The sequence below is a fragment of the Marmota flaviventris genome, chromosome 15 (genome assembly GCF_047511675.1).
Source record: "Marmota flaviventris isolate mMarFla1 chromosome 15, mMarFla1.hap1, whole genome shotgun sequence".
Classification (NCBI taxonomy): domain Eukaryota; kingdom Metazoa; phylum Chordata; class Mammalia; order Rodentia; family Sciuridae; genus Marmota; species Marmota flaviventris.
In genome coordinates this window covers 74,002,861-74,074,949 of record NC_092512.1, presented here as the reverse complement: position 1 = coordinate 74,074,949, position 72,089 = coordinate 74,002,861, and the positions used below count along the sequence as shown (strand labels likewise).

At 37.2% G+C, this 72,089-nt stretch overlaps 1 protein-coding gene across 1 annotated transcript; it reads right to left on the bottom strand.

Moving 5' to 3' along the window:
• Positions 1–28,829: 28,829 nt before the first annotated feature.
• Bpnt2 (3'(2'), 5'-bisphosphate nucleotidase 2) lies at positions 28,830–55,661 on the bottom strand. Its single transcript, XM_027932844.2, has 5 exons — positions 55,022–55,661; positions 46,412–46,574; positions 44,988–45,083; positions 36,240–36,401; positions 28,830–34,654 (listed from the first exon to the last, which is right to left on the bottom strand). Exons 1-5 carry the CDS (start codon positions 55,406–55,408, stop codon positions 34,383–34,385), a joined length of 1,080 nt encoding a protein of 359 aa, XP_027788645.1. The 5' UTR covers positions 55,409–55,661; the 3' UTR covers positions 28,830–34,382.
• Between the last annotated feature and the right edge of the window lie 16,428 nt (positions 55,662–72,089).

Below are 72,089 nucleotides of genomic sequence, written 5' to 3'. Positions count from 1 at the left end.
CAGAATTGTTAGTCTAACATGGGCAAAGGAAAATTTATACCAGACATACATTAAACAACTCTCAGATTTGAGGATACATACAAAATATTCTTAAGATTTTGTTAAAATGCAGAATCCTGTGTCCCGAGGCTAAACTTAGATTATTGTAGGAACAGGTGCATAGAGTACTGCATACATGACATACATTAAGGGCATCTGAGTGGCAGGCCACTCCCCTCATGCTAGGTGTGTGAGCAGCAGGCCACTTACCCCACAGGCACAGCCCTGGGCGTGAGGCCATGTGTTGCAGTCCCTGCGCTAGCTCCACGGCCCACTCCTCAATTGGTCACTGCAAGGACAGTTAGCAGAGATTGCATTGGTGGCTGCCAATAATCTGCTTAGCTACTGCCTGAGTATATATACATGGTAACTGCACAATAAAATCAGACCTGCTTCCTGCTTGGTCTCCAGGGGTCTTGATTAGCAACTCTGCAGCCACACTCTCCTCTACCCTGTTCTGTGGATCTCCTCATTGGATGAGAGAGAGCACACACAGACTATTATGCCCAAGTGATTCTGAAACAAGAGATGCAGGGATGACTCAAAGAAAAACTGCCCCAGTAACTGCAGGCAGAAACCGAGAGAGAGGCAAGGTCTCCATCCACAGTAGTCAGAAGGGGCAACCTTGCCAATACCTTGACTTTGAACATCTGACCCCCACAACTGTGAGACTACACTTCTCCGTTGTTTAAGCCACCCAGGGTGTGGTGCTTGTCACAACAGACATAGAAAACTCCAAGAAGTAAAACTTTACTTATTTAATGCAGAGGACACTGGGCCAAGACACACCAACCAGGACATTGAAGACTGATTGAGAACAATGACTTACCTTCCTCCCAATGGGCTTTACCTCTTAAAGATTTCACTGCCTTCCCTTGGTGCCACAGGCTTGGGAACAAGCCTTTAACACATAAGTCTTCTGAGGACATATAAGACCATAGCGGGGGACTACCTGGTGGTCACTAGGGGTCGCTCACAGGTAGACACTGGAGTGATGTTCATTCCTGGGCACGAAAAACTCTTCCTCACGGGAAAATCCTTTTTTGTTGGGTATTAACAGCTATTTTTTTCCTTTACCCACTTTTCCTTTTTTCCTGAAAAGACCCTGGCTGCCCCTTTGACAGGCACCAGCAAATGTCTCAGCCAGACTCACCACAATTCCTTCTAGGACTTTCCTGTAAAGTTAGCACAGAAGACTCTTCCATGCACGTGCAGGGTGCTGGGAGACTGGGTCTGGATTCACAGAGAGACACACTGCCTGTTTAGTGGAGGAGTAAAGTCCACAGGAGGAAGAAAATGAACACCACACACCAACCGAGAGAAAATCAAAATGGTAGAGAGGAGTGAGTGCGATTGACAGCATCACTCTGGCACTCTATTCTCTCATTCTTCACCTTTTCTTTCTCAGACACTGCAGTAAATTGTTCTCTGCTTCATGTATTTAAGTCAAGTTCTGCTAGGGGCAAGGGGTGGGGGAAATACACATGCTCTGACGGATGTGACTCTTCTGAAATTGTTGTGTTTTATGCCATTGTATCCTCAGCACACTCCAATGACTGGCCCTGCAGTTGGTCTGCGTGCATCTGAGTAGCTTGCCCAACAGCTTGCAGGGAATGAGAGGCAGAGGGGATGTGCATCCCCAGCTGGAGTCCTGCATTTAGCATTTGTATTTGTTGCTCTGCTCTGATCTCCAGTGATTTCTAACTCTGACTCCAACATGGCTCAGTAATGAACTATTCCTTGAAAGGCTAAATTAAACACAGGCCTCTGTCTTTGTAGATCCATCCTGTTGCTCACTGGGGTTCCAAGGCTGAGGATGCCCTACTGCTACCCAAAACCATGCTCCTTCTGTCAGTGGCAGTAACACTCTGTTGCCTGACAGAATTTGCAATTTTAAAAAGTTTTCCTTTCTTGAGATATGTAATCTGCTGAGGTTTCCAGGATGTGTTTGGCTTGAAGTCCAAACAACTGTTTGACACACTGAAGCATGTTTTATCACCTCTCCAGAGAATAAAAAGTGTGTTCAAGGAAGATCATTTCCCTTCTGCTCCATGCCACCCCCCCCCAACAGCTGTAGGTAAAATGACATTCACTTTTTTAAAATTTTCCATTAGAATGTTCTCTTTAAAAAATTACATCTGGTCCTCTGCCAATTGGAGATTTAATGTAACCAAAGATCTTAATCCAGCTAGAGAACTAAATTCACTGAAACCAGAAAGAGAAACTGGGGCAAGTGTGCTGTTTGCATTCCTACTGTGAAATAAGATCTGACCCAGTACAGATCTGGGAAAAGCTCCCACCAGAGCTGTGGAAATCTTGTTTCATGATAGAAAATCTGGTTTGAGAAAGAAACCGCTCTGCTTCTCTGTCTGACAAGATGGAATCCTTTGTTTCCTGATGTTCTCATGTTAATCCCCAAAGCACGATTGGCTGGCAATGAGCACTGGCTGGGAGGAAGGGATGAATATTCTAGAAAGGAAATGGAGACCATGTGAGGTACTGGCCTCCATCAGCTAATTCACTGTGAGTCATGTTTTTTCTCCATTTGCTCCAAACTCCAAATTGCTTGAACAAGACAAGAGAGAGAGAGAGAGAGAGAGAATTAGGAAAGATAAAAAATCAAATACGATCACCAAAATGCTAGGTAGAAATAGGCACTCTTCTAGTAAAACTTGAATTCATGTTAAAGTTCTTTGGAAATTCTGCAATTATATTCCTGATAAAAGTCACGCAACTGAACTTAAACAAAGGAAGAAAAATGTCACTGAAGTTATGAAAAAGCAGAGTCATGCAAAAACATTCTGTGCTTTCAAAATACTAACATTTTCCCCAGAGGCTCAGGAGGCTGAGGCAGGAGAATCATGAGTTCAAAGCCAGCCTCAGCAAAAGCGAGGTGGTAAGCAACTCAGTGAGACCCTGTCTCTAAATAAAATACAAAATAGGGCTGGGGATGTGGTTGAGTGCCTCTGAGTTCAATCCCTGGTACCGGCGCCCACCACCCCCAGCCTCAAAATACTAACATTTTTAAAATAATGGTCTACTTCCTAATGTTTTATTAGAATGAAGATTAACTATTTATATTAACACATAAAAAGCATTTAAAAATTCACATTAGGAATTTATTTAATATCCTAGATTTCTATATCAGTGATTTTTTTTAATACATGACAGCAGTGGAAAGCATTACAATTCTTATTACACGTAGAGGGCACAATTTTTCATATCTCTGTATATAAAGTATGTTCACACCAATTTATGCCTTTATATGTGTACTTTTTTTCATTACAATTCTTAATACACATATATACCACGATTTTTCATATCTCTGTATATAAAGTATGTTGACACCCAATTCAAGTCTTCATACACATACTTTGGATAATGATGTCTATCACATTCCACCATCCTTGCTAATCCCCTGTCCCCTCCCTTTCCCTCCCACCCCTCTTCCCTATCTAGAGTTCATCTATTCCTCCCATGCTCTCCCTCCCTACCCCATCATGAATCAATCTCCTTATATCAGAGAAAACATTCAGCATTTGTTTTGGGGATTGGCTGACTTGACTTAGCATTATCTTCTCCAACGCCATCCATTTACCTGCAAATGCCATGATTTTGTTCTTTTTTAATGCTGAGTAAAATTCCATTTCCAAGATCAAAAATCTCCAAAATATGGAAACATGTTGAGTTGTTTCACATCCATAGCCAAGAAATTTTAGGACATATCTCTTTTGTCTGTTGTTTAGAAATAAATATTTCATCCAGTTTGAAAAAAGATACTTTTGTGGCCTTTCCATTAGAATCTCAAAAGAGTCAAGATATTCAACTGGCTCTATATGGTTTCCTATAAGCACCTAAGCAGTGTTGAGATGGAAGTTCTCTCAATAATTTCTCCCTGACCTTGGCATCCCCCTCAGAATTCCCAGACCACAGGGAATTCTAAAAGCTAGTCTGTGTGTGTATGCACATGCGTTAGTATCTCCATCCCATAAGCTTCAAATCCTATTATTGACATTCTGAATGGGGGCATTAAGAGTAACCTTATTGCCCTATTTAAATCAAACATGTGATGCCATATTTTCCCATGCATGTATAAGAAAGGAGCAGAAATCAGTATGCCCTGACAGGTGGCACACATGATCTCCACACCTGATCCCTAAAACCATCATCAGAGCTGAGGAGCAGCTGGACCAGCCCCCAGCACCCAAGAGGCATCCTTAGTAATGGCCATAGTAAAGAAATATCAGATTAGCCTCCATGTGTGTCATTAATTTTTATTTTGGTGGCAGTAATAGTCCACCAAACTCAAAATCTTTCAGAAGACAGATTAGATAAGTACAAGCTTCATAATCCTCCTAATATGCTTTGTACTAAAAAATAATTCAGAATATGAATGTATAAAAATAGAATTTTACACACATAGATATTGTGCTCAAGGAAGAAGGATACTCACAACACAGACTACCTTAAATTCACATGAGAACTACAATGTGCGTCAACTGATATGGATAAATAAAATGTGGTGTATCCATACAATGGAATGATGTTTGACTATAAAAAGACTTATGCTACAGTGTAGACAAATCTTGAAACCATCATGTGAAGTAGAAAAAGCTAGTCACAAAAGACTATTGCCGCAGTCTGGCTGGGCACAAATCATGAGCCACTGAAGCAGGAACAAACTTTATTTCCGAACTCCACCAGCACGCTCCACACACGCTCCCAGGAGCTCCTCCCAAACGCCAAGCGGCTGGTCCAGGAACCAGCAGCTGGAAATATCCTCTGGAAATCCCTCCTCCTGCACTTCCCCAACCAATGGGAACTCTCAGGGAATCCCCAGGAATCCCCACGAGAACTCCAAAGTAGCGTGAGAACTGCAAAGTAGTGGCTGAGGCGGATAGTAATGCCTTGCCTGTCAATCAATACTATTGGCAAAATGCCAGGGGCCATTCCGTCTCAGCTATGGCTCTCAGCAGACTATGTGTGACATAATCTCATTTATGTGAAATGTTGAGAATGGGCAAATCAACAAAGAAAGAAAGCATTTTTGTCATGGCCTAGAACTGAAGTTTTTCAGTGGTTTGGGAGAAAATGGTAGTGACTGCTAATGGGAAATTTTTTTTGGGGGGGGGGGGGCGGAGGATGGAAATGTTTTTGTTATTATTCTTTGTTTGGTATCAGAGATTGAAACCAGGACCCCTTAACCATTAGTCACATCCCTAGCCCTTATTTTTTATTTTGAGATAGGGTCTTGTGTAGGGCCTGGGAATGTCCTAAAGGGGATTGTGGAGATGGTTGTGTTACAGAAAGTTTGGTCCTTGTCCTGGATGCCAATTTAATAATCAGGAGAAAAAAGGAAAAGGAAGTTTTCTTGCTTTGCTAGCAAATTAGAAGCACAGGGAACTTCCGTCCCAGGGGACAAATAGTTTTGTTTTTTTTTTTTTTAATTTGTTCTTTTTAGATATACACGATAGTAGAGTGCATTTTGACATATTATACATACATGGAATGTAACTTATTCTAATTAGGATCCCATTCTTTCGGTTGTACATGATATGGAGTTTTATGGTCATGTATTCACATATGAATGTCGGAAAATTATGTTCAATCCATTCTATTGTCTTTCCTATTCTTACCCTCCCTCTCTTCCCATCATTCTCCTTTGTCTAATCCAATAAATTTCTATTCTCCACACCATCCCCACCCCAATGTGTGTCAGCATCCACACATCAGAGAGTATTCAGTCTTTGATTTTTGGGGGATTGGCTTATTTTGCTTAGCATGATGGTCTCCAGTTCCACCTGTTTACTGGCAAATGCCATAATTTCATTTCTCTTTATGGATGAGTAATATTCTATTGTGTATATATGCCATATATTCTTTAACCATTCATCTGTTGAAGGGTACCTAGTTTAGTTCCATAGCTTGGCTATTCTAAATTGAGCTTCTATAAACATTGATTTGGCTGCATCACTGTAGTATGCTGCTTTTATGTTCTTTGGATATATCCTGAGGAACGGGATAACTGGGTCAAACGGTGGTTCCATTCCAAGTTTTCTGAGGAATCTCCATTTTGCTCTCCAGAGTGGTTGCCCCAATTTGCAGTCCCATCAGCAATGTGTAGTAAACATTTTCCCCTGTATCCTTCTTGCCAACATTTATTGCTGCTTGTATTCTTGATAATTGCCATTCTAACTGGAGTGAGATATTTAAATAGGACAATATGGTTACTCCTAATGCCCCCTTTCAGTAACATGTCAATAATAGGATTTGAAGCTTATGGGATGGAGATACTCACACATGTGCCTGCACGCACACACACAGTATAGTTTTAATTTGTATTTCTTTAATTGCTAGAAATGTTGAACATTTTTTCATATGTTTGTTGACCCTTTGTATTTCTTCTGTGAAGTGCCTGTTAAGTTCCTTTGCCCATTTATTGATTGGTTTATTTGTTTTTTTGAGGGGGGTAAGTTTTTGATGTTAACCTGGAGATTAATGCTCTGAGTTTCAGGTACCAAAGATTTTCTCCCATTCTGTAGGCTCTCTCTTCACATTCTTGATTGTTCCTTTTGCTGTGAAAAAGCTTTCAGTTTGATAACATTCCATTTATTGATTCTTGATTTTATTCCTTGTGATTTAGGAGTCTTGTTGAGGAAGTTATTTCCTAAACCGACATGATGGAGAGTTGGGCCTACATTTTCTTCTAGTAGGCACAGAGTCTCTGGTCTAATGCTTAGGTCCTTGATCCACTATGAGTTGAGTTTTGTGCAGGGTGAGAGATGGGGTTAAATTTTATTCTACTATATATGGATTTCCAGTTTTCCCAGCAACGTTTTTTGAAAAGGCTACCTTTTCTCCAATGTATGTTTATGGTGCTTCTGTCTAGTATGAGATAACTGTATATGTGTAGGCTTCTCTCTGTGTCTTCTATTCTGGTCCATTGGTCTTCATGTCTTGAGTGTGTGTGTGTGTGTGTGTGTGTGTGTATGCTAATACCATGCTGTTTTGTTACTATATCTCTGTAGGATAATTTAAGTTGTGGTATTGTGATGCTTCTTGCTTCACTTTTCCACTAAGGATTGCTTTGGATATTCTGGGCCTCTTATTTTTTGAAATAAATTTACTACCCGCTTTTTCTATTCCTATGAAGAACATCATTGGAATTTTAATAGGAATTGCATTTAATTTGTGTAGCGCTTTTGGTGGCATGGCCATTTTGACCATATTAATGCTGCCTATCCATGTCCAAGAACATGGGAGATCTTTCCATATTCTAAGGTCTTCTTTAATTTCTTTCTTTAGTGTTCTATAGTTTTTATTGTAGAGATCTTTTAACCTCTTTTGTTAGACTGATTCTCAAGTACTTTTCTTTTGTGAGGTTATTGTGAATGGGGTAGTTTTGCTAATTTCTCTTTCAACTGACTCATTGTTTTATGGGTATTGATTTTATATCCTGCTATGTTGCTGAATTCATTTATGAGTTCTAAAAGTTTTCTGGTATAATTTTTTTTTGACTAAGTGTAGAATCACATCATCAGCAAATAGGGATAGTTTGAGTTCTTCTTTTCCTATTTGTATCCCTTTAATATCTTTCTTCTGTCTCATTGCTCTGGCTAGGGTTTCAAGGACTAGGGTGAATAGAAGTGGTGAAAGAGGGCATCTCTATCTTGTTCCAGTTTTTAGAGGAAATGCTTTCAGTTTTTCTCCGTTTATGATGATATTGCCCATGGGTTTAGCATATATAGCTTTTACAATATTAAAATATGTTCCTTCTACCTAGTACTTTTTCTAGTGTTTTGAGCATGCATTGATGCTGAATTTTGCCAAATGCTTTCTCTGCATCAATTGAGATGATCATATGATGCTTTTCTTGAAGTCTATCCATGTGATGTTCATTCCTGTGTTCCCTGTGAGGAGCCATGATTCACTTGTTAATTTGGGAGATAGCTAATCCTTAGATCTTCTGAAGCCATCCATGAAATCTGAATTACTTAGTCCTATGGTGGGTGTGTACTCAAAGACAGATAATTCTGCCTAGGATGGGGAAAAGGTAATCCTGTTCCCCTTTGCCAGGTTGGTGTGGGGGAGATGTAGAAGAGGAAAAGAAAACACATCCATTTTAAAATAAGCCTCAGTGGCAGAGCAGCAAGGGTTATATTCAAAGCACGAGATAGGCTACTGTTATATTTGCACAGCTCTGTGGATATACTAAAATTCACATCATTATATATTTTAAAGGGGTGGTTTCCATGTTCATTATAGCTCAATAAAGCTGTTACATTAAGAGATGACCTAGGGATATATACTTAACCCTGACTTTCAAGTAGTGGCCCTTGAATGTAAACAAGCCTCAGCATCACTTCGAAATGTTCAAATGCAGATTGCTGAACTTTCCTGTCTTCGTTTCTGAATCAGTAGTTCTGGGGTAGAGCTGAGAAATTGCATACAGACTATCTCCAGGTGATCCAGGTGATGAGCATCAGGACCACACTTTGCTAACAACTACTCCAAAACAGCAGATTTTTGAAGTAAGAAAAGCACTGGCTACAAGGATGGTGAAATGTGATGGACATCATTATCCAAAGTACATGTATGAAGACACGAATTGGGTGTCAACCTACTTTATATACAGAGACATGAAAAATTGTGGTATATATCTGTAATAAGAATTGTAATGCAAAAAACACCCCAAAGTACATGTATAAAGACATGAATTGGTATGAACATACTTTATATACAAAGATATGAAAAATTGTGCTCTATATGTATAATAAGAATTGTAATGCATTCTGCTGTCGTGTTCTTAAAAAATAAAATAGATTAAATTAAAAAAAATAAAAATAAAAAGGGCTGCGGATGAGGCTCAGTAGTTAAGCACCCCTAGGTTCAATAACCAGTACAAAAAAAAATCTAATAGCAATGAGGTAACTATTTTTTCATTAATGTTGACCTTGAGTTTTCTGCTGCAGGTTTTCATTAAAAATATATAAGCAATAAAAAATATAAAAAGAAAAGCACTTGCTACATACAGGTCCTGCCTCCCATTTCCACAGGGTCTGTGGATGGTGTGGGCTGATATCTGAGAAAAGAACTTGAGGAGCCCAAGAGTCAGCCAAGTCAAGCCACACTGCCAGTAGAGTCAAAACCCATCTCCTCTGACTGCTGAAGCATGGCTGCATGATACCCAGGAGGAGGTATGGCCTTGGGAATTATTTATGAATCACCATGTACACAGCTGTGTCATCAGTAGCCTCTAGGATTGGAAGAGCAAACTAAACTTTGAGGGGAACGATATGATCTCTTTTGGCCTCTAACTAATTGAAGCCAACTAATTGAAGAACTAAGGAAGCCCCTGTTCTCTCACTTATCACTTTTCTTTCAGGTAAAGTATTAGGGCATATCTGCCTTGCAGCTTTATTACAGACTTTATTTCATTAATAAATTTTTCCTCCTACAGAAAAGAGGCATCTTCAGTTTTAAAAGCATATCATGAATTTTAAAAACTGGCAGGCACTCTGGACCTCTCTCCCATCTCCATCTTTCTTCCCTTTCTGCATCATGGTTCTATAACTTACCAGCTGCATGACCTTGACCTTCCTATCTCTAAGCCTCAATTTTGTTATCACTACAATGATAGTATACACCACTTCAGAGGACTGTGGAGAAGATTAAATGAGTTCATGTCCTGTGTTTAAAATACAGCCTGTTATGCAGTAAGCACTGTTTCCTGTCTCTTGGAACCTGAATTTCCTCAAGTCCCAGATCAGGGAGTTGCCATTGTGTTTCCTATTACTCAATTAGCAGTGTCTACTCCCTCACCCTGCATGGCTGTAAAAATTGTTCTATGGGTATTACTGAGAATCTGAGCAAAGAACCCATGTTCTCTGCTTTCTGAATCAGTTCAGGTTGGTATTTGTCATCTGTTGCTCCAGCCCCGTGGATTTGTGCTTGAGCCACCTGCCAATGTATTGTAGTTTCCTTGTACTTCATTGCTGCAACCAATGTCCCTCCTGTCTCTGGGTATACGTTGGAGCATAGAAGCCACTTAGTACTCATTAGCTGGTATGACCTGTTGCTAGAGGTGTAGTATCACTGAATGTCTGATGAACAATGATTGAGAAAATATTTGAAAATTTTTAGCTGCAAATAACTGAATACACCTTATCTGTATTCAACCTAAAAATATTTTTAAAAATGTGCTCCCTTATAATAGGGAGCTCTCAGAATATTAGAAAGGTCAGAGTCAGTGTACTGTTGACCAAGAGGACTGGGAATAAGACTTTTTGCTTCTATTATATGAAGGTGAAACCATAAAGAGAGAAACTGGGGTACAAAGTTTTGGACAATAAGAAATCAAAGCAAATATCCATATGGATGGATGATCCCAAGGACAGCCTTCTAGAGTCCCTTACACACCAGTAACGTAAGCATGAGCAGAAAGGCACTGAGAGACCTCTAAGCCTCCAGGTAGCCAGAGAAGCCAGAAAAACCTGGTGGATACACTGGTCAGAACAAGGGTGGTGTAAAGCATACACCTTGAAAGCCAGAGTCAACAGCAGGATGTGAGGACCCTTCAGGCATGGGTACATCAAAAACAATGACCAACATCCAAAGACCATGGGCTTGAGTTACCTCAGTAGAGGTCGGATTGTGGCAGAGAATGGTACTCAAACTAGATTCTCTTCCCCAGTTGCCAAGTGTCAATAGAAGTCTCTGAGAACTGGATCACCCTGGGGAAAAGATAAAAGCAGAAAGGGAAGGGGGAAACTCTGAATGTGATACCACATAGAGCCCCAAAAGCCCTGGTCCTATATCATAAGTCACAGTATTTATTACCTTCAGTTGAAAAGTGTGGGAATAAACAAAAATCCAGACAAATCTATTTATTTGGAGCTACTATAGCAAGGGAGTTGGACACCATCACATGTGTTTTGGCAAAGACTCAAAAACAGGCAGAAAACTTTGTAGCAGAAAGAAGGAAAGATTGCAGAGGAGCCCTAAGTGGAAGATGTTGGCCAGAGAAAGCTGTAGGCATGTAATTGAAGCAGGGCCTCCTATGTGATTGGCTATAGTTGCATATTTGGTTTTCTCTAGTTGTTCCTAAATTGGGAGAGCGAACAAAAATAAAGAAAGATATCAGTTATTATCGAGCCTGGCTATTGGAGCTGAGGGTTACAAAATTTATTGTTTATCTTTCTATATCGTCATTAGAGACAGCAGTCTGACTTCCTGCAAGTCTGACTTATAGCAGGCTGACTTTCTGGGTTGTTTATTGTAGGAAAGGGGATGGTTTTCTGAGCAAGTTACTTCAGGTTTAGGGCCAAAGTTCCGCTTTCATATATTTTCTTACTCTTGTCTGCATATGTAGTCTCTTACAAGTTTAATCTTTTTTTTTTCCTCCAGAAAAGGATTAACCAGAAAAGGATGTCCTACATTGAACTTAAATAAAAGTAAATTAACTTTCTTGTACATCAGACTTATAGTTGCAAATTCTAACCCTACATGTCCATATTATTGATATTCTCTTGCCCTAGTAAGGTTGCCTGGTATATTATGACAGAGGTTCATGAAATGGAAGCTTGGTCCCCAGAGTTGTGATGTTGAGGTAACAGCAAATATTATGGAACTATTCCCTAAGGCTGTCATTTAGATTAATTACATTGGATGAAATGCATCGTCTAAAAGACAGTGCAGTGTCATTACTAAAATGAACCTGTATTCTGAATATGCACTTGCATTCCTCGCCCACATGCTTTTACTTAACCACCATCCATTAACTTGCAGAATGTCTTACCCACTGTCATAGTATTCCACATGGCCTGGCATCTGACCAAGGAACTTGATTCCTACAAATGAAGCACAGCAATGAGCCTATGTGCACACGGAGTTCACTGCTCTTACCATATCCCCTTCCCCATGAAGTAAATGGCTGGAAGTGGCTTTTTGCAGACTTCATTCTGGTACCCGTTAAATGGCAGAACCTTGAGCTTTTGGGGGGACATTTCTAGATCCAAACTGTAACAACCCCCAAGTAAATGGTAGTAAGAGGTGGAAACTATATAAGGTGATTAGATCATAAGGATCTAATCCATGCCTTCATGGATGGAATTAATGTCTTCATAAAAGGGCATGAAGAAGTGTGACTCCCTTCTATCCCTTGTGCCATGTGTGGATACAACAAGAGGCAGAAAGCAAACCTTCCCCAGACTCCAACCTACTGGCTACTTGATCTTGTAATGGAAAAACTCCCTCTAGAATCTGTCTTTAACAGTATTACTCTTCCTTCCTCTTTCTAATCTTTTCCCTAATTTCCTCCCACCCCAATCTTTCAATGACCCATCCCTTTCACATAGTATTCTAAAATTTAAAGAGAGTCCTCTAGAAACGCCCCCTCCTTCTTCAGTTCATATTGTTAGAAATACCAAGTTGTCTGCAAGAAATCTAACACGTTGAAAAGTAAGTGGTCAAAGGACACTTCTACTTCTGACAGAAAGGTTAGCTACAGAACTTGGCTAGTAAGTGCACCTTGGGTGGGCAGTCAGCTTGCTTAGATCCCTAAGGCAGTGTGTCCTTCACTTTGATTGGAGGATTCAAGGGTACAGTCTAATGCAATTGGCTAATTTTAAAATTGGGGTGGGCAAAGGAAAGCACTGTAATTAAAATGACAATTGAATCCAATTAGGGCAGAATACTATATTCTGAAAATGGACCACCAGATTTTCTATTTCTCACAATATGAATTGATTTGCAGAAAAGCAGTGTTTATGTCATGAAAGTACATGGCGGATGAGGGCCCCAGGAGGTTGAGGTCTATTTTCATGCTGGCAGGATGGAAGGGAGAGGAGAGAAAACTGAGACAGCACCTCAAACCTGTGCATGACTTTCCTTCCAAGTGTCCCACTGTAGATATTTTCTTCTCCTATCAAAGGCCTTCAGGTCCCTGAGCCCCCTAAGATACAGATTTGAGAAGTTTAGTCAGTCTTCTTCAAAGACAGTTTTGAACAAAACTGTTTTCCTTCACCAATGTCTGTCTCCTGAATTTGGGGCTGAGCAGTGAGTAGCATGGATATTTGATCCTGATAACAATCTTGCATTTCTCAACCCCCAGAATTGTTGACTCAGAGGACCCATCCAGAGGACCAAGTGACAACTGGTGAGATCTTACCCTTGCCCAGCAGTTTTCTGTGATCTCAGAGGAAGAATCTCAAGCAAACACATAGCAGCAGGCAAGAGTTTATTAGAAAGATAAGAGATTACAGACATGCAGGATAGACCATGGGTAACTTCCGGGAGGTTGGTGTGTGCCTTATAGAATCCAAAATTTTTACAGACTGAACTTGGAAGCTCTCCCCCTCTGAAATTGGAAGATACAGGTGCCAAACCCATGAAATCTTGCTCTTTTTGACAAGATTAGAAGTTAGAACCTGTAAAATTCTGGAAGTGAAAACCTCTTTGAAACTTTGAAACTTCATGTTTTGTTCTAATACATCTCTTTACCCTTCTAAAAGCTCTCTTCCTCCCAGAGCTTTTAGAGATGGAATTTTTGAAATCTTTTAGAGAAGGTTTTTTTTTTTCCCAACTTCCCCCAAAGCTGGCTTTGAACAAAACCCACTTTCCTACCAAGCTGACCTTGAATGTATCTGGAGTAGAGAGTTATGGCTCTCTACTAGAGAGAGTATTAGAGCTGCAGGGCTGGGAGTAGTTTCTTTTGTTTTTGCCTGCTTTGATAAAGTTTTCTGTTGTTTCCAGTCCAGTGACCTATGGACTGTGTTTGATGCAGGACTGATTTTCGCCCTGTAAGTTATTGCCGCAGTCTGGCTGGGCACAAAATAACCGGGAGGTCACGAGCCACTTGTAGGTTCAAACATGAACTACTTTATTGCCCGAACCCAACAGGAACTCTCCCGGAACTCAACGGAAACTCCGCGAGAACTAAAAGTAGCGGGCACCCGAGGTAGCAGGAGCCGCCTTATTGCCGGACAGCAGAGGTTTATATACACAACTGAATACACAGCTTGTTTCAATTTAGCATCATCCAGTTACAGCAATCAGTTATTATCTTAATAATTATACACAGCTTACCTTAATTATCATCATCTTAATGGCTCACTAGCCTTGTTTCTCAACCACTCCTTCTGGCAAAATGCCAGGCGCCATCTTGACTTGGTTGTGGCTCTCAATAAGTTATCAATGTAAGGAAAGAAGCCAATGAAGGAAACAGAGAGAGGAGAAGCTCAACACTAACACAAGTGTATTCTCCACAGCCCTGCCCGCCTCAAACACACCCCTAGCCCTCTGTGGAGGTGGCCCAGTGGAGACTGAGACCTGTTGTCTGCTTACAGTGTCAAAGTTGGAGGCAGTGAGAATTAACTTATGTAGCCCAGCTGTGGAAGTTCCAGTGTCTCCTTATCACTTCTAGCTCCTTCTCTAGGTCAACCAAAGACCACACCTTACAAGACTGCTGAACATCCCTTCAGTTGCACAAAGCCCAATTTTTGGGAAAATCCCACAGAATGTTAGTGGTGCTGTTTCTCTGAACCTTGGGTGACACAGTAAGATGCCACATGTCCCTTATTTTGCAACACTTCTTCCTGTGTGGCTCCGCCAGGTCTTTGCTGATACTCAGTGTCTTTGTGAATCTACACAGAGAATTTTATAGGGGCTCCTTTACCCTAATCTCTTTCAGTTAATTGTGGATAATATCAGTTTCACATTATTATCATTGAACCTTGTTTTTCTTGTTAAGAATTTTAAAAAACACATGGATGAAACATTTTTTTACACTCTTGAAAAGTAATAAGCCAAGATAGTTGTATATGATCTAAATAATAAGTCAAAGACTGTGAAATTGACCGGCCTCCCAGGTACCAGGAATTAGGTCTGTGATTAAATTTGACTCCCTGAATGGTGAACAAAAACTGATCGTGTTTATTGTTTGTAAATATGGACGACTCAAAGCCTGGCTCAAGAAAAACATGTGAAATACTGGACACTACAGCTGCTTTGCCCTTGTGTCCTTTGCCAGGGAAAAACAAACATGACAAGCACATTGAGGGGTCACATTCACAGGCCACAGGGGACATGGCATACAAGTGAAAACTAACTCAGGACACCTAAGGCGCTCCTCCCTACGTTACACTGAGACCTGATAGCAAGGTGAATATAAGATGAGGCCACAATGAATATGTCTTCGAGAAAGGAGAAGGCCTGGGTATTTGGGTTCCAAGGACCTTGCTCATTTTCTCCACAGGAGCTTGCAGCGTTGGATTATGGTTCTGGTGGCCCTGGCGTATGAAACTCCATGAATTGGGTGGCAGATACACAAATGTATACAATATAATATGAGTTTGTGTGCTTAAAATATAAATAAACAAACAATATAAACAACTAATGGTAGTGGTTTCAGTAGTGGGGATAGTGAAAGGAAAGGTTGTACTATTGGGAAGATCATCAAAAGTTTATTAATAATATCTATTGTTTTGCCTTTCAACAACCTAAAACCATTAAAATGCTTCTTCACAGCAAAGGAAACAATCACAAACGTGAAGAGAGAACCTACAGAATGGGAGAAAATCTTTGTCACCTGCACCTCAGATAGAATTAACCTTCAGAATACATAAAAAAAACTCAAAAAACTTAACATAAAAACAAACAAACAAACAAAAAAACCCAAATAACCCAATCAATAAATGGGAAGAGGAACTGAATAGGAAGGCACTTCACAGAAGAAGAAATACAATCACTCTACAAACATGAAAAAAAATGTTCAACATCTCTAGCAATTAAAGAATGCAAATTAAAACTATACTGCAATTTCATTTCACTCCACTCAGAATGGCAATTATCAAGAATATAAGTAACAATAAATGTTGGCGAGGATGTGGGGCAAAAAACACACTCATACATTGCTGATGGGATTGCAAATTGGTGCAACCACTATGGAAAGTAGTATGCAGATTCCTCAGAAAACTTGGAGTGGAACCACCATTTGACCAAGTTATCCCACTCCTTGATTTATACCTATAGAGCTTAAAATCATCATACTATAGTGATGTAGCCACACAACACATGTTTATAGTGGCTCAATTGACAATAGCTGAACTATGGAACCAGTCTTGGTGCTCTTCAATAGGTCAATGGATAAACAAATTATATATATATATATATATATATATATATATATATATATATATATATATACACACACACACACACACAGATATATATATATACATATACATATATATATACACAAAAAAAATTACTCAGTTATAAAGAAAAATAAAATTATGGCATTTGCTGGTAAATGGATGAAACTGGAGACTATCATGCTAAGTGAAATAAGCCAATTCCAAAAATCAAAAGCTGAATGTTCTCTCTTATGTGTGGATGCTAACTCACAATAAGGGGTGGAGGTAAGAGAAAAATAGAAGTACTTTGAAATAGACAAAGGGGAATGAAGAGAAGGGAGGGGGTGGGAATAGGAAAGACAGTAGAATGAATTGGACATTACTTTCCTTTTTTTAAGAGAGAGAGAGAGAGAATTTTAATATTTATTTTTTAGTTCCTGGTGGACACAACATCTTTATTTTATTTTTATGTGGTGCTGAGAATGGAACCCGGGCCACACGCATGGCAGGCGAGCGCGCTATCGCTTGAGCCACATCCCCAGCCCTACTTTCCTTTTTTATTGGTTTTATTTTTTAAATATATGACAGCAGAATGCATCACAATTCTTATTACACATATAGAACTATTTTTCATACCTCTGTTTGTATATAAAGTATGTTTACATCAATTCATGTCTTCATACATGTACTTTGGATAATGATGTCCATCACATCCCTCCATCATTGCTAACCCCCTGCCCCCTCCCTTCCCCTCCCACCCCTTACTTTCCTATGTTCATATATGAATATAGAACTAATACAATTTCACATCACATACAACCAGAAGAATGGGAACATTACTCTATATATGTATAATATGTCAAAATACATTCTACTGCCATGTATAACTAAAAGAACAAATTTTTAAAAAATAACCTAATTTTGAATGTATGGATTTAGAAAAAGAAGTTAATCATTATTAAAAATAATGGATTTTCTATTTTAAATATCCAATGACACGGATCTAAAACTGATATCATTTAACCATTTATAGAATTCTCCTTCTGTCCAGGGATTTGAAATGTTAAGTGAATTATTCCACAAATTATATTTGCCAAAGAAATTTTGAAATGAAGAACAAGTAAAATTAATTCAGAAGAACCATCATTTGAGTCAGTCTTCACAAACAGAAATATAAATGTACCCTCTGTGTAAACAAAAATAACTGACAACGGGAACAGATATCAAACAGATCAGCAAGCAGTCTTCCTAAAGCAGAAGGGGAACGGCGCATTTTCAGGGGAGGACACGGAAACTGGTTACAAAAGGGGTCTGTTTTTTTATAGGTCTTAATGAGAGTTAATCATAGAAGAATGTTTAATGTCAGTTATTCATTAGAACGTTGGGATGTGTCGGCTGGGAAGTCAGAAAACTAGTTGTGCAGGTTAAAAATCTAACTCAGGAAAACAGTGGTAAAAGCTTGAAACTCATTGTTTCTATGAGTTTCAAAAAATTCAGAGCCTGTTAGGTGCAGGACAGGCTGAATAAGTTGTCTGTAGGGCATGCCAAACAAAGTTAGCTGCAGGATGACCTGGCCACTCAAACCCTCTGTCTGGTTCTTTATCACCTGCTTGCTTCAAGCCCAAACACCCAAGCCCCCCGCTCAAGGCTGAATGCTTCGCCCCCCTGCTCAAGGCTGAACACTTAACCCCCCCTTGTGCCAACAAGGCAGCTTGCAGACCCAGAGACCCTATTAGATTTGGGCTATAAAAACTCCCTCCTGCAGGGCCTGCCCCTCTCTCTTGCTCTCTCTGTCTCTCTCTCTCTTGCTCTTGCTCTCTCTGTCTCTCTCTCTCTTGCTCTTGCTCTCTCTCTTTTCTCTTGCTTTTGCTCTTCCTTGCTCTCTTTTTCTTCTCTCTCTCTCTTTTCTCCTCTGTTGCACTGCTGCAATAAAGTTCTCATGGTCGTTCCGAGTGTTGTGGTCACTTTCCTTTCAGAGCCCATTTGTTTGCCTTCTCCAACCAAGACCCTCATCATTAGGAAAGGACAAAAGCCCAAAGCCCATGGCCCCTTGTTTTCCTTCCCTCTGGATCACACTGTCCTCCTTTTCTCCGGGGGTCTGTCATTTGCCTTTTCTTGGAGGATGTTATTTTCCATATCCTTCACCCTGGGTCACTCATATTGTACTATCATCTTTAGTATTTTTTTTAAATAACTACCAACATGTGTGTGTGTGTGTGTGTGTGTGTGTTTCTGCATGCACTCATGCACATGATACAATGATCAAACCAAAAGCTTTGTGCACACTAAGCGTGCACTCTACTACTGAGCTACTCATGGCCGTTTACCAACTTTTGACCTAGATGCTGGTATTTCTTTGACAGATTCATGTCATCTAGCTTTCTTGTTTTCTTCCACAAATAACACTGTTTATCATCAACTTTTTTAAGAAATAAAAGTTTATTTTTACTTCTCATTAAATATGTACTTTTTGAGTTCTTTGTTACCATCTTATAACATTTAGAAATTAAAAGTCATTAATTTTTTCCATGTAATAAATATTAAAATCACAATGAGAAGAGCATTCAGACTACTCTATGCTCTTGATATCAAATATTGTTCAGCTGTTATTTACCATAAATATTTAAAGTCTTGTAATTTCCCACTTTTCCTACAGACCTGGCAGGATGGCAATCTAGCAGCTTCATAGTCTAAGAGGGTCAAGGCACAGTGGGGATGAGGAGAGCACAGCAGGTAGGTGCAGGGACAACTTTCTCACCTTGCTCCAGATCAATAGGGTAGTATTTCCAGCCCTCTCATCAAGAGCACTTTCTTTGTTCATCAAGTGCTCTACTTGTAGAACTTTTTCTGAAAGGAAGGCATTAGTTAGTTGTGTTTTGCCTAGAGGAAAAAAGTCTGGAAAAGAGAGTGGGTTACTCCATGGACTGAACATTCCTGTCTCTGGCAATTCATAGGTTGAAAGCTTAATCCCAAAGTGATGGTGTCTGGAGGGAAAGCATTTGAGAGATAATTAGGTCCTGAGGGTGGAGTCCTCATAAATGGGATTAGTGCTCTTGTAAGAGGAGCCCAGAAAGCTGGTTAGCTTTCTTTCCTTCATGAGAAGGCCCAGCTGTGTCTAAACCAGGAAGAGGACCCCACCAATGACCATGACACTTGGAGTGACCAAGATATCTTTATTGCTGTGGTGTTTGATTAACAGGGACCCTGCTGGCACCCTGAACTGAGACTTCCAATCTCCACAACTGTGGGAAATAAATGTCTTTTCTTTGAGACATCCAGTCTATGGTATTTCATTACAGCAGCCTGAGCTAATTAAGACAGGTTATCGCTTCTTTTTCAGACTTAATATTAGGGAATTTTATTTACTGCACTTCCATCTTACATACTACAAGAAAAGACAGGCAGAAACTGTAAACACAAGTTAGAAGGCTATCAAAACCATCCTGGCTTATCTACACACAACTCTTAAATGCCTCACTAAATTTTTAAAAAGCCTAGGGCAAATACTTTACTGAATGAGATACCTAGATAGCACACAATAATTATAATTGCTCTGAGCAAATGGGGACATAGGACATAAATAATTCTACCTATAAATAAATTTTTATTATTCTCTTTTAAATTTTATACACACTGATATAGATTATGATTTTGTATAACTACTGATCACTTTTCTTACACATTTAAATCAAATTAACTTGTATGACCTCTGAAGATGTGTGTGAAATGATAACATTCCAATCCTGCAGTTAGGCTGCAGTGGATTTAACCAAATATTAAAGGGCCTTTAATCCCATTCTGTAGACCACATAGGAACATCCATATCTCTTCCAAGTAGACAACAGGCTGGCACCAAATACAAAAGGATTGTTGTCCTTCTGGAGAGTAAAGAAATAAAGCTCTTCCTTTTTTGACAATAGGAAACTGAAAATGGATCCTAAAGAATGAAAAGTCAGAAGGGAACCTTCAAAGAGAAACAAAAGACTGAAGACTGAGAAAATAAAAGGAAACCCATCTCAGTATCCATGAGGAGCAGTCAATGGTATTCAGTTGGAGAAAGGCAACTGTCTTTGGTATTTCATAAAAGCTCTGGGCATCAGTTCTGGAATTTGACTACTTACATTCTGAGATAGTATGGATGTTCTCCAGTTAAATATGAGGCACAAATTCGGGAAACCATGCATAGTAATTCTCTCCTTTGTGAGTCATGGACCATGCGGGGCTCACTGATAAGGCTCATTGGAATCAGAAAACAAAAATTTAAAACTATTTACAATAGCTAACGAAAGGAAAGTGACCATGACATTCGGAGGGACCAAGAGATTTTTATTGTGGCAGTGTCTGATTAACAGGGAAGGAAGAGAAGGGGGGGGGAGAAAAAGAGAGGGAGGGAGAGATGGGGGGGCAAAGTGAGAGAGAGAGAGAGAGAGAGAGAGAGAGTTGCTTAGGGTGTCATCTTCTGCCCTCAGGCAGACTGGGCAGGGGCCAGATATGGGTTTCCTGTGTGTTCAGCCTTGAATGGGGTTGAGTGTTCAGCTTTGAGGAAACAAGTGAAAAGGAACCAGACAGGTGGGGGTCGAGTGTTCAGCCCACCCTGCAGCTAATATTTATTCAGCCTGTCCTGCAGTTAACAGTTAACCTCGATGGACAATCTTATGCCTTTTGATTAGTCTTATGGGGAAACCAAATGATCCTCATTTTGTAGATATATAAGGCAGGTAGTGTAAATAATATGTCTAAAGTCTCTGAACTGAACGTGATGCTGTCTCATCTGACTCTGGTGTATGTGTTCACCACTGTAATACACTGCCTCAAAGAAGAAAAATCTCTCTGGGCTCTTACAGCTGCCAAAAAGATTTGCTGTTATTTTAATAGTGTTCTTCAAGACATGGAATAATTAATTACAGTTAGAATCCCACCCAATAGCTCCCTTAGTAGCAGTTCATAGTCAAACCACACTACCTACAGCTTGTGAAGTTCTTGGTTTCATGAGGATGTCCTTGGAACACTATTGTTGTCTTCATAAAGTTCTGAACGGAATCAGTTCTGGTTACTGCTATGTATCAATACCTCAATGGCATCTGCCCCATGTGAACATTTGGTTGCAGATCCCAAGCTCCAGGAGGAGTGGGCAGCAAGCAGTTTAGCTGACAGAAGGGCAAGTGCATGACACATTGGTGGGCACAGGACACAGTTAGCATATGCCGCTCTTTGTCTCTCAGTCCAGAAGTTACCATATCTTTACTTTTTGCCAATTTTATTTCAGTAGAATTTTACTTCCCTTCAACATCCTTTCATGGGTCCAGTGCATCCCAGCCTTTGTTAATTTCTTTCTCCATTTAAATGAAGAATTTTTTCCACCAAGTAATAGACCAATAACCCCCTTGACATATGCAGAGGGGACTGTTTCACTGACTTCAATAACTAACAAGCTGCTGGGGTCATTAAACCTGTCTCTGTGTAAACTGGAATGAAAAATTGTACTCTTTCTGGGCAAAAATAAATTGATTTTACTTTTTTTGTGGCTGGGAATACTTTTTATTGTCTTCATAAATGACAGAGCTCAAGTTCTAACTTGACTGCTATTCTCCTATTATTACCATACAAATAGCTTTCAAATTCATTGTATAACTCAAGATTACGCAACTAATAAAAACAGATTCATCTTCAAGAAACAAAAGTGTAGGGTCTAAAATTTTTTACATTCTAATGACGGAATAGTTTAAATTATGTGCATTATAATAAACCTGACATTTTGGTTAAATGGCATATGTTTAGCCTCAAATTGCATATTACTTCTCAAAATAGTGATCATCAAGTTTTATTCATTATAACTCTTCCAATTATAAAGATCCTTAAAGGAAAAATGTAGCGGAAAAACTGCTGTATTTGAGAACCATGCTTTATTTTCTCTTTGTTTTGTGATGGTTCTTAACAAGCAAGTGACAAAGATTGTTCTCTTAACAGGATGATTAAAAATCAGATAAATATTATGTCCTCCAGAAGATGTGTACACTCTTAAAAATTAATTAAATTTTTATTAAAATAGATTTTCATTGTTAAACCTGCTCACTTCTTGAAACCAAAAGCTACTGTCCATGTAATGAATCAGAAAAATAATGTTTTTATTAGAAGAAAAGCATGAACCAACAGAAAAGATACAGAAGTGGCAGATTAGATAGAATTATCAGACAACACTTTAAAACGAACATTGTTAATTTATTCAAAGAGTTAAAGAAAAACATGTAAAATGAAGAAGCAAATGGAAACCAAACACTGTAACAATTTAGAGCTAAAAGTCTTACCAGAATGAAGAATTCCCTGGATAAATATTACAATAGATTTGATACTGAAAGACCAATACAAGACAATAGAAATAAACCTCAAAACATGACAATAAAAACTATCAAAATTGAAGCAAAAGGAGAAAAAAAAATTAAAATCGTGAGCAGAACCTCTATGGTCTTTGGGGTAATATTAAGCAATATAACTTAAAAGTATCTATAATTATCAGAAAAAGAGGAGGAAGAAGGAGGGTTAAATATTATTCAAAGAAAATGAGCAGCACACATTTTTCATATTTGTTAAAAAAATATGCATACTACAGCCACATCAATTTTTATAGCAGCTCAATTTACAATAGCTAAGCTATGGAACCAACCTAGGTGCCCTGCAGCAGATGAATGGGTAGAAAAGAAATGTGGAATATATACACAATGGAATATCACTTGGCCATAAAGAAAAATAAAATTATGGCATTTGTGGTAAATGAATGAAATTGGAGACTATCATTCCTAAGCAAAATAAGCCAATCCCCCCAAACCAAAGGCTGAATGTTCTCTCTGATGTGTGGATGCTAACACACATTGGGGTGGGAGGGCAGAGAATAGAAATTTATTGGATCAGACAAATGGGAATGAAGGGAAGGGAGGGAGGATGGGACTAAGAAAGACTATAGAATGAATCGGACATTACTTTCCAATGTTCATATGTGAACACATGACCAGTATAATTCTACACCATGTACAACCATGAGAATGGGTAGTTATATTCCATGTATGTAATATAATAGTAATATGATAGTGCATTCTACTATCATGCATAACAAATAAAAACAAATAAAAAATTAAAAAAATATATGCATAGTATCACAAATTCAAGTTCAACAAGTCCCAAACAAGAAGAGGACATACAAGATCACACCGAGGGACATTGTGTTAGGTGGCTTTTTGTCACTGTGACCAAAATACCCAACAAGAACAACGTAGAGTAGCAAAGTTTTGGTTCATGGATTCAGAGGTTCAGTCCATAGTTGCTGATTCCACTGCTCTGGGCCCAAGATGAGACAGAACATCACGGTAGAAGGGTAAAGCAGAAGAAAACTACTCCCCTCATGGGAGCTAGAAAGCTTCTGTGAGAGAGGAGGAGACAAGGGACAAGATACAATCCCCAAAGGCATGTCCCAGTGACCTTCCTCTAGTCACTTCCCACCTGCCTACAGTTACCACCCACTTAGTCTATTCAAATTATTAATACATCAAAGGAATCAACTTGATGATTAGATTATGGCCATCATGATCCAATCATTTTACCTCTGAATATTCCTGTAATAACATAGTAGTTTGGGGGGAAAATCTCATTTCCAAAACATAACATTACACCTCAGTCCCCAAAAGTTCATGCTCATCTCACAATGAAAATGCATTTATTTCCCTTTCCCAGAGTCCCTATAATCTTAATAGTTACAGCATTGCCCAAAAGACCAAGTCCAAAGTCTCCTTTGAGACTCAACCCAGAGACATCCACTCTGGGTTGTGAGCTCCTGTGAAAATGGAATACAATATATATATATCCAATATAAAATGGCAAGGTTTATATATTTCAATTCAAAAAGGGAGGAGTAGGGACAAAGAAAGATAGGATGGGACCAAAGCCAGACTGAAATCCAGATGGAAAAACATTAGGTCCTGTAACCCCACAAACAGCATCTTGGCACACATCGGTGAGATGCGAGCTCTGAAGGACTTGGGGAGCCCCATTTCTTTGGCTTTGCTCTTTAAAGATCTTATGGCTTCTCTTAACTTGGCTTTCTCCACAGGCCGTTGTTTCCCTCAGAAGACAAGTCCATGTTACTGGAGTCTCTTAATTCTGGGGGTCTCCATTTCAACTTTGGCTTCACCTTTACAGCTTCAGGTATTGTCCTCTAAGGGGAAGCCTTCAGAAATTTCAGTGCTGCTACCTTGGACTGCTCCCAGGTCATCCCTTGAGATCTCAGCGAAAGCCTTCATGAACTTCTAACTCCAACATCCTGCATTTCTGCAGAACCAGCACCATGTGAACAATGCCAAGACCTGCCACCATCTTGAGTAGTAGCCAGCCTTCTGGAACCATAGCTGCAGCAGCCTCTGAGTGTCTGGGTGACTCAGATGGTGAAACAACTTCCTGGGTCCCACTGGTCTCTTTTCAAGGGAATTTTTCTTTTACACCCTTGAGCCTGTGGTGGGTGTGATTTTGCAAATTCTTTAAATGTGCTCAAGGCACCTAGTATATCTCTAGTAGCTGTGATCTCTTCACCAACCAGAACTTCGTTGACTCCAGTTTTAAGGTGCACTTTTCTGGCCAAATTGAAAGTTTTAAAAATCCCTTTTGCTCCTGATTCTCAAAGTAAACCTGGTTAAAAACTGCCAGCTATATCCATGTCACCTCCTCAATGTTGTTCTTCCTTGAAATTTCCTCCACCAGATTCATTAGTCTGTAACCTTTAAATTTGGCCTCACACAACATTTCAGGACATGGACAAGAAAAATGTAGACAAGTGCTTTGCTAAAATGTAACAGAATGGCGTCTAGTTCAATTCCTAGTCGTATTCTCACTCCCCTCTTAAACCTCAATAGAACAGATTTTACTGTCTGGATTCCTATCAGCACTCTGCTCTTCTAAGCTCCACCCAGAATGGCCCATTAAGTTCTGCTTACAACCTTGTGAGATTTCTTCAGTCTGCATCTACAAACTTTTTCAAACTCTTCTCAAACCAGTTCAAAGGCTTCTAAACCACATGACTAGGTTAATCACAGAAAAGACCTCACTTATTGGTAGCAATTTCTGTGTTAGTCAGCTTTTTGTTGCTGTGACCAAAATACCTGACAAGAACAATTTAGAGAAGCAAAAGATTGTTTGGGGTCACAGTTTCAGAGGTTCAGTTCATGGTTTGCAGATCCCATTGCTCTGGGCCCAAGATGAAAAAGTTGCACATCCCATGGTGGCCGGAAAACAGAAAAAGAAAAAGGGAGGAGCTAGGGTGACAAGATCTAATCCCCAAGGGATGACCCAGTGACCTAACTTCCTCCATCAAATTAGCTTATGGCTTTCATAATCTAATCATTTTACCTCTGAGTATTCAAGCATGAACACAGGAGCTACCTAATATCCAAACAATAATGGATATCATAATTAACTTGATGAAATTTCATGATAAACAGAACATAGAGTAACCAGGTATGTTACATACAGGTGATTGGAGCTAAATTGCTTCATTATTGCTGACTTTCTATCAGAAAAATGTGAGTCAGAAACCAGTAGGAAGGAACAAAATATAAATGAGCTAATATAAATGACACACAAAAAAGTTTGTCATGAATATATCCAGAACAGTAATATAATACATGAGGAACAAACATAGTTCATAAACAAAACACAAATGAAAAGCATATAATAAATGCTAAACTTATTTATCATGTAAATACTGAAATGAAGTTATATTTCATCCAACAAATAGTTCTTTTAAAAAGTACTTTTTGTGAAAACAAGTATAAGTGTGCACACACTTTCATTCGTGGTAAAAGCATAAATGTACAACATTCTGTGGTATTTCTAATGGTTTAAAATATTATATATATATATATATATATATATATATATATATATATATATATATATTTGTAAGGGTTTTAAAAATATATGTATATATATGATATACATATATAGATAAATACACAAAAAATGTTGAAAAATGTAGTAAACCTTATGTCTTTAATAATGGACATACACAGCTTATCTAGAATAATCACTACTGGTATGCATAATAGCCAAAATAAAACTTAGAAATTCCCTTATTTATGATAGAATACTGTTCAATAATTATGATATTTATTTGTATACTCACTTATCACAGAATAGGCTAAATTAATAGAATAAGATATATTATGATAGGAAACATGAGCGTACATATGCAAAGAGTTAAATTAGAAGAGCATACACTAGTGTACAATAAAGAATTAACCTTGACCAGGAAGGATTGGCTCTTGACCAACTCTGGGAGGTAACCTCCAACCCTTAGAATGTCCTCATAGAGTATCCTTATTTACCTTGGGTCACACTGAATATTTGATTCACAATGTGAATTATGGTGAGGACTCTTGGTCTCATGATATCAACTTGACCTGTGGAAGGGCTAGAGACTAAGGTCAGCTATGTAAATGATCAGTCAACCTTATATGACTCCAGTAAAAAAATTGGACATCAAGGTTTGGGTGCACTTCCCTGGTTGGCAGTACTCCATGAATGTTGGCATACAGGGTTGATGGGAGAAGTGGTACCTCCATGCCTCCACTAGGAGAAAGTAATTGGAAGCTTGTGCCTGAACTCTTGGACTCCACCCTATGAATCTTTTCCCTTTGTTGATCTTACTCCAAATCCTTTTGCTGAAATAAACAAAAACCAGGAGTTATTGCTGAATTCTATGAATCCTTCTGGTGAACAATTAAACATGAGGGTGTTCTGTAGACTCCCCACACTTGTGTCTAACTCTGATATCTGAATGTGTGGCATTCTGCAATTTTGACTGATCTATAATTTGTGATGGGCATATATTACTGATTAAATAAGAATGCATGCATTGCTTACTTTACAGATATGCATTATTTGTTATAAAAATAGTTTAAGAAAATAATTACATGGGTGATCATTATTATGTCATTTGTAACAATTACAATGGAAAATAAACTAAATATACAACAGGATGATAAAAGTAAATCATGTGCATCTGTGAAGTTGAATATGGCAACTATGTTGGAATTTATGTTATAAAATCGATGGACATGAGAATAAGGAAAAAATATTTTGTCAATTGGAAAAAAACTAAGTAAAAGTATGCATATTTCTATTGCAAAAATATGCACACAAAATCTTTATTTCCATAGGAGCATACAGGAGAAACACACATAAAAAATGTGAATCATGGTTATTTTTGAGAGGTAGAAGTAGGATGGTTTTAAATTTTTTCCTGTTCATGTTATTTGTATTTTACTCATTTTCTTTTTGAGCATGCATTGTTTATAAATAGGAAGAAAACTTAATTAAAACAAAAACTGTTTCCACTCTTGCTTCCAAAATAAATTTTAAAATTTCTTATTAAATGATCCTAAAATTGTTCAGTGAAATGGAAAGAGACCCATTCAAGAGACATTTGGTAGGTGTAATTAAATTCTTAGAAGCATGGTGAAAACAGGAGGCAGCTGATGAAAGTTGATAAAAATATCTCCAAGTTTTTTAGTCTGGGATACTACTTTGGATATGGATTTCTGTAGCTAAGATTACCAGAGGTTGGGTAGTAAAATATAATTACTTAGATTTGAACATGATGAATTTGGGAAGAATGCAGGATAGTCACCTTAAGATACATATTTTAAAATATGGGTTTAAGGTATAGGAGAAATTTAAAGCTGGGAGATACAAACTTAGAGTCATTGGCACATATGTGATAGTTGAAAATTGCCCTGGGAAATCACGCTGAAGAGAGTATTCAGAATGGAATTCCTAAAAATACAAACACTGACTGGATAGATAGCGGAGTACAGCAAAACAAAATAAAACAAAGAAGTAGCTTCAAAGGGAGGGGAAGGTGACAAAACAGAAGAAAATGAACTCACTGAAATAGAAGGGGAAAGGCAGTTTCCAGGAAGAATTTATCAACCAGAGTGACTCAAGGCAGGTAGGGTTTGTCACTTGGCAATTTGGGAAGTCAGTTGTTCACCTATGTAAGATCTCTAAAATGGGATTATTTACCTCCCACTTCATGGCATTCAAGTAGAGTTAAAATAGGAATGTAAAAACATTGTACTATTGTTGGCCATCCTGATGCACATAACCTGACTCCTTACCTATTTGCACACTTCACACTCTTCTCAAATTTTATCCACTGTGCTCTTCTATGTTCCTTTTACTGTCTTGTCTTTCTTGACCTGGACTCTTGTAGGTGCCACATGCTTTTACATAATCCATGACAAAACTGCTCCAATGCAAGAGACTATATTCTTTTATTTTGTTAAGAGCAGAGCAGCAAATGATGCTGTTAACTTATGTTGGCTTTAAGGAACAGAAAATCATTTCTCCCCTACATCAGGACATATGTAAAGAACAGCAACAGAATCACCAAAAGAAAATCATGGAGGTGATCTGTAACAGTCCATGAAATCAAAAACGTATTTTCCAAAAAGATGACCAGTAACCAGGGTAGTGGTAAGGATCACACAATATCGTGAATGTACTTAATGCCACTCAATTGCACACCTGAAAGCGGTTAAAATGGAACATTATTACGTTTTCATACAAAAAAGTAAAAAAAAAAAAATAAGTAAGCAAGCAGATGCAGCACACCAATTCTTTCAGACATGACCAATTTATTCAGAGAATTCAAATTTCATTTGGTAAAGTATATCCAGGGACAGAGTTTGGGATAATTATGTCATTGGAAGCAATCAAGTTTTCTACAGTTAATTGACCATGGGATAGTATCTGGAGAAAATGCAAAACTTTAAAAAATAATTTGAGTGTGTGTGTAGTGATAATCATAGTATTTGTAAAGAAAATAAACCATTAACCAGCTTATACAACCGTGGCATGAAGCATGCTAATGCTAGCGGTAACCCTTTAGTTAATTTGGTTCAAAACACACTAAGCACCTATTAATTGTGCAAGCTACTGGGCTATCTGGGAGTTGGAAGTAAAACCACAATGCAATCCCTAAGTTTACTGTTAAGTTGCTATAGGCGAGGTACAAAAAAACTGCGGTAAAGCCATGGAGGGAGGAGAGTTTTATTTCCTGTAAAGGTTGAAGCTGAAACCCACTTAAATTTGGTGGTGTGAGGCAGTCAAGAACGCTAAGAAAACTGTTGGCCCAGCATGTCTACACAACGGGAAAAGGTATAGCTTTGCCATGGCTTTAAATGTGTGAAAGAGGAAGGAGTTTACAAAGGTATTTTCATTTTAATTTTTTTCATCATTGTTGACCCATTTTTAAGAAACAGAGTAACAGAAGTGAGGATGACAAGAAATCAGTTTGGAAAGGTGGGGATACAGGAAAAAGTCATAACTTCAGTGTAAATCCAAACCCTGGGTATGTACCTGTAGTTGCTCAAGTTAATGTCAAAAGAAAGAAGCAAGCCCAGACAGCACTGTTATTCATCCTGAAGAAGCGGAACCCCTGAAGAACAGGGATTCTTTCATGAGAATAAAAGAATGGGCTTTGGCTACGCCAGGAAAGGACAGTAAGGATATACAAAAATTAAGTCCATAAATGTTCCCTCCTTAACACTACTTGGTGACAAAGATAATTTGGGAAGATAAAATCTTTTCATGGGTTAACTTATCTCATGATGACTTATGCTTTCCTATTTTAAAAAAATTCTGAATAAAAATTCATTATGTGTATTGCTCTGCAAAAAGAATTTTAATGGAACATATTAATCAAACACTAGTTTCTCCTTTTGCAATGTACACAAATTACATTAATTATAATACTTTAGGGAACTCTCACAAACAAAATATATAACACTGTGTTAGTATATTCATGATCCTTAACATCTACAAGTTTGGTCTGTTTAACTGAAAGGAAAATATTTTTCAACAAAACTAATTCACTACTCAACTTCCAAAATAAAGAAATGCTTTGCCAATGGTAAATTCAAAAGCATATACCTGCCGGGCTTTGATGAGATAAAAATACACAATTTACATAACCAGCATCTCATAAAACCAAAATCTACTTCTTAAGTATAGAGTTTGATTCTTCTTGCTCTCTCAATAATGGCTGATCAGAATTAGAAACCTGTACCCCTTAGGAAGTATTTATTATGCTATAAAACATACAATATTAATTGATATTAATGAATGATGGAGAAGCTACCATGAATATATAACTATTTCTTAACCAAAATGACTCTAGAGAACTAGGAGAACAGATGTATTAGCACATGGAAATGGTTTATTTAAAAGTAAATCTGTAAAAATGTGATCTACCCTGGTCTTTATTAAATTAAAAATCAAAAGATGAAATATCATTTCAGACCTATATACATCAAGATGCCAGTTCTTATAAAATGTATTTAGTTGTAAATGCTAGATTATGTAAAAATAATTTTATATCAATTTTATTTAATTTCAATGAATTTCCCCCAACTCTAATATTAAAAACATTAAAAGAACTTAAATTTTAATGGCAAAAAAATTCCTATTTTTCCCATCAACTAAAAAAAAAGATTTTGTTTTCCCTTATTAACATACAATGCCCTATTATTAAGGCACAACTTTTTTAGAACAAAACTGAAATCACAGATGAGGTTTATTTTACACAACAGTTATATAAGACACACTTCTGTAAAGTATATAATTAAATACAGTTTAAATTCAACCAAGATCTAAAATTAAGTCACATTTCTATCTAGGAACAATCAATACATAATCACAATAGGCAGTTGCATCTAGAAGAATCCAAAACAGTTCCTGTTTTGACCTATCACATTGTCTCAGGAAGTCCATCTTCAAAGGTGTTACTCAAGAGAGGAAAAGCTGATTATTTTCTGTAGTGTACCCCACTTTTCTTTACTTACACTTGGACTATCAGATATAGTTGTAACCTTCACAGTCTGAGTGAAACCCTGTTTTTGAAATTAACATAAGAGACTTGAGCAGAGTTGCTGACTGTAGCATTCAGGGCAGATTTTTGCTCTGCATCTCCTTCAGCTGCCCTTCCCCTCATTTTCCATCCTACCCTATTTTCAGCTATTGTTCCTGTTCCACCTCCTCTGACACAATTTGCAAAATACCCAAAGGGAGCACCCAGCAAACAGAAATAATTTGCACAACTGTTACTTAAAACACACAAAACCAAAATGTTGCTGTTACTTCATTAGACACCATAAATAATTCACTTGCATACAACTGATTTAAAATTAGAAACAAACACTAAAATTGGGGGAACAGAAAATTATACACTAAAGACAAACATGACCATCTTGTAGGCCCTTGTAAACTCAACTGAAATGGGGAATACAAGTATGGTAACCAACAGAAAAAGCAGGTTTCCTTAAGAAGGCTTTTATCTATCCCATTTTCTCATATTTTTTGTTGACATTCCTGAGAGATGGGTTGGAAGAAATGTTTTGTAAAGACTTTTGTATTCGATTAGATTTGACAGCATGAAAGTTTGTAGCTTTGAAAGTGATTTTCATTTACACTTTTTGTGCAGTTTGAAAAGTAATGGTTACCTAGGCCAGGATTATCTCCCTCACTGGGAACTTGACCAGAGCCTCAGTTTTACCAAAGATTTTAGCAGCCAATCTGGAGAGAAAGGGGTACATAAAAGAAAATTTGGAAAATGAGCATGGGAGTATGTATCCTGGCTAAGGAAGAGAAGCAGACATGAGAACATTAATGGGCAAGGCAAACAGGTAATAAGGTAGAGATGAAGAGGGGCAGAGGAGAGGGCCAGCCAATGAATACTAACATCACCACTTCTACTGACATGATGTATAAAACTCAGCCTTAAAAGAAAACTATCCTCAATGTAAGGGCAAAGATGAAGGAAAGAGAAGACCCGGAGTTGGGCAGGTAGGAGTCACTAAAAGGAAACTACTTGTTTTGCTATGTTTTAGAAATGATATTGTATGCCTCACTCATGAAAGTAATTTATTAGTATGTCTGGGCATAATAATGCCTCATATAAATAAATATAAATACTGTTGCTTGTAATGTATATTGGCTCTTAGAAATAAAATTTAAAAAATGAATTTTCTATAAAAGTACTTAAAAATCCTTAGTAACTAGACTATATCCAACAAATTATAAAAATAATGTATTTAACTCTCAGCCAATACCTTAATTTTGCACACAACACACATCCTTCACATCCTAGCTATGTAGATTAATGGAATTAAAAATAAAACTAAAGCAATCATGCTTGCTAATGTGAACTAGTTTTCATTAAGTTATGAAGTTTCCACATAATATTTTTAAAAACCACCAATTAAATTCAATTTCCTATTTGCCAGTCATTTCCCTGACATATTTAAGAAATGCTTATACCACAGGATTCTGGTAATGGCATATGCCTTTGCCATCTCTCTGGAGAACAAAGAATTCCCTTATCTTACATGAAGTAAACAGATGAGGTTTCTGATATTCCTTTGCAAATTCTGAAGTCCTATTTAAATTCAAGTGTTCCGACCACCACAACTTTGAATTTTCATTGAACAAAAAGCCTACTTAATGGATTTGTGACTAATAGATACTGAATGGAAACATCACACACTAGATTCAGTTCACTTAAAAGGAATCAAAGGGCTCTGTACAGTGTACTATGCAAACCTAAAGTATGAACATTCTACCAGTTTAGAATGTACATTCTGTGGTTCAATTTACCTCCAAGATAGGAAAATAAATAGGAAACTTTTTTTTTTAAGATTAAATGAAGAAGAAAGAAGAAAGAAGAAAGAAGAAAGAAGAAGAAGAAGAAGAAGAAGAAGAAGAAAGCAAGCATGAAAAATCCCTCTCCTTATCATTGCTATGGAATATAAAGGCATTGAAGCCACATGAAATAATTGTGATTCTTTACATAAATTGTCTGGATATCACGCTGAGAGAAACCATACATCCCAATGAAAGATTGCTCATAAAGGCTGTAGTTTGGCAACAAAATAAATGTCACAACTTTTTTCCCCAACCATATTCTGCTGCCTGAATAGAAGAAAAATTTCATCAAAAGGTAACTTTAACTTTCATTACTGCAATTTGAAGGGAATATAGAGTATCTCAAAAGTTACTAGTATGAGAATTTGGTTAGGTTAGGTAATAATTTATTAATAGAAAAAGCAACCATGGCAAAATCAACTGTACTCATTCCTGACAATGAATCCCTTTATATAAACCTGGCAAAATTTTTAAAACTCACTAAAACAAAGTTCCTGAAAATAACAAAAACTAATTTAATCCATGTAATACCAAATAACTTTCCATTATAACAGAATCATTTATATTCTTAGTGTCTTACAGCATTATTTTATCCCTAATGAGATAATGTATCAAAATAATAATGCTAACCCTAAAACCCCAAGCCAAACCTTACAAGTTAAAGACTAAATACCAGTCGGGAGGAAAAGGATGGAATCATGCATCTTTCATAGGGAAAATGAAAATCAACAGCAAGATGGTAGAAATGTTGAACCCATGGGTGTACACATACACACTTTTCTTTATAAAAAACAAAACAAACCACACACACAGAAAATTACAATTAGAATGCAAACCATCATATATCTATATTTTCTACTAGCTGGTGAACCTGTTATTAAAATTTCAAAGAAAAAAAACATTTTAAGCTTTTTCTATTTTCATCATAGAAATATTCAGTAACAGATGAACAGAGCATTTGTTGCGTATTAATGAATGTGTAGCTTTTGTGCTTTCCATCCAAATCAGGAGTAAAAATTCCCAGTTATTATATTTTCAATAAGATAATAATTGTAAAGTTATATTAAACACTTACACAAAAATCAATCCTTCCTTCAACCCAATTCTGTGTGAAAGTATTAACAAATAGTGAAGATTCATGATGTTGTGTGAAAATGGTTGACTTATAACAATGTAGACTCAGCTATAGATTTTAATTCACAAATATATATATGCGCCTTGTGTATGACAACTGTACGAAAATAGTCTCAAAAATAAAGACAATACTTGAGACACGAAGCAACCCATTTTCCCTGATTCTGCATCCTATTACAGGGAAAATAAGTCCTTGATGCTTCATAAATACTTAAAAAGGTTCAAGATGGCCTTAACCATGCATAGTCTCCACCAGTCCTTTGAAGCTTCCAGCATTTCAGGCATAACCATGTCAGCTCTGGAAGAGCAGTTGCACTCTGTAATCAGTGATGCTTACTTATGTCCTGTCTTTTCAAGATCTGGGAGTTTTCTAACCAGAGCCTGGTGGTTCATTTTGATACTAGCAAGGAGTCCCCCTTCAATTCCATCTGACCCAGTGTAACTGATTTCTTCACCACTCAGAGTGGTCATATGCCCTCCAAGGGCTTTTAAGATGGCATTGCCAGCACATATATCCCACTTTTTGATGTATGTCACATGGATATATAGATCAGCTTTTTCTTGAGTCTTATCAGGCACATCCAAGAGTGCTAAAACTTTGTAACCTAAAAGATAAACACAGAATTTAAGTTATTGTTTAAAAGATTTTAAGAAAGTAGTGTATATTTTTGATTAAGTGCACTGTTGAAAAGAATAGAACAGGGTATACAGAACATGACTATACTGTGTTTTCAACTGCTCAAGTCTAAAATTATTTCCAAATAAAAAATATTTTCCCAAGTAAGAGTACAAACATTAAACTCCACAGAGGAACAAAATACTACAAAATAACTTACTAAGCTAGTCTCATGTATAACCAAAAACATGCCTATACTTTTAAATTTTAAATCTTTATGCTTGTTTTCTATGGAATGACACATTCAGTATTCCATTTTCTATGGAATGACATATTATACTATAGCTAAACACTTATACATTTCAGTTAAACACCAAGGTAGACCTGATTTCAGGGAACAAAAAGTAACATTTCTACCCTAAATCCTTTGTTTAATGAGGCCAAATTTAAAGAAGAAAAAATAAATAAAACAAATGCAGAAAAAACCACATCTAGAATCTAGTTTATCTCATTCTTACTAGGTATATTTTGGACATTACATTTCCTAATCAGCCTAAAAGAGAGGCTGAACGTAAATATTAAAGAAATCAGTTACATGCATTTGACAAATTAAAACCATTAGGCTTAAGAGTTAAAAAGAATCATTTCTCTCTTTATTAATTTGCTGAAAAGGTATTCCAACACAAATATTTTCTGACAACAATTTGCTATTTACCCGAATTAAAATATTTCTGATATGTTAAGTAGTACTTATAACGAAAGTCATCAAATAGTCCCTTGAGCCAAATCCAGATTGTGGTCTGGTTTTGTACACATCTCAAAATAATTTTTAAAAAATATTTTTAAAGTTGGCTTTAAAAAAAGTCAAAGAATAGTATAAGACAGACATACACATGTAGCTCCTAAGTTTTGAAATGTTACTATCTGGCCCTTTTCAGAAAACGTAGGCTGACCTCTGCTCTATACTCACATAACAGTATGGAATACACTGCAAGCTGGATGGCGCTAGACTCTATCTCTCATCCCAAACAAGCAAGTTGAAAAGTTTAGGGCTGTTAAAATTGACTCAGGGGGCAGGGATTGTGGCTCAGCGGTAAAGCGCTCGCCTAGCACGGGCGGGACCTGGGTTCGATCCTCAGCACCACATAAAAATAAAAAGGCATTGTGTTGTGTCCATCTACACCTAAAAAAATAAATATTAAACCAAAAAATTGACTCTGGGATTGATGTTTCTAACAATACTTAGGATGAAGCATCTGAAGACCTTGATATTTTCTCCTTTCCTGTTTAATCAACAGAATAATTATTTTGAAGTCAGATCATACAAAAAGCAACCACTGATGGCACATCACTGGTGGGAAGATACTCATGTAGTATTTGAGGAAGAGAAGCTATTATGGGACTATTTCTTCTAGACAAGACGAACGTCACTAAAGTCTACCCTAGAGATTACCAAGTAGGAAACTGAGCCTACCCTGAAAGTATACTGTTCCTTCTCATTTTCTTTCCCAGTATAGGACATAGAATTGCCCAATCTAGGAGCACTCTTGGGAATCACAGGAGGGGGAACATACCAGCACCACCAGCTGGGATGATTGCAGTCTGGTTTCCAAATGTCTGAAGAGCAACCTGTTTTACCATCCCTGAATGGGAGCGAGACACGATGATCTTAGGGGTCTTTTCACTGTAAGAAGAGCGGGCTTTCACATTTGAGCCACCATCTACCATTGCCCAAGCTGAAAAGCAAATACAATACCCATTAATAGTACTGAAACTTTAAAACCAAAAGATATATCCTTTGGAATTCAAAGTACCAGGTAACTAAAAAACATCCTATTCTATAAAATTACTTGTAGTCCCTCCAGCCCCCAACAGAATGCCTTCTTTTTCTAAGTACAAAAGTAATAGGTTTATGTGTCTTTTATGACAAAATAGCCATGTACTAAGACAAAGTTAAAAAAAAAAGGGGGGGGGGACATGTAATCCTGCAGTCACAGATAATGGATATTAAATATCTGGCCTAAGAACCCATGTGGTCCTGTGGGATACTGGCTGATCCTCTACTGGAACTGCACTGCAACTCAACGTCCCTCTGCATGCATCCTGCTTTCTTTCCCTCCCTTTATAAATTTGATCCTAACACATTCCCTATTAAATATTCTGCATGTTAATCTCCATCTTAAGTCTGATTTTTGGGAAGCCCACCCTGACAAAAATACAACTTCCTTGGATAATTCAAATTTTAAAATTCAGTTTTCTCCTAAAACATCTCTACTTCTGATATATTCATGGATTAATTTATGTGCATATTGATTCATTCTCCTAAGTAGCTTTATAAACAAAAATGGTTGAAGAGGTAACTGAGTCAAGTTTATGTCTATTTTATCAGGGTATATAAAAAGAAAAAGGCTTTGGTAGTGCATGCCTGTAATCTCAATGGCTCAGGAGGCTGAGGCAGGAGGACCATAAGTTCAAAGCCAGCTCAGTAACTTAGCTAGGCCACAAGTAACTTAGATAGACCCTGTCTTAAGAAATAAGGGGTGAAGATGTGGCCCAGTTGGTTGAGCACCGATGGGTTCAATCCCTAGTACAAAAAAAAAAAGATTTAGATTTCAAAAAAGAACAAAATTTTAAAAGGGAAAGGGGGCCCCAGAGATTGCTTGAGATGTTTGATTGCTTGAGATGTTTTTATTGGTTTGGAAGTTTTTTTTTCAGTATCAAACTATGCATGATAACAAACTTACTGATAATTATCCAAGTAGATTGCTGTTTTAGCATTCACTCCCTATAGGACAAAATATAGTCCATTATGGCTAGTAATGTAAATAGGTGCATTACCAGCTTATTCCTAGCTACAGAAAAAATAAAAATAAAAAACATAACTAGCAGAATCTACATTTCTGAGTTTCACAATGATGATAAGCAGTCTCCTGGACTCTTCTCACACCTCCTTCAAAGAAACATACATAGCCACAAGGACAGCAAATACACCCATAATCTACAAGTACAAAGTTGAGGAAAACTACAAGCATGCATGTATGAGAAAGCTGGGAAATAAAGACCAATGATCAACAGAATAAGCCCTGGAATGTGGGGATGCATAGGAGCTTCACAGAGGTGTTAAGAGGCTGGAGAATTTTCAGTGGTGGTAGAACTCAGGTTAATATGTGCCAGAAGTCCTTCTCAGAAAGAAAAGTTCCCATTTGAAATGGGAATTAATGAAAGCAGGCCTGAAACAATAAAGCACTAAGAAAAGGCTTGGAGAAGACACAGGACTAGGCATGTAGTCCTGAGAATGCCCTGGGAGGAAGGAGAAAATGATGACATAAGGTATCTTTTGGGATTTCGAAGATGGCAGCTAAAGCTAAGGAGGGAAGGGGTTGAAGAAAGGTCTTCCTGAAACAAGATCAAGCAAGAAAAAAATAAGTCTGAAAGCAATTTCAAGAGTGCCTATGAAGTCTTCTTCATGTTATCAGAAAAGAAAGCTCCTGTACTAAAAATCACCCAAATTCCTGTCCTGTCACCTTTCTTCCATCAGTACCAAGGTACCTGTCCCAAATACAAATGAGAAAGAAACTGCAATGTCCACTGAAAAATATAGAAAATGCAGATTAAAATATTTCAGATGGCTTGAAAATTTCCATGAAGTAGAGGAAAATTATACAACCATCTAACATGACATGCCAAGGAAGTCTGGAGTCACTTGAAGGTGGACGAGGAAAGCAAGGAATTTCCCCTCTACTCTACCAAAAGAGAATGATTCTGCTGATTTCTTGTTATTAAACTTCTGGCCTCCTGAACTTGGACAGATTAAGTTTCTGTCATTTCAGACCACCCCGTTTGTAGTAATTTCCTACGACAGCCCTAAGACACTATGTAGGTAGTGTATACAGGGCAAACCAAAGACTGTAAAAATAGTAGAGTCTTTCAGGTATCAGGCTATAGAGAAAGTTCTTAAAACATATTTAGTAATATTATACCCTTGAGCTAGCTCTTTTGAAGTAATCTATAAGAGTACAAGATTCAGCCAACCAAGGCATGACTGAGAAATTCTTAGCAGAAGCACTCTTGGCTGTCACTGGATAAATGTTAGCTATGGCTGAGGACACCAAAGATGGTTATAAGACTAAAGAGTAAAGGTCCATAAATGTCATCTCATAATTGATTGCTGACAGTTTCCCAGAGTTTAAAAGTAACTGGAAGAAAGATGGGATAGTGGGGATTGGTGGCACAAGCCTATAATCCCAGCTATTTAAGAATCAGAGGCAGGAGAGGAGGATCATAAAACCCAGACCTGGGTAACAGTAAAACCTAGACAAAAAAAGAAAAGAAAAGAAATGAATGACTATGACTAAAATAGGATGGCAGTCAAGATGCTCAAATAAGCCTGTTTAATTTTTGCTTACAGTTGAAAATTTATAGATAATATCTACAGAAAAAGATCATATAATAGTATATGAAGAAAAAGGGATATAAAAATGGTACCCTAATAATCAAAGTGAGAAACAAAACACACTCAGCTTAAAAATAATAACTGAAGCTGTTTGAATCATATTGACTATACGAAAATTCATGAGATAAAAAGGCTATTTTCAAAAAACAGAAAGTGTTTTCTTCCCTAAAATATATTTCTCCAAATGAAGATGGTTTCTACCCAAATTCTTTAGTTTAAAACTATAAATAAAGGAGAAAAGTTAAACATTTTTCCTGCCTTTTTAGAAGAAAATACATTTCAGGAAATGGAAAAAGTTCTCAATAATACGTGTAGAAAAAACAACAGAATTAGAAAATCTCTTTGGTAACACCCTTAATAGATCTTCAAATTATTAAGAGCTCTAGTTATGACCACTTTAACCATCTGAGCATCATTAATATTGAGACAAACGTACACTACATGTCATATAATATGATACAGAAGTACATGAAGCAAAAACACAATATTCTTGACAAAAATGTATAACCAATCCAATGAAGGCTTCAGGTCTAATGTGCACTTTATATGAAAAAGATAATGTAAAAATAAAGAAGTTCAATGTACCCTTAGGAACAATGAGATACATCTAAAAGGATATTCTATAGGAGAAATGATTTGGTCTCCTCAACAAGTCAATGTCTTTGCAGTAACAGGACCTGAAGGTTGCTCTAGATTAAGAGGACTAAATAACCCAACAAGTAAAGGTAGTGTTTGTCACTTGACTAGATCTTGGTTTGAAGTAAGCAGCTATAAAATCCTCTTTAGGGAACAACTAGTGAAATGTGAATACTGGAGATCATGAAAGAATAATTGTTAATTTTATTATAGCAAAGTAGAAAAATGTCCTTAATTTTTAGAGATGCAAACTGAAATATATAGGGGTAAAATGTTATAATTCTTGTAATTGTCTTCAAAGAACACAAGTCAACCCCCCCCAAAAAAAAAACAACCCCCAAACCCAGCAAACACATGTGAATCTAGATGATGAATCTAGATTCACACTGGTGAATCTAGATGATGTATATGAGTACTTACTTTAATTTTACATTTGAAATTATTCATAATAAAAGCAAAAACTGTGGAAGGGAAAAAAATTCAAAAATCCTCTGAATTCTTTTTTATAAATATTTGAAAAGTTTTACTAAGTGAACTTACAATGAGGTATCTCTAGAGGTCAGTATTGTATAAGAAAATAAAACAGCACATCTCAGCAGATACTATCAGAATAATTTTATACAAGAATTAATAAATCAATATTTTGAAAAATGTACTTCAAATTACATAAACTCAATGCATTCATCTGTAGTACTTATATGGACAAATTTCAAAAAGGTAGTAGGTAAATGTAAATTACTGATAAGGAGGCAAAATTGCAGCTACAGAATGTTAATTTTATTTGTTTGGTTATGCTAAAAGACCTGGTAGGAAATAAAAAGTTGTTCATACTTTTCTACACAAACTTCTGATAACTTATTTTTAATAACTACAATTTCCACTACACTAATACACTTACACCTTCATTTAAGTATTCAAGTATTTCTCTTCTAAGAATTCCAAACTCAAGGAATTAATAATTAAGTCTGATAAGATTTTTGATCAGCTCTACTTATAACATAACACAGAGCTGAATTTATGTAAACATACAGTATTTTACAATTGGTATAAGTTGTAAAGTATTGCCAATACTCTGGGTCTGAAAATAACATTCCAAAAGGAGGGCCTAGGCAAAGCAATGTTCCATCCAGGAATGGAAGGTCAACACACACATACTTATGGGTGTTATGATTCTTTCAGAGTGTTTGCTAACTGGCAAGCACTTTCATGTTCTAGCACACTGAGTAAGTCAGCCCCATTACATTACTAACTTACAGAGACACTTTTTGAATCAACTTTAACTATGATAAACTTCTGCCTTCTTTATTTTAAACTGGGTAAGACTGTAAGGGGATACATACTATTATAGAATAAAGATTTCTGAAAATGGACATTTTATTAACCCTAATATGAAAATCCCAGTCCTAAAAATACTAAATAATTGCAAGATCCTAATAAGGGGTATTATTTCTTACAGGAATACTCTGAACTATTCCCCTGGTATAAGTAGATCTGGAAACCAAGGCCCAAGAATGTGACTCTATTTGCTTATAAATTTCCTCTTCGTTTACTTTATTAAGGTTCAAAATTCTCTTTGGAGTAGCAGGTTCTGTTTATAATTAATGGTACAATGTGACATTCAGTCAATGTTATGAAACACAGTTAATGAACAAGCCTTCAAATACATAGTGTATTTGGGATATTTTTTCCTCTTTTGCCCTTTTTTCTTGCTTAGAAACACTATCACAGTAAATGGGAGACCCATCTTTCTGTGCATGCAAATAAAAAGCCACCTTCAAACAAAAAAAGTGAAGAGAAGAGTCAGGTCCTTGACATTAGTGAACCACCCCTATTTTTTTCAGCCTTCCTATTTGGTGATAAATAGAAACACCCTCACTTGTTGCACAACTGTTATTAGATTTACTTCTGTGTAGCTAAATGCAATCCTAATTCAACCGAGGGACAGGTGCCAAAACAATGAGGTTTCAAAGACTCAAGTTCTGTACTTAATCTTCAAATGCCTATTGCTTTTATTAATTTAAAAAGTTACTATAATTCCCATTTTATATTTCTTCCAGTTAAAAGAAGGTTGTAAGAACTTCATTAACTAAAAATACTAAATATTAATTTTTTATTTTTGTGGTACTGGGAATTCAAACCCAGTGCCTTATGCATGTTGGGAAAGTACTTTATCACTGAGCTATATCTCTAGACCTGGAAATATAATATAATTACAAGATATTAATAAGAAATGGTTAGCTATTACAAGAACACTTTGAACTACATGGTTTTCATGACAGGAGATACTAAAGCCCATTTTCTCATCTATAATAAAAAAGTTAATAAAACAAAATTATTCCTTATCACACAAACATCAAAAAGTTTAAATGAAATAACATTAAATATCCTACAAATCAGTAAACACTACATAAATTTTAAGAATTATGAGGTTGTTATTATGAAAGCACTGTAACAGAATTATTTGCAAGACTTTGCCAATAATTTAGCTGGATGACCTTGAGGAATACACTGAATTTTAAAGTCTTATTTTCTCATCTGTAAGTGTGAGTACTAATTTAAGTAATTGTGTCCCTCTCTTATATACTAGACTGAGTGTCGAGTATTACTATGTTGTACTCAGATCCACTTTCCCCATTATCCTTGAGGGATGGAATCCCTAGATATTAGTGTGGCTGGCCACAGAAAATAAAGACAATAATTCTTAGCCCTTTTTTGCAAATGGCTCTAACTATGCTTTTGATCAATGGGACATGAACATTGTGAGTGGGATGTGGGAAGTAAGCATGAAACCTATAGGTAAAACTCTCAGTTAGAAATAACCTCCATTTTCACCCTCTCTTCTGATGGCATATCAATGAAGTAGTGAGTCATCCTCAATCATGCTGAGAACAACAAGTGTTAGGGGAGCAAAGCAGCAAGAGGGATAGGCCTGGTGCCTGCTATCTGGGAGCTGCCATGGCAGCCCTGGACTGTTTATGTACCAGCTGTCAGAGAACAGAAATAAACTATTTGTTCAAGCTCCTATATTTTTGTGTACATGATAACAGCCTAAATTAACAGTTTAACTTATCTTAACTAACTCAGTAAAGGCGTGAAAGTAAAGCCCATTTTCTCATCTATAAAAAAAAAAACATAAAGCAATTAGATAATCTTAAACTAATCTTAAACTGTGAATTTAAAGAACTATCTGAATTATGAAAGAGATGAAGGTCAGATGGCATAAAGCAGACAAGATTTTGAAATGCAAGTATGTTTAGCCTGTTTCAGAGCAGCTAGAATTTGGGATCCATAATTATTTGACAAAGAAAATAAATAATTTTAATGAAAAATTTGCCTATTTCTCCCTATTTGGCAGTCCTTTTGTGCAGTGGTGACACAGTAAGACATACTGGAAATCACTGGAATAAATGACTACTCTATGGGACACTTAGTGAATTAGTTTTCTAGGGACGTCTTAACAAATTACCCCAAATTAAATGACTTGCAGCAAAATAAATCTATCATCTCATAGTTCTGAAGGCCCAAAGTCTGAAATCAGGATGCTGGCATTGTTAGTTCTGGAGGCTTAAAGGGAGAAACCAATCCATGACTCTTTCTAAGCTTTTGTTGGCTGCTGGTAAGCCTTGGCTTGTTCAAAGCTTCCCTGAAATCTGTCTCCACCTTCACACTGTCATCCGAGATAATGTCTGTGTCCTTTTTGTTTCTTAGGAGGAAATGACACTCATTAGTTTAAGATCCTACCCTAAGTATCTCATCTTGATACTTAACTTTTTAGGTGGTTATAGGTGGAACTGTGTCCTCCAAAGAGATAGGAGGAAGCCAGAACCCCAGCACTGAATAATCTTTTAGAAAGAGGGTCAATACTGACACAAATTAGTTAAGATGAGATCAATGAGGTATAGGGTAGGCCCTTAATCCCATATGACTGGTATCCTTACAAGAAAAGGTAAAGAACAGACACAAAGGGAGAATGCCAGGTGATAATGGAGGCAGAATTTGGCATGATGTGTTTACACATTAAGGAACATCAAAAGCATTACTGGTAAGCTACCAGTAGCTAAAAGAAAAACAAGGAAAGACTGCCCCTTATAGGTATCAGGAAGAGAATGGCTTTACCAACACTTTGAGATAACAGTGAGAGATAACATTACTGTTGTTTTAACACAGAGTTGGTGGTTTTTAATTGTAGCAACCCTAGGAAACTAGTACAGGGGTAGACATAAATTTGGAAAGGACATTATGTAGTCCACTATACCTGATCATTAAGACTGTTTTCAGTACTGGTAAAGTGGACATCATCATCACTAAGAACCTGTCATCTTAAAGAAGGGTGGAACCAAACAGCCATATTCTTTGCCCTATGTATTTGATGGGATCTACCAATTAAAAGAATGACAAATCCCCTCAGGCTGTTAGTAATGCTGCTTATGCCAAGTGTTTCCCTTCCAACTGTAATCACAGTCTATACCATTACTGTTACCTAGAAGACTAGAGTTAGCCTCTCTGGATAAGTACAATGGAATGTCTCCAGTGATACCAAAATATCATCTATGCATCCACTGGCAATGGCAAGGCTATAGATAAGTCAATCCTAGCTGAATGTCAAGCTCCCTGTCAAGGCCTGCCATACCCTGACACAATCATCACTGATCTAACCTGCCATCTGTATGAAGCTAAAAGCATGAATCAAGAAGTAGGGGGAAACAAAGGTCTGAAGGAGTTATGAAGATGTCCAGAACTCTTCAAGTATTGGCCTAACTCCTAATAACCTCAGAGTGACACTCCTTCATTCTGGATGCTGAGGTGCACTGCCCTTAAACCACCACAATATCAAGCTCCCAATATGTCAACAGATTTGGGTAAGGCAACTATACAGTATACCTCAGAATCTACAATGTAAAAGTCCTGATTCACCACTAGCAAAAGTAATAGAGAAACAGAGAGGACACCACAGCTGTTGGGAAGTCTATGTCCAATGGGATCCCTCAACCCACTAAGAATCTCTCATTTACAGTCAACAGTGTCCATCCACTAAAGATAGTTTAGAAAACCATGGTTTTTAAATATTATCAGTGCTAACCATAAAACCCCCATGGTATCTAATGAAGGGGTATGTTAGGATAGGGGGCAGATTTCAATAATTACTGAGATACAGATGAGATGTGAATGGTATAGTCATTACTATACATAGTCTGATTACATTAACTCTTGAAAGCTCTTGCATATTTCATACCTGTATATTCCGAAAATGGCTTATGTATAACTCCTAGCACAGGTTTGCCATTTACAGCCACACACACCATAGTAGTGACATACTTTCGAAGATCCTCTGTGAGAAAAAACACACAACCAATTGTCTTAATACTGTGCATAAATTCAGGATACAAGATTACACTTTATTTCATCAAAAATTTATGTTCATGAAATGTCTTTCAAAGATAATAACCCCCTCATGCAAAAAGAGTTCAGGGATGAAGGCCAACTATAGAGAGCAGTTAAGAATTCTAGTTCTAAAAGCAGATTACCTAGGTTAATCTCGCAATCCATGATTTTATTAGCTGCATGTCATGGGAAAAATTACTTAAATTTAGTTTTTTTATTTGCATAATACAGATGATAATTACCCATCTTCAGCATAAATTAAGTTTTTAAAAAGTTAAAATATACTTAAATAAATTAAAAGTTAAATAACTTAATTTTAGGATTAATTTAAAAGTCAAGTTAGGCATTTAAAAACAGTCCCTGTGCAAGAGATGTGCTCACTGTTTGTTATCATTATTATATTATCAGGTCAGTTCAGTTTAGAAAAAACTGTAAACAAACTCCTCAATATTCCAAATTTCTATTACGTACTCATGCAAAGTACTGTTTTATAGTTTCAGTTATTTTATTTATTTATATCTATCTATCATCTTCTTCCTGTTCTTCAAAGAGTTATCTATTAAGTGCCTCTTATGGTTCAAGTTTATTGCATAGGCACTAGAACACAAAGGTAAAAAAGTAGAAACCCCTACATTCAGGTAGCTTACCATTTACCAAGACAAAAAGATAAATAACTAACTTTGACATATATACCAAGAAGAGAGAGTAAAAGAAGAAATTAGTATATCTAGGTAAGAAGCCCTGAGAAAAGATCCACAGCAATGAAACCTGAGCTAGGACGAGGTAAGAAAAAGGAAAACTGGGTGGAAGGGAGGATCACATATTTCAGTTTTGCTTTTTACTTGCTTTCTGGGTACCTAGGATTAACTATTTTTAATTACAAGGTCAGATTTATATGCAATAAAACCTAAATTCCAAATATCTTAAGTAACTATTATATTCTGGCTAAATAATTTTTTTCAATAACAGGTGTTCAGTAGAAATTATTTTGCTGCTACTGTTTAAAATGTTCAGAATCAGTGAGTCACTAATTCTGAGTGAGATGTCAGCTAGTGGGTACAATATGGCATTTGGGGTAAATAAAAATAAAAAGGTTAAAAATTCAGTACAAATGTATCATAAATGCTACATTAACCTAGTTTTCTTATCTTAAAATCTAATTGTTAGTTATTGGATTTGCAAAATATCTAACACCATATTATACATCACCTGCCTTGATTCTGATTCTATAATATAAAATGACAATCTAAAGTTTGAGGTCAATTTTAAAATCACCTGTGTATTCTTGTGTAGCATCAAGTGGGTCAATCCAGACAGTAACACTTTCTGCAGGAACCTCTTTTGGGGTAGTTATTTCCTTAAGAATATCCTCAGGAATCTTATGATCCCATAAGATAACCTCCTTATCATTTGCATCCACATGTTCCTCAGTATTTATCTGCACCAAAAATATTTGACAATTAAAAAAATGAGAAAAATATTATTATTTAAAGAAACACAAGAATCTAATATTAAAATTTAGCTTGTAGGTTAATCAAAATAAAAAAACTCAAATGTACACAAACATGAAACTAAACATCACACAAATAGCTTCTTACAGCTTAATGATTTATAAAAACCAGTAGTTCAAAATATGAAAACAGATAATATTCTGAAACAATGAACACAAGCAACTATAGTTAGAGGCAAAGAGAGAGAAAAGTGAAATGTGGTTAAAAAGAATATGCCTTAAAAATAGAGAATGGTGAATGCTAAGAGATAAAAAGTCCTAGAAAAGTGATAATCTAAAACATATCTTTAACCTATAAGAAAAGGAAACCTGGAAATTATGAAACACATAATAAACTAGTATATTACAAAACCTAAATTAGCTGAAATAGGGAATCAAAAGGGACACAAAAATCATCAGTCTTCTTTAAGCTATACATCAATAATGTACAACACAGGATAAAGAGGTAAAGTCAAGATTTTCAACTTTTTATATATTAGGGAACAAAGTTAAAACATAAAGTAAATGTGACTTACCATATAGATATGTAAGGGTGTAGAGTGAGGCTGTGTGTGAGTGCGCATATATGTATACATATGTATATATAAGCACATATATATCTTTGGAGCTATTTTTCATAAATCATTGTACATATGCAATACGATATATAAGTATTCTATTAAGAAAAGAATACATTTTAGATTCTATAAAGCTGAGATTTCTCAATGTTGGTACCACTGACAGCTTGGACTGGATAATTCTTTTTTGTGGGGCTATTTTTTGAATTTTAAGATGTTTAATAGCATCTCTGGCTAAACACCAGCAGAATCCACTAGATATTAGCAGCACCATCCCTCAGTTCTGAAAACAAAAATTGTTTCCAGGCACTGCCAGATTATGTCTGTGTCCTGTACTATATATAGAAGCACTGCTTTAAATGGTAAGCTTATTAATGCATATTTAAATACAATCTCATTTACAAACTATTTAAAAATGTTTTAGAACTGCATTTACTTTTGGAAATTAAAATTGTATCAATTAAGCAAATCTAATAATTATATTTTAGGAATTAAGTTAATAAAAACTGTTAGCCTTATTTGAATTACTAGCTCAATCAGAAGTTTTCTTCTATCAAATCATATATACACACAAGAAAAATGTCCCCCAAATATGGATTTTAATTAGGAACTACCATCTTGAGCAGGACAGAAAGCTGGGTCCTTTTAAAGAGTAGGTCATCATGTTTATATTGCCATGATGTCAACCTAGATCCCTTGTTACACTGACAGAGTGATTTTAGCATAGAAAATACATGAATAAAAAGTCACCAATGGGATAAAAGCCCTACAACTCTCAGTGATTTCTGGAAGACTTCGAAAGTTTCCAAACTATCACAGAAGAGATTAAAAATAGCAATATTCCAGAAACATCAAGCCACTTAAATCATAAAGTATTTCTTAGTACAGAACAGTTAACATTCAACTCATCCATTCACTTCTATATTTATTAATCCAGCAAAAGTTTATTGATTGCCATCTGTATGCCAGACAGAGTTCTAGTACTTAGAGATAAAACAGTAATTGATGATGGGACAAGAATCTCTGTCCTAATAAAACTCAGATTCTAATGGAAATATACAAGACACATAAGCAAAACATGTACTATAACATGTTGTATGCTAGGTAGTGAAAAGGAGGAAAAAATAAAGCAAATAAAGGAGGTATGTTATTAGACAGTAGAAGGGGTCTAGGATTACTCATAACAATCAAAAATTGGTGTGGTAGTACATGCCGATAATCCCAGTGGCTTGGGAAGCTGAGACAGGAGGATTTTGAGTTCAAAGCCAGCCTCAGCAACTTAGTGAGGCTCTGTCTCTAAATTTAAAAAAATGGGGGCGAGGGGCTAGGGATGTGGTTCAGTTGTTAAGCATCCCTGGGTTCAATCCCTGGTACCCCCCACAAAAAATGTCAAAAATTGGAAGCTGCAACATATTTATCAATTGATTAATAGATAAACACTGTGATATATTCAGAAAAAAAAAGGTATTCAGCTATTAAGAGGATGAATGGGAACGAGGTACTGATTCATGCTAGAGCACAGATGAACTCCCCTGCTTTGTGAAAGGCAAAAGATCATATACTATATGATTCCATTAATATAAAATGTCCAGAATAGGCACATCTGCAGACATAGAAATAAATTAGTAGTTGCCTGGATAATAAGAATTAATAGTAAAAGAGCAAAGGTATACCATTAGGATGGTAAAATTGTTCTAAAACTGATTAATAAGGATAGTTGCACAACTTGGCAAATCTACTAAAAATTAATGGATTGTACACTGTATTGGCAAATTATATGATATGTAAGTTATGTCGCAATAAAGTTGTTTGGAAAAAAAATACAAAGTAGCTAGGAAAGCCCTTATTGGAAAGGCAGTATTTAAATGAAGACCTAAAAGGAGCCTGGCAAACACCTAGGGAAAGTGCATTCCAGATCAAGGAATAACAAATACAAAGACCCTAAGACTGGAGTATGTCTGGCATGTTTCCGGGACAGCAAGTAGGCAAGCATGGTTAGGGCAGAGTCAGTCAAGGAGAAAGGCACCGGACGGACATGAGGTCAGAAAGTAATGGAAGCCAGATGGTTCAAGATGTTGCAGACCACAACCAAGTCAGCTGCCTTCCACCATAACCTCTATTAACAATGTTCAGAGGGTCCCAAATAACAGTTAAGATAAAGGGGATAAGAGAAAGGAAGAAACAAAACCATAATGAATTTTGTTATGACTGAGCACTGAGAAAATACAAAAGAACTTGAAGATAAACTATAGGAATAATAACAGAATATAGAAAGTTGCTAGGTGGTAAGACATACCATAAACTGCCCTTAGCTATATTAGAAATAAATATTTAATCAAAAAAAGAAAGCCATTTAAACTAATAACAGAAATAAAGTATGTATATAAAGAGGAATCCCATTTTGATGAATAGAAAGACTTTTAAAAAACAGTAAAGATGTCAATCTCCCATCAGTAAACTATGGATTTAATGCAACTCCAAACAAAATCCCTATAGGATTTTAACTTCTTCAAAATCGGACAAGCCATATCTGAAATTTACCTGGCAGAGAAAAAAAAGCCAGGAAAAGTCATGTTCTAAAGAGAGGGAAAAACAAAAGAATAGCACAGTATTGTGACTTTCCCTACCAGCCATCAAGACTTACTTTATGATGGAATAATTAAGACAGTGTAGCACTGGTAAAGCATTTTGCTTCAGACCCCATGGTCTTAATAATGATGCTAGGCTAGGTGAATGAATGCAGCAATAACATCACAAGAAAAGGAATAAACTTATAATAAACAAACAAACAAACTCCTAGTTAGAGCAGGTCACAGGTCTTGACCACTGTAGTTTACAAAAATGGCAAGTCTGACTAGCATCTATTGAGCTTTATGATTTATGAGTAAGATTTCTATCTAGAATTTAAGTCAGCTTCTCCATATATACTAAACTGAATATGAGTTAATATATTAACAAACTTTATTTGAAGTGATCTCATTGAGAATTAAGTTAGGGATTAACAACTGTAGCGAGAAAACAAGTTGTGAGCATAATTACCCAATCTGTTTTTGCACAACTGCTTCTAACAACACGCAGTACCACTACATGCCTCCAATTTAATAAATCCACTACCCATCATTATAAATGACCTTATAAACAGTTGCTAAGGTCAAAATATGGAAGTCTTCCTTAATCCTCTTTCACATTCCACATTTGAGCAGTTAGTCCTGAAAATATTGCCTCCCAATTCTAAGAATGCATCATCATGTCTACCAAGAAAATGCTAGTTTAAGCCACTAGGATCTTTTCCTTGGATTTCTGTTATACTGTTCAATTATTCTTGCCTCCTATAGTGAGTGTACTCATTCATCATTCACTCATTCAACAACTATTTAATGACTAATATATTTTAAAGTGTTCTGAGCATTAAAATACAATGAAAAAACCAAAATCACTACCATTACAGAGCTTCCCTTCTCAACCAAGCAATTTGCTATCTTCCCAAATCAGATCATGCCACTCCCAGTTAAAAATCTTCTAATGGTTCTCATAATGCAGAGATAAAATCCAAATTCCTTACCACCATCTACAAACTCCTACATGATCTGACTATAGCAATCACTACACAGTATCTCTCTCCTTTCACTCTATTTAGAACACTCCAGACTTACTAGTCTTCTTATGGTCCGTTCTTTGCACTTGCTATACTCTTTCTCAGTTCAAATGATACCAGCTCAAAGTGGCCTTCCCTGAATACAACGACTAGAGTAGGACCCCAAGACAATCTTCAGACTCATAAAGGCAACTGCCTCCTTAGCATCTCCCTTGGCACATCAAAGGCACCTCTAATTAAACCTCTAAGACCAATCTGAAATGGCACTCAGAATATGCTCCTCTTTTTACCATCAACAGAACATCAATTGTGAAAACTACAGGAGTCATTTTTAATATACCCTTAAAAATTCTTTCACATCATTTTATATTTACCTTCTCTACAACCACAACCCAATTCAAAACATATCATCTCTTTACCATAAAAAGACTAAAATAAACCTCTCTGTCCTCCTTTCACTTCCCTCCAAACTATTCTCCAAGTATCTAATCTGAGTCTTTCCATTCATTCAAAACATTGCAGTTAAGAGTACACTTTTGTTACCACCACCCCCAATACTGCTTATGCTCATGACTCTGAAAGACCTGAACTGATTCTCAGACTATTTTATTAACCTCAATAAACCCAAGATTATTTTCTAGCTGGGCAATCTTTGGCCAATTATTTAGCTTCTCCAAACCCCAATATCTTTAGGTACAGAAGGATGCAACACTACTTAACTTCCTATGTTGTTCTGCAGATAAATTAATTATGACACTAAAATGTTTAATTAAGGGCTTGCTATTTGCTAAAGGCTAAATAAATTTTAGGTAGCATAACTTTTCCATTGGCTTAACTCTGGGCTTTTCATCTCTCGGACACTCTATACTAACAGTCTTATAACTAGGCTCATTCACCTCCAAATACCCAAGGCCCCCAGGATAGCATATTGTAAGCCATAAGAATAGGAGGTCTTCTTTTAGTACTATAATACTAAAGATGTGGTCTAAACTCCTTTGAGTCTAGAATATGATCTACCTAACATGCATCAAACTCATCAGATTAACTGAATTTGTAGCACTAAAACCTATTGGGCTTGATAATTTGAACTAGTTTTCTTTGCCTGTAGTACCTATATCTGTATCAATTACTAGTTATTTTGATATTACAGAAGAGGAAACTATGGCCCCCAAAAGCTATATGACTAGATAAGATCACCTGTTCTAGTGGCTAGACATGATAGCAAAGCAAGTGTTCTCTGAGCACTTCTGACTTTTTCAGGGAGTATTTCTGTTGAAAGAGACCCGTTTAACTCCCATCCTATAGGTCAACTTGAGAAAGACTGAAGACAAAAGGAAATTTAGCAATCCTGGGCCAAACTTGAGTTTGCTGAGACAGCACATGTCTGTGGAATATGATCTGTCAACTTGGGCATCAACTGATAAATTGGGCAAGATAATTCTTTGTTATGCAGGACTGTCTTGAGCACCTTTGGATATTTACCCTCTACTCATCTAATGCCAGTAGTATTCCACCCTGGTTGTGAAAAACCAAAGTATCTCCAGACGTTGCCAAATGTCCCTTGAAAGATAAACATGCCAAGTTGAGCACTCTAGAATAACTCCTGATATTCTTTTACTGAGGAGGGATCCTTACATAGGCAAGTTCAGGTCTCAACCCAAGGACACTTAACACTGAGCCATATTGACAGTCTTTTTAATTCTTAAAAAACAACAACAAAAATAGGGTCTTGCTAAGTTGCTTAGGTTGGCTTTGAACTTTCTATCCTTCTACTTCAACGTTCCAAGGTGCTGGAATTACAGGCATATACCACTATGCCTCCCTAATCCACCAGGATTTAAAAAAAAAAAAAAGAGTACTTGTGGCTTTTCCATGGTCATTTTCCATCAGGAAGTAAACTGAAAAGGAATGTGATCTAAGTTTTTTACCAAAAAAATTTGAGGTGAGACTTTAATACCAACCAGTCATTTAAAACTGGTTGGTATTTAAGACTGCTTTGGGATAATGGGGGAGGGGAGAGACAAGAGTGGAAAAAAAATGCCAGTGCTGAGTTTATTTTTTACATGGATAGAACATTTGGCCTCTAGACTAAGAAAACAGGGGGAAAAGGAGATGGCTCAACATGACACAATCCCTACTTTGACGCTGTATAAATGAACACAACCTCCTCTATTCCTCCAGTCGACACACAACATGAACCCTAAAGATGTACAGGCAAACATTCAAATAGTCACAAAAAGACAAAAAGTTACTTTCTAAGGCAGAGACTTTAACATTTTCAAATCAAAAAGCTTAGTTTTTGTGTTTATGCCACTCACTGCCTTTAGCAGCTATTCTATTTTTTGTTAATAAGTGATAACATGAGTAAACCCAAACACACACATATAGATGTATGTTTTCAATATTTAAAACACTTTTAACTTATCTTTTTAAAAAATTTTCAACTGTGTTTGCTTATATTTTACTATTGCCGCCTTAAAGCTTCTATAGTTGTACTTTTTTTTTTTCCCCTCAGGAAGTCACACTAAGTTTTAAGTAGCCTCTTAGATGTCTGGCTACAATGAAGAATTAAGACAGTTCATGTAGGCTGTGGAATGGAGTGTCATAAGCCTCAAATTTCCCATCTTGTAAAGTGGGCATAAAAAAATTTATTTTTCAAAGTTGCTGTGAGAACCAAATGAAGTCCTCCTGTGTGGTCAGTATCTAGGCACCTGGAATACATTGAGTAAGTGGTTATTGTTAGTAATGTTATAACTATCATATATCAACTTCTCTGAAAATCCTGTTTTAGAGAAGCACAGATGTTTTAGAGAAGACAGATATTTCCCAAGCACATCGTACATCTAAATCCAAACAAAGTAAGTATTATATATGATGATAAAGCAGAATAGGGCAAAAGAAAAAGTGGGAAAATGCATTATTTTGTTTTAGTAGACATTTGAAAAAAAATTCTACTAATGTCTCTTTTATATCTGGTATCCAGCAATTCATAACATGAAATCCAATGTTTCATGTGGGGAAAAAATGAAAGAAAAAGAAAGGAAGAGAGATAGGAGAAAGAGAGGATAAAGAAAATCAACGCACAAATATGACACCGTGGAAGGAGTTACATAAGATACATAACTCTACAATGGCAATATTCTTAACTATCTCAAGAACAACAGCAAAAGTTTAGATACCTTCCAAGACAGCCTAGGTTTAATTACAACTGTTTTATCTAATCAAACTTCACTGGAAATATTTTTTTCTTCCTAGTAATCAAAGTCAACTGTTAAATGAGGCATACATTTAAAAAATATTGCTACACTACATTCAGTTCTTCTGGAACTACAATAAATTCAAAAAAGTTTTACAGTATATTCAACTCAACAGCTCCTCTGAACTGATGAATTCCAAAAGTATTAGTAACAAATCCAGAATGACTGGATTTCCTGAAGAAAATGTCAACTCCTTCAGAAACCTACCTGAAGACAAGGTAAATGGTATTCAATTCTAAATTTTCTGGCATAATTAGAGATCTTTAATCAAGTGTCAGGTAGGATACAGAGCTACAGAGCTAAAATGAAGTTGCCTGGAAGCGTATTTCCAAATACTTCCTTGAAGGGCCTCTAAACTACTAGCCATTAAGAGATCCTGGGGGGGGGGGGGGAAGCCACGTCATTTAGGACCATGCCCTGCCCCTTCACGCCCTGCGGAACTAACAGGTCTGCAGCAGACTTTTATAGTTTTTGAATTTTAGTTGGCTACTGGCCTGCAGGCCAGAAAACGTGTAATCTACAGTCATGACCCTTCCAATAATGAAATCAAGTGTGAATAGGGGTTTGAGGGATTCTAGTCCAATTCTTTTATGTTACAGAAGAACCTGAAGCATCAGTGTTATTTACCTTCTCAGCCTTTTTGTATCAGAGCCTTCTCAGAACCCAAGTCTCCTGATCCCTGGTACACTTCACCACACAATCCAGGGAAGGACCAGAGGGCATGGGTTCTGAGTTAAACTGCCTGGAACCTTACCCAGCTTTTCCAAGAACTGTTTGCATGACCTTGTGCACCTTAACTTCTGCCTCTCAATTTTCGCATCTGCAAAATGGAAATCAGGAGCTCCCACGACCTGGGACTGTTGGGAGTCCACACGCTACAAAACGTTTCCAGGATCCCAGGCTCCCTGGCCAGAGTGGCCCTGCCGCCCATGGGCTCCCACCGAGCCCAGCGTTCCAGGTACGGACCTGCACGCTGGGGAAGGCAGTCTTGAGCAAGTAGAACATCTTGCGGTTGGAGAGCACGTCGCCGCTGGTCATCTTGTCCTCTGCTCCCTCGCGTGTCTTCCCCTTGGACTTCTCATGGAGGACGTTGCTCTCACGGACGCGCCTCACCTCGTCGCCGCCGCGGACTGCCGCCAGCACGGACACTGCCAGCATCTCGCGCAAGTCCACCGTGCCCGCATCGGCCACGGCTGCGGGCCCCGCCGCGCCGCCGCCCAGCTCGCCACCGAGGCCAAAGAGGCTGAAGCGGCCGGCCAGGAAGCCGGAATAGAGGTGGTAGAGCACGCCGAGCCCCAGCAGGCAGAACACTGCCACCCCCAGCGGGGACAAGCGGATGCCCATGGGGGCCATGGCGCGGGAGGCCGGGCGCTTGGGGCGGCGGCCTTTACAGGCCTCCCCGCTCCCGCCGCCGCCGTGCTCCGGGGCAGGGGCCGCTCGGGCTACACCGGCGCCCGCTCCCCGGCGCCCGCGCGCCCCATCACTCCCTTCCCCGAAAGGCTGAGCCGCGCCGTGAAGATCACGGTGTCCGCCCCACGCGCCCCACTTTCCCGGAACCTCTACCGGCCCACAGGTCGGACTTCCACGTTCGCCAGCCGCCGATAGGTGAAAGGGGAGCGTGGGTGTGTATCCGGGTTACGCGGGAGGCGGGAGGAGGGGCGGGGGCGAGGGGCGGGGCGAGGAAGGCCCCTCCCTCCAGGCAGGGGGTCGGCTCTCGCGCCAAAAGGCTCTAGAATGGGCCTCCTTTATGGCTCTGGTGGTGTTTGGGTTTTCGAAAAACTCCAGGAGGCGGAAAGCTGCTTTCTATGCAGGAAAGGGTGCTGAGAACCGAAAGGATATTTAAGTGAAATCTCTCTTTGTGCCACTAACTATGGCCGCAGTAAAGCCACACTGACATGTAATCTTCCCATCGCTGCCGGGTTTTTGAGGAAGGGAGGAAAAAACGACAAGCCATTTCAAAACAGACCTTTGTGAGCCTTTTTGGCCGGTGCGTGTGTGGACACAGTCTGTAGCTTGAAATAGAATCTGCAAGGATCTTCCAGGGACTGGGCGGGCGGTGGGGGGAGGAATTTTACTTGGCCCTTTATTCTGCAGGCCTCCTTGTGATCTGAACGTTCTGTATGTAATGTGTAGAGTTTTCCTTTGCCATCACCAGCCAGAATAAATCATTATTTAAGAAGCTGAAAAATATACCTTGATCTGGGGCTTTCAGAATGAAGGAATACACAAGAGGTTTCTCTGGCTTCCAGGTATACTTTAGCTCTGCAGCCCTCCCAGAGGTTGATAACAGGGAGCAGTTGATTGACAAGGTGCACTTGATTTAAAGGTTGTTAGAAGATGTCAGTGGATCTAGGATACATAATCTTTGAGTCAATGAAGATCCTCCAGGTGTACTATAGAGACGAATTGAACAGAAATAACTGCCTCTACCAAGCTATTATTCTTAGCAATAAAAATAGTGGATACTTATTAAATTTTAGTATTAAAATAAATATTAGTAAGTTTATATTTAATCTTTAATGTGCATATTAAATGTACAGTATCCCTCTTAAATGATAGAATATTTTTATTAAATCAACTTAAAATGCAGCCCATTTTACTGTTCGTAGTAAAAGGCATTGGTTTTAATATTAAACACTTTAAAAACTGCTAGTGTACGACCTTCTGACACATCCATTGTTAAGCAAGTATTGGAGAACCTGACCTGTACTGCTTCCTTAGAGGTCAGGGCTTCTCTAGAGTTTGCATATGGTTATACAGATACAATAGACACTGATTAGTAATTGCTTGATTTTCCTGCCATCTATCTGTAACTAATTTAAAAGTGAGCATAGCACAAAGTACAAATATGAATCAATGAAAGGGACCCACCGCACAATTAAACAAAATTGCTTTCAAAGAAATCTGAAAGTAAAGATCACAGAGTAATTATGGATACCCATCCCAGGGATGAAGATAAAGATCAAAGTTGAGATATAAATGATTGAGTTCAGCAGAACCACCTCAAAACTACACTACGAGATCAACAAAACAAGTGAGTTGAGTAGTGGTCATGAGAGTACTAAAAGTATCACTGGGAAATCTGCCCAAGGATTGTCTAAACAATGTTTTCCAAAGATATTGGAAAAGAACTTAAGGCAACATTCACTGCAGCATTATGCTTAATATCATAATCTCCCTCAGACCACTGAGGGAGATTATACAAGTTTGGGCACATTTTCTGCTGCAGGATAGTGGTCCAACACTTGAGAGAAAAAGTGCTAAAGCATATATATTTTTTTTTTTTAAAAAGTGCTTTTAAAGATCTTAGCTCTAAGAGGTACTGTAGTTCTCTGGTGATAATTGATAATAAGCAATAAATATTGGGGATATAACATTTAATTATTAAGAGAAACTATATCAAGAATAAAGTATTTAACTAATTACATTTAGATTTTTATTTATTCATTTTTTGTGGGGCTAGAGATCAAACTGAGGGCTTTCAGCCTTGAACATGCTAGGCAAGATTCCACCAGTGAGCTACAACCCAAGCCCAGATACTGTTTTATAATCCTCATAGGAGCTGGATACAATAGCATAGGTCTGTAATCCCTGCTACATAGGAGACTGAGGCAGGAGGATCATAAGTTTGAGATCAGCCTGGGCAACTTATCAAGACCCTATCTCAAAAAAAATAAAAGGGTTGAGGCTATAACTCAGGGTAATACTCCAACTTCCTGGTCTAATCCCCAGTAACTTAAAAAAAAAAATCTTCACAGGAATTTTATTGGACAACATATACTCTTTTAGAATGAGAAGTGTGAAAAATTAAATTAATATGTTTGTGATCTTGAGACAAACTGTTTTTATTTTAAAGAAATTTTTTCTTGTGTGTTGAGGAAGATGAATATTACCAAATATTTTCTGTATATGAATCCTAGTAGCAAGAAGAATTGACATTTAATAGAAACTTCTCTAATGTACTTCTGCTTACCTGACTTGCCGGACCCATGCTCTTCACATTTTTATGAAGCCACTCACTGGTATTCAGAGAGTCTCTGGTCTCACATCTAGTAATGTCCCTACTACTGAAGCACTCCTACAAACTGAGCTTTATATGACTCTCAAGAATCAGTTTTGTGTATTTCCAATCCCATTTGCCATGGGGTTATTATTATAAATGCATATTAAATAACACATGGAGCATAATAAAATATTCAAAATAAATATGAAGCTGAAAGCTTCAAATAACTTGCTGAAGGAATTGGAGCAAAAAGTGTGGTTGATTGGGAGGAAAGGAATCATAAAAATTGTAACAGATGCTGAAATTACATTGTTTCTTGAGAATCTTCAACCTTTCAATTCACTTTAAAGAATGCAAAATGGGTCATCTTAAAGGACGCATTACATACTTATGCTTGATACAAAAAAGACAACTTGAAACTGCAATTAGTGTTTATACTCCAAGATTAGGCAATGCCTTATATAAAATGTAGACAGGAATATATATTGACATCTTTAAAGTTCAAATGTTTAAGATCTCTAGTTTTTTCTGTAGTTTCCCATTTTGAGTTATCTCAATTGACTGGCCCCAGTCTTGATTACATCAAAGGACCTCTTCTAAATGTCTATATATTGCTGCCTTTCCTATAAATGTCACCTTTCCTTAGAGTTTCCATTATATGTAAAATTTAAAAAATACCTATTTATAGACTATTATTAGCATCTTAAAGGGCATTTTGGTTTGTCTAAATCACTTCTGACTCCAAAATTTACCCTGGAAAAAACTTTTTTAAAATTAACTTCTGGGCCAGGCCTGGTGGCTCACACCTGTAATTCCAGCAGCTTGGGAGGTTGAGGCAGGAGAATCACAAGTCCAAAGCCAGCCTTAGCAACTTAGCAAGGCCCTAAGCAACTTAGCAAGTCCACATCTCGAAATAAAAAATAAATAAATAAAAAGGGTTGGTGATGTAGCTCAGTGGTAAAGTGCCCCTGGGTTCGATCCCTGGGACCATAAAAAGAAAAAAAAAAACTTCTGTCAGATGCATTGTATTTTTTGTTTTCCTTTAAACATTACATTGTAGGAAGACAATGAAAGGTTGTCAGTGAAAGGTTGAGGCTAATTGAACCCTCATTAAAGGTGGTTCTAATATGTTTTGGAAAAAGAAAACAAAAGAATAAATTGATGGCATTTTTTTCATGCTTAAACTATAGAACTTCCAAGAAGAATACTATTTGTATCTTATTCCTTTAAGTGATTTTATCTTACTGAAATACTGATTCTGTTTTTTAATAGATGCAGTGATATAGTATTTGGTTCTGCCATTGAAGTTCTCTCTTTGGCATATATTACCATCTAATTCTGAAACAGTGACTTTCATGTGTTAAGATGTGAACAGTCTGTTTCTAAAACAATCTACATCCATTGTTAAAATTGTTTTCCTACAGGATTTAGAAATACAATAAATTTAAACAGGTAACTTTTTCAATTAATGTAAAATAATTGTGTTGCCATTACAGCATTCTATTATGACCCTGATCTTAGCAATACTAGCAATTAATTCTTATTAAATAAAGATAGTGTTGTAGGTATATACAAAAGAAAACCAGATATATTTTCAACCCTTTGAAATTAATCACTCTAATCCACATGCACATGAAGCCAGATAAGTATTTTTCATATTGTTATATCCTTTGATCTAACTCAGATCCTTTGCATATAGAAATAACTCAGTAAATATTTATGAAACTGGGCTTTTAAAAACTTTAAAACTATTTAAAAACTTTATTAAAAACTATTTTCATGAAATTGTGTGTATGTATAAAATGAATATGCATTTGCTTTGGATCTATTAAGATGTCAATTTATTAATTTTTGTGCATGCTCTTCATTAAATTCTGTGCTTGGCAAAGCTGTAATTCAGTCAGTGAGGTCAATTTTCCCACATTTAAAAAAAATTTTCTGGTTGATAAGAATTTGGGTTACATATTTTGTTCACTACCTGAAACCTGAGGTAAAATTATCTTTTTAAAATTCAATTTAGCTTTTAAAAGATAAGATTAAAATATATGCTTTATGGAATTATGCTCATGACTTACAATGCAGGAGAGCCCCCAACATAATACATATTGCTATTACATAGATTTGAATAGAATGCAAGTCAAGTTGGCATCTCAAAAGTAAGAACTCAATATAGTCTTTATACCATAGTCAATGTTTCCCAAACTTTTTGCCAATGAAAATGATTTTTTTAAGCTTAATTTGTATAAATAGCAAACAAAAGCTTCATTGAATATTTTAAATGCTTACTCTTACTACAATGAATGTCCCTTGTATGTTTTAAAACCCTCCAAATTGATTTCCTGATTCTGTTAACAGGTCACTGCTTGAGACAGTTCTCTGTGAGTGTATTGTGTTTCTGTGTATACAAGAAAGACGGGCTCCCTTTCCAAGGATGTTATCTTTTCAGGGATGTTTGTACAGCAGAAAGCCTTGAGAGACAGAGATGATGTCTCCCTCCAGAGCAAAGGGCATGTTGGATTCCCTTACATTATAACACAGATAATGGCTCCTTGTAGGGCGAAGGGTCTCTAAGTTCAATGTTCCTCTCCTGAAATGGATCCCCATTGTATGTGCGGGATTTGAAACCCTCTTAATGTCACCCTGTGGAAATCGAGGCTGAGAGACAACAAATGCAAACACTGACCCTTTGAAAGGCACAGTTTGGCTCTGATCCTACGCTCCTCCCTCTGTCCTGAGCCAGCACCACTAAGTCTAGCAGTCTTACTTATTAGCATCTTGGGTAAAATCTCAGACCTTCCCAGCTCTTGATAGTCACACACCACACATTTTGGAAAATACTTCTTTAGTCTATATTCAAGGCTTTAATCTTGTCCCTGTTGAGAGAGTTCATTATGTGTTCAAGTTGAAAAGAAAAGAAAAAAGAACTTTCAAAATGAAGAATAATTACATGAAAGAGGACATATTTTTTTACAACAAAAATCCAGACTTTATTCAGAAATGACTTAGAATTTTTATAACTCTTAACTTTGAAGAAAAAAATGAACCATAGGAAAAGGCAAAATGTTCCATATATCATATCATGTTCTCTCTCTCTCTCTCTCTCTCTCTCTCTCTCTCTCTCTCTCTCTCTCATACTAAGGATTTAACCCAGGGACACTTTACCACTGAGCTAAATCCCCAACATTCTTTTGAGACAGGGTCTTACTAAGTTGCTTAGGGCCTCTCTAAATTGCTGAGGTTGCCCTCAAACTTGTGTTCCTCTTGGCTCAGCCTCCCAAGTCATTGGAATTAGGTGTGTGCCACCATGTCCCACTCAATGTTGGGATGCCCACAAATTGACCTGAAAAGGATCAATAACAAAGACAGTCCTTGCAGTAGCAAAAAACCATTATTTTGCTGGCCTATGCCTATAATCTCAACAGCTAGAGAGGCTGAGGCAGGAGGATAGTGAGTACAAGGCCAGCCTCAGCAACTTAGAAGGCTGTAAGCAACTGTTTTTTAGTCAACTATTTCACTGCTGTGACTAAAGGATCCAATCAGAACAATTTTAGGGAAGAAAAGTTTTTTGAGGGCTCATGGTTTCAGAGATCTTAGTCCATAGAAGGCCACTCTATTCCTCAGGGATCAAGGTGAGACAGAACATAGTGACTGAATAGTGTGGCAGAGGGAAGCAGCTCACATGATGATCCAGAAGCAGAGGGAGAGCTGTCTACTTTCCAGATACAAATATATACCCCAAAGCTACACCCTCAATTCTCACTTCCTCCAGCCCCTCCTTAGCACTTCAGTTACCACTCAGTTAATTTCTATCAGAAAATTAATTCACTGATTGGGTTAAGACTCCCACAACCCAATCATTTCTCTTCTGAACCTTCTTCATTGTCTCACATGTGAGCTCTTGGGAGACATCTCACATCCAAACCATAACAGCAACTTAGTGAGACTATATCTCTAAATAAAATATGAAAGGTGCTAGGGATGTGGTTCAGTGGTTGAGTGCCCAATTCCTGGTACCCCCCCAAAAAAAAGATTATTTTGCATTTATAATTTTAAAGAAAATTCTAATCAGAATTGAATATATTAAGGCATATCTCAAGTCAATTAAGTCATAAAGCCAAATTTCACAATTATTTTTAGTCTTAGTTCCAAAGCAAATAGAAAATACATACAGTTTTCTATTAATATTCATGGGGGAATGATTTAGGACCTCCTATGGATGTCTAACCCCACTAGTGCTCAAGTTCCTTAAATAAAATGGAATAGTATTTGTAATCACCTAACCATATCCTCCTGAATATTTTAATTAATAACTCAAAATACTCATAATGCCTATGCAGTGTAATTGTTATGTAAATAGATGTTACAGTAAATTGTCTAGAGAATAGTGAAAGACAAAGTGTCTGAACATGTTCAGTGTAGATGCAGCCACCATAGACCTGACTTCTTAGTATACAATGTGATGCAATATGAATAAGGTGCAGACAAGAAAAGGGATTAAAGGGCTATAAAATGGCAGGAGGCACAGTGTGCCTGCAAATGACCATATTTCTGTGGATCATCAACAGTTTCTTTAAACTTTCTGGACTATTTTTTTTCTAAATATTTTCAATCCAAGGTTGGTTAAATCCCAGAATTCATGGATATGAAGGACCAACTATTGTGCTGCAGCATCAACTTGTCAATATTGTGTTATGTTACAGAGTCTTACTGAATACACTATCATTTTAGCAGAACTAAGCTTGTTACACCTCTCTCTTCAAACAGGAGCCTCATTCAGACATAGACAGCCTCCTGCCCGCCCCTGAGGTTTCTATAGTTAGAAAGGACAAGGCACACCCAGATTGCTTTAGGTGTTGGACGTTTTTGCAAGAATTTCTTGGGAACCCCAGGAGCACACTCAGCAATTACAAAGTCATTCTGTGTCCCAGTGCTTCTAAAACTGTAACTTTCAGCAGATCATGAATCACTTTGAGAATGACTCACAGGCATGTAGAGTACAAAGCAGCTCTACTGATCAACTTTTTTTTTCTCCATGGATCATGTTCACATCAGCATAAAGAGCTCTGGTTGGGTCACTCTTACAGGATGTCTTTCACACCCAGTTCTTTCAGTTTTCACATACACTTATTTACACAGGTGTCTTTGGATCTGACTGAGTCAGTTCAGCCAAGGTAGCAGGATTACTTTCATTTGAATTCATGCAGGGGAAAAGCTGTAGCAACTCAAAGAAAAACAATTACCTGATGTGGTTGTCCTCTGCAGAGAGCTATGGGTGGATGAGGCCATAGTTGCCCAACTGTGTGAATCAGCTGTCTGTCTCTGTGACAAAATACCTGAGAAAATCAACTTAAAGGAGGAAATGTTTATTTTGGTTCATGATTACTTGGCCCTGTTGCTTTGGGCCTGTGGTAAGACAAATCAACATGACAAGGAGCATGTGGTGGAAAAAAGCTACTCAACTCATGGCATCTGGGAAGCAAAAAGGGGGGGGGGGGAAGGGGCTGTGGTGCCCTTCAAGGGCATGCCCCCATTCACCTAATTTCCTCCAATTTGGCCCATCCCCAATAGTTTCTACTACTACCAATAGTATCATCAGTTGGAGACCAAATCTTCAATACATGAGATTTGGGGGGGGGCATTTAAGATCCAAAACATTATGCCATCATTAAAGTCCCTTAGATAATATCTTAACATCCTTGTGAAAAAAGTCACCAACACCTGCTAAGTGAAAATCAAACTGGAAAAATTAGAGCACTTGAGAGAGAATTTAGTTTCATCACTTGATTTGATAGGTAGTAAACTGAGTTCTTCAAAGAGTAAACCCAATCAAGAATCCTGGTCTCCTGCTTCCTATTTGGCCTGAGTTCCACCAAATTCCCAGGTCTGGATGTTATACCCATCCTTAGGACAGCACAAGAGCGTTAGCCCTTCCAATGAGATTCTGTTTTTTCAGCCACTGCCACAAAGTCTGCTTCATGACAATGGTGAGGTATCCTCTCTCTGGCTCTCTTTCTTTTTGTAAATTCAGTTGAATCACTTCAGATTTGAATCACTTTAGATCATATTCAGATTGCTTTTTTAATTTTTCTCACTTCTTGAATGATATCACTTAATTTTAAATTATTTTCCCATTTCTACTTTATCAATCACTTATTACCATGAACAACCTTGACAAACAAATTCATGCCTTATACTGTTCATGGTTTTCAAGACTGGTTTTAGATATCACAATCTCCACAAAGCTTCCCTGGTCACAAGACTGGGCTTCATTCACTTTGCTCTCCTGGAATAAACGTTGTTCATAGCATGGAACACCTTACATCTTCACCCGAATACCTGGCTTTCTTCCCACTAGACAGTGAGCAACTTATTTTAAGTATCCCAGAATGCAATGCACAATTTGGAAGGGTGCTATGTGTGCCTCTTAATTGGTGTGTATGAGGCCAACTTCAGTGAAAAACGGTCATATCCAAGATAGGGTTCCATGGCTGAGACTAAAGAGAGAAAAAAATACAAAAGAGAAGTAGTTTGCTTTTCCTTGACTGGCCCAGGATTTTTAATAATGTTTGTTTTAGTTGCTGAAGCTATATTATGCATGTGCTTTCCCTTGCCTGGTTTTGCCTAGCCAAATCTAAGTGGGCCTTCAAGCCCGGTGAATTTGGCTTCCTTTCTACTCCATCCTACTCTTAGAAGCCCCCTTTCTGAATTTCTATTATGCTCTTAATCTTTATCTCTCTCATTTAGCACGGCATTATGTTCTTAATCATTTACCCTTGGCATTTGAAACACTCCATCCACACCATCTAGTCTCATGCAATCAAAGGAAGGCAGCCCAGGGTTGGGTGTAGCTCAGTGGTAGAGGCCTAGCATGTTCAAGGTCCTGTATTTGATTCCCAGGATTGGAAAAACAAAACAACAACAAGAAAATTAAGCCAAACCCTGGTGTTCTCAAAGAAACACACAGTCAAGGAACCAAAAAGATCTTTTCCCTCAAAATTTCTTTTTTTTTAACTTGCCTTTCTCATACACTCTGAAAGCTACACAGTTCTCTTCCATATACTTTCTCTAGAAACTCAGTGCCTATCAGTGCCCCCACACTTTTCCTGGCTGAGAAAGTCCCTTCCCTGAGGACATGGAGATGGATCACACTGCTCTGACCCAGTGGCTGTCGGAATGGCTAAAAGGCAGAGGTCTCCTGTGTCTGTATACCCTCAGACTATCTAGCATGGTTGGACAAGCTGCCCTCTCCTCTCCTTCTCTGCACACTCTTCTCTTTCAGGACACTTGCTTTTGGCCTCTAGGCCACACTGTCTTGTGATCTGACAAGAAATTACATATGACCAGAGGCAATATCATCTCTCACTGTCCCCCTTAAGAGCTCTAGCCTTGGGTGCAACTCCCACATCCCTGTTTGCTTGTGGCTTATTTGACCAGTCTAACTATTAGACTGTGCCAGTTGGCATAGGTATTGCTGTTGACTTTATATGTCTTAAATAAAGGCCATTTATTTTATTTACCATAATAACTAGTTCTGAAATGTGTGTAGTCTTTGTAATTTCCTTAGTACCTGGCACAAAACTGGATAGGTGTAACTGTTGATTGATATGATTGATTATATGATGCCTTGTACGAGACAGCGGGGGAGAGGGAGGGGAAGGAAGGAAGGAAGAAAGAGGTGCCTAGCTCTATTAATTGTATGAAATGTAATCTTACATTTAGGTTTTCTCTTTGTGTTAGAGTTCTGGCTGAGACCTCAAGCTAAGAACAGAATTATGAAGAGTCCACACATTCTCAAGAGAGAATATAGACATTTTGTGCCTTTAGATCATTATCAGGTCTCAGAAAAACCTGACCAATCATCCCCTTCCACCTACACAGAGTAGGCACATGATCAAAGGAGATGGGTAAATATAGGTTTCTTTAAAGGAACTTTCTGAATATTATTTTGGCCACCACCATCCCTTCATCTCTGACTCTGACAGAATGAGAAGGGTTTGAATGGAGCCTCCAAAGGCAAAAAATTTAAACAACAAAACTATGTGCCTTTTGATGCAGAGGCACACACAATAGAAAAGTCTTAAGATAGGTGGTAGGCAGATGAGATGTGGTAGAACAATGCTAAGAACGAGGTCTCCATGGAGTGGCCTCAATTCAAATTAGTTGGGGGAGATGGTGGAACAAAAGCCAGGTTTTCTGCCCTGGACAAAGTGGCTGCAGAGAAGTAGCCAGGCGAGTGCTCTCTGAAGTAGTACAGTCCACTAGGACTGCCTGCCAGACCAAGGTGAGTGTGACAGAGGGCCTCTGGGAGACGAAGCTTCCAGGGTGGGGTCTAGATAGAGCAGGCCACTCTCTCCAGGAACCTGGGGTGGAAGTTTCCCAGCAAGGGGAGCAAAGGTGGAATGTCTCCAGGGCATCCACAAAAATTCCCCAAGAGAGAAAGCCAGAATTTGGGCTTCCGCCATCCATAGGGCAGAAGAACCACTCCACAACAACACCATTTAAACCCTTCTGTATACCAGTTCTCTTCCTTTCTTTGCCTGGAGTTAAGGCAAAATGATGAGGGAATGATGACCCAATGAATTGGCCTCTGGTAACACTTGTACTCACCACACTATAGACAGGCAGATCATCCTCAGAAATCAACACTAATGAAAAGAAGGCCAGAGATAAGGGGCTCCTGAGCTTGAACAATGGCTTCTTTCAGAGTCACTGAAAGAAGTGTCAGAAGGGTCCTTTATATAAAATAGTGTCGAATCACATAAGACTTTCATGGTAGGAAACCAGAATTGATTTGTGCAGAAGCCTTCAAGGTTGTGGTGGTGGAAGTTGTTCGCATGCATTCTCTGGATAACTATAACAACTGACTTTGGAAAGTTCTGGAGCATCACCCTTTTGACTTGGATCTAAGTGCTGTGTACTTCTGAGGTTCATCTTGATCTCTGCTCTAGGAATCAGGTCCCTTTCCCTTTTCCTACCAGTAGCCTTTTTACTCACAATGCAATTTCTTTCTTAATACTCAAGTGCATATGATCTAGGCCACCAATTCTGAAATTCAAAATTCTTAACTCTCACTACTCAATTAACATTTTGTTAAGAAATTCACTTCTAATTTTCACATCATCCATTGGGGGAAAAAAGCATATTTAAAAATATCTGATTAAGGGCTGGGATTGTGGCTCAGTGGTAGAGCACTTGCCTAGCATGTATGAAGTACTGGGTTCAATTCTCAGCAATATATTTGGGGATAGGAAAGATAGTAGAATGGAACAGACATTATTATTACTATATATATATATATATATATATATATATATATATATATATATATATATAAATCATATATATATATATATATATATATATATATGATTCTGCAACCTGTACACTCAGAAAAATGAGAAATTATATCCCATCTGATTCACATGTATGATATATCAAAGTCATTGTACTGTCATGTATAACTAATTAAAACAAATTAAAAAATTTTAAAAATTGTAAAAAAATAAATAAAAATAAATTAATAAAAAATAAAGTTCCATTGACAATTTAAAAAATAAATATATTTGATTAAAATCTTTGCCCACAATGAGACAAAAATAAGTAAATAAAGGCCTATAAGTTTAAGAGCTGAAAAGAATGTGTCAATAATAAAAGGTTAATTAAAAAAAAAAAGAACTTTTTTTTTTTGGTAGAAAATTTCCCAAGGCAGGAAAGAAAAGAGGCAGTGGGAGAAGACAGAATTAGGAGTAAATTCCAGTTCTGCTACTTGCTAGAACTAAGAACTTGGGACAAACTGCTCAGTCTCTTGGAGTCTCAATGTTCTAACTTGGAATTCCTAGATAATAGTTGGGTTTTCTCTAGGATTAACAAGATGGTTGATACAAAGCACTTAGCACAATGTTTGGCTGTTAAATGTTCAATGCTATTGCCCCTTATCTTGAAGTTAGTACTGTGTCTCTTATCTTAAAGTCAGTAAAACCAGCCTTATTGGTAGTTCTCCAAAAGATAAAAGGTTGCCTCTCTTGTCAGCTGACCTCACTGGACCATTGGACCTATGAGTCAGAAATCAGGTTCTACCACTGGCTGTCTGACCCTGGGTAAGATACTGAACCTACCATGTCTAGTAATGAACACACACACACACACACACACACACACAGGCACACAGGCACACAGGCACACATGGAACATTAAACAATTTCCAAAGGGTGCTTTGGAAAGAGGGATTGTAATTCAACTCATGGAATGAATGATGGAAGGAAAATATCTTCCTTGGTTAATTGTCCCCATGAACAGTCTGCACTTGGGTTTTCCCTCCTAGTGCCTCCCAGGTAGCTACCTTATTGCCCTCAGAAAGGGATCATCTTAAACCTCTTCCGCTCACCTTTTGCCTCTATGGCCAACACTTTCAATTGGGCCTCTAACACATGCTCTCCTTCTTCCTTACTTACATATTCCTATTTTTGTGGAAAAGAGTAGATAAATGTCTTGAATGTTATGGTGCATGAGTTATCTAAATAATTGTGATAATCCTGTTTCATATTTCCTTGGTCTTTGAAGCCAGAGAGTAGTCATGTAACCTAGTTTTGGCTAATGATACTGAAGAAGAGATCATTGCACAACAAACACAAGGTTGAGAGCCAACATCTTCAGGACAACAAAAAGAAAGAGAGCAATTCCTGGGACCTTTGTTATTACTAACAATAGGAACACTGAACACAAGTTTATAATTTCATTGGAGTTTTTTTTTTTTCTTTTTAGACTATATCACATGCAGATCACAGAGCCAAATTACTGTGTTCTTTAAAGTCATATTATACAAATTTTCTGTGTCATTAAATTTGACACAAGTATGTCCACTTGTTTATTTTTGGTCTTTATTTTGTAGCCCCTCCCACCCCATTGTGTCTGAAGTGTGAATGCAGAAGAAGACTAACTAACGTTCCTGCTTAACAACAGGCAATGCGGCAGCAATCCCCGACAGGAGGGAACCATTCCTCTCCTATTTTTAGACCACCAAGAATGAATGAGGACCATCCATCCAAATTTTTGAGGACAGACTACTCTGTCTACAGATTCAAATGTTAACGTCATCCAGAAACACCCTCACAGACATATGCGGAAGTAATGTGTAAGCAAATATCTGGGCACTCCGTGGCCCAGTCAAGTTGATGCATAACTTACACTATCCATAATACTGTGCAACTTGCCTTTTCCACTTAGTAGTATATCATGGAGATTACAACATTGCATAGTCTTCCTCATTACTTTCAGGACTACTCCATTATGTAGCAGTGCTCCATCCTGCGAGCATACCACAGTTAGTTCACTGAGTTCCCATGTTAGGACAATTACCAGTATTTTACAAATAGTCATCTAACAATATATTTTCACATTTTTATTCAAGTATTTTTAAGATATATTCCTAAAGTAGGATTGTTGCATCTAAGGTAAATATATATATATATATATATATAATTTTGCCAGATATGGCTAAATTATCCATTGGGCTTTAGTCATTTAGTTACATTCTAACCACCTTATTGCCCTCAGAAAGTGATCATCTTTCCAAGATATAAAAATCCATTTCCCCACAATCTTGATAAAAGTGTTTAGTCAAACTACTTAATTTTGGCATTTTTGAAAAGATGTCTAAATGAAGTTTGATTTTACAATAAGATGTGTGTTTTCAGTTTTCAGAGGAAAGTCAAACATTTTTAATACATTTAAGTGTTATTTGAAATTTTCTGCATAAACTTCCCTTTTATGTTTTTATCATACTTTTCTACAAAGTTGCTAATTATTCTCGATTCTAGAAGTTCATTATATATTTGTGATATTAACCCTTCATATGTGAAGTAAGTGACTAATATTTATTCCATTTATCACTTGTCTTTTTTGACTTGCTTATGATAGATTCTTATGATACAATGTTATTACTTTCATGTGGTCATATCTATTAATATTTTCACTTATTTGGTTTATATTTTGAGTCATTGTAGAAATAAATTTTTACTTTGAGCTAATGAAGTAGTTACCCAAGTTTTCTCTTAACACTTGTATGGTGTCTTAGTCAAATTTCCATTGCTATGACAAAAACAACTTAAAACGAGGAAAAATTCATTTTGGATTGTAACTCCAGAGGCTTCAGGCCATGGTGACTTGGCCCTGTTGCCTTTGGGCTTGTGGTGAGGCTGTGCATCATCGCAGGGAGAACATTGTGGAGGTAGCTCAAAACAAAAGAGAGGGAGAAAGGGGCCAGAATCCCAATATCACCTTAAGCATGTCCCCAAAGACCTAACTTCCTTCCATTAGACCCCCACCTCCTTCCTAAAGGTTTCACTACCTCCCAGTAGCACCACAGGCTGGTGACTAAGCCTTTTAGCATAAGGGCTTTGGGGAAAATTCCAGATCTGAACTATGGCATATGGTTTTGTTTAGTTTTAATATATACTTCTCTGGATTCTGATTTAGTTCCATGTACTGAACAATGGATCTAATTTTATTTTTAATGTCACTATACAGTTACTCCAACAACTTATTAATAAGTTCATCTCTTCTCCATTGATTTGAGATGCCATCTTTCTCATACACTAAATTCCTATGTATCATTGAATTCCTATATATCATAAATCTAATATTTTAGATTTACTATTAGTTTTTAGAATATCTACTCATCCTTTAATGATACAGAATTATACTTAGCATGCTATGATATGTTTTATTATTAGATAATACCTTTACTTAATGTTGCAAAGTGATTTCCAGCACATACTGGCATACTGGTAACTTCTGTATTCCCTTTCATTATTCCTCCTTTGTGTGTATGTGTGTGTGTGTGTGTGTGTGTGTGTATACATATATATATATATATATATATATATATATATATATATATATATGATTTATACTACTATAAATATGGTCTTTGCCTCCATTTGGTTTCTCTAGATGATTTGTGTGTGTATGTTTGTGTGTGTGTGTATGTGTGTGTGTGTATTAATCTTTCTCTACTTTCACTAAATTCTATTATTTTTGTAATGTTTTCCCATGGATTCTTTGAATTTTTCTAGATATTTAATACTTATAGCTTTTGAAAATATAGTTCTATATCTTCCTTTCTGATTCTAATGTCTGTGCCACTTCATATTGACCAGTTACTTTTGCAAATGCCTTCAACAAAATTGTAGAGAGCAACGGAAACAGCAGAGCTCTTTGCTTGTTTTTTGTTTACTTGGAAATCCTTTAGTACTTCGTCCCCGCCACCCCACCCCCCCTCCCGCCCCGCTGCATTCCCACTTAAGAAAGTAGATCATAACTGTTTTTTTCTTGCTCGGCTGAAAAAATACTCACATCTTTCTCAGTCTTTATAAGTATAACCCCTTTTGTCTCTTAGATCGTGAAGGCAGCTATCTCTAGGTTTTTGAAGATGCCCTTCTTCACTTGGTGAGAAATGCCCATCTTCACTAGAGGAGATTGTACCTGGAAAGTAAACTAGCCTTCCTTCCACCATCACCCATTAGGAGAAATAGCTTATCCCAAATGCTTAATACTTCTCCACTCATTCTATCTCTTCAACCTGATCAGAAGTCAGGTCACAGGAAATCATGCATGTTAAAACAACAAAAATAAGCCTTAATCTCAGTTTCCCCATGAACATGAATATTTCAATGTAAAGAAACCTAGAGTTTTCATGATGTCAGCATATGATTGGATTGTAATAGTAGTTGTCTGAATGCTAAAGGTGAATAGGTGTACTTTAGATGACTTGTTACTGCTGCTTCGTGCTAAGAATTTTTAGCATGCAGCAGAAAAGTATATCTTCTTCTTTATAAAAAAGAAAAAAATAAAGAAAAAGAAAGATTAGATTAGAATGACTATTTCAGTCACCTAAGAATGAATGCTTAACATTTATCTCAGTGGTACATGAGAGGTAGTGGACATATTTGTTGACTGGTTAAATGCATGAGGGTATATATTTGTTTATTTCCACATTGGAGCTTAAATTTAATGGTGATCTCTCATATAATA

What these genes read in the sequence shown, in the direction of transcription:
- Bpnt2 (XM_027932844.2), bottom strand. Translation starts at nt 55,408, where the DNA reads ATGGCCCCCATGGGCATCCGCTTGTCCCCGCTGGGGGTGGCAGTGTTC. An exon ending in CTGCCTTCCCCAGCGTGCAG is followed by an intron (nt 46,575 to 55,021) that starts GTCCGTACCTGG and finishes TTTTTGGTGCAG; the next exon opens with ATAAATACTGAGGAACATGT. An exon ending in TGCTACACAAGAATACACAG is followed by an intron (nt 45,084 to 46,411) that starts GTGATTTTAAAA and finishes TTTTTCTCACAG; the next exon opens with AGGATCTTCGAAAGTATGTC.